Source organism: Ammospiza caudacuta, chromosome Z (genome assembly GCF_027887145.1).
Source record: "Ammospiza caudacuta isolate bAmmCau1 chromosome Z, bAmmCau1.pri, whole genome shotgun sequence".
NCBI classification, from domain to species: Eukaryota; Metazoa; Chordata; class Aves; order Passeriformes; family Passerellidae; genus Ammospiza; species Ammospiza caudacuta.
This window is the reverse complement of record NC_080632.1, coordinates 43,539,503-43,606,085: the sequence shown is the minus strand read 5'-3', so window position 1 is coordinate 43,606,085 and position 66,583 is coordinate 43,539,503. Positions and strand designations below refer to the sequence as shown.

The 66,583-nt window shown below is 41.9% G+C and overlaps 3 protein-coding genes across 6 annotated transcripts; 1 reads left to right on the top strand and 2 right to left on the bottom strand.

Moving 5' to 3' along the window:
- Positions 1 to 7,693: 7,693 nt before the first annotated feature.
- UTP15 (UTP15 small subunit processome component) lies at positions 7,694 to 24,632 on the bottom strand. 2 transcript variants are annotated; one of them, XM_058823891.1, is made up of 12 exons: positions 24,403 to 24,632; positions 23,977 to 24,069; positions 23,708 to 23,892; positions 22,412 to 22,590; positions 21,516 to 21,641; positions 20,725 to 20,860; positions 12,885 to 12,969; positions 10,758 to 10,907; positions 10,395 to 10,496; positions 10,062 to 10,195; positions 9,506 to 9,564; positions 7,694 to 8,996 (listed from the first exon to the last, which is right to left on the bottom strand). In XM_058823891.1, exons 1-12 carry the CDS (start codon positions 24,490 to 24,492, stop codon positions 8,773 to 8,775), a joined length of 1,563 nt encoding a protein of 520 aa, XP_058679874.1. In that variant the 5' UTR covers positions 24,493 to 24,632; the 3' UTR covers positions 7,694 to 8,772. The 2 variants fall into 2 exon arrangements, with proteins under 2 accessions (XP_058679874.1, XP_058679873.1); XM_058823890.1 differs by having other exon boundaries at positions 23,708 to 24,069.
- An 83-nt stretch (positions 24,633 to 24,715) lies between these two features.
- ANKRA2 (ankyrin repeat family A member 2) lies at positions 24,716 to 34,105 on the top strand. 3 transcript variants are annotated; one of them, XM_058823732.1, is made up of 9 exons: positions 24,716 to 24,867; positions 25,389 to 25,777; positions 27,754 to 27,912; positions 29,364 to 29,429; positions 30,752 to 30,849; positions 31,011 to 31,136; positions 31,529 to 31,595; positions 31,682 to 31,762; positions 33,296 to 34,105. In XM_058823732.1, the coding sequence occupies exons 2-9, from the start codon at positions 25,489 to 25,491 to the stop codon at positions 33,349 to 33,351; spliced, it is 942 nt and encodes a 313-aa protein (XP_058679715.1). In that variant the 5' UTR covers positions 24,716 to 24,867; positions 25,389 to 25,488; the 3' UTR covers positions 33,352 to 34,105. The 3 variants fall into 3 exon arrangements, with proteins under 3 accessions (XP_058679715.1, XP_058679714.1, XP_058679716.1); XM_058823731.1 differs by having other exon boundaries at positions 24,753 to 24,867; positions 25,395 to 25,777; XM_058823733.1 differs by having other exon boundaries at positions 24,834 to 24,847.
- An 18,927-nt stretch (positions 34,106 to 53,032) lies between these two features.
- On the bottom strand, positions 53,033 to 60,561 carry BTF3 (basic transcription factor 3). Its single transcript, XM_058823789.1, has 6 exons — positions 60,459 to 60,561; positions 60,110 to 60,178; positions 56,808 to 56,921; positions 56,363 to 56,564; positions 53,847 to 53,903; positions 53,033 to 53,376 (listed from the first exon to the last, which is right to left on the bottom strand). The coding sequence occupies exons 2-6, from the start codon at positions 60,176 to 60,178 to the stop codon at positions 53,330 to 53,332; spliced, it is 489 nt and encodes a 162-aa protein (XP_058679772.1). The 5' UTR covers positions 60,459 to 60,561; the 3' UTR covers positions 53,033 to 53,329.
- Between the last annotated feature and the right edge of the window lie 6,022 nt (positions 60,562 to 66,583).

Sequence of the window (66,583 nt, the reverse complement as noted above, 5' to 3'; positions counted from 1 at the left end):
TGCCATCCTAGCTTCCCTCCACCCTTTGCTTGCATCACACTGTGGATCCCCTGGGAGCCTGAGGCATTGGAAATACTAAGTACCTAGCTCAACACGAATTTTGAGTGGATGAATAAGCTCATCAGAACCAAACAAGGTTTTTCATACAGCACTGACTGGAACCATGCTGAAAGAGTATCAGTACTTTCCCTGTGTACTTGCCTGACAAACCAGCTTACAACAGATTCCTGGATGCAAAGGAGTATCTAATGGTACTTGTTGCTTTCTGCAGAACAATCAATAAATATCAACACACAGTACTAAGTGGCTTCTTTTGCTTTTCTCACACTCTTAAGAATGCTGGCTGTTTAGAAAAAATTCCACGTGTATGGCTCACGTCTTTCCTCTGTCTGGGGCTTACAGTAACTCAGCCTGGCTGCTGGAAGTGGCTGGGAGAGGCAGGAAGAAGAGGATGCACGTAGGGAGGAAATACTCAGCTCTGGCTACAGCACAGCGCTTGTGCAATCTCCATTTCAGATCTTGGGACTGAAAGAGACACCACACATGCAGCTTACTACTCACCATTCACCTCCTCTGTACAGCAAAGAACTGCCCACGTCCACAAAAGGCAGGAGAGCACACAAGGTGCCACGCAGACAAATCCTCTCCAGTGCTAAGGCAGAGTCCTACCCCACACAGCAAGGGCAGGGTCAGGCTCCCGACATCATGAATGCACATAATTTCACAGAGCAACACCTGATCCCTTCCTCTGACATCTGTGCCTCTGACACAGAAACCAGCACGACGGACATCTAACAAACAGGTCTGGTTTCAGGCATTGCCCACACTGCCAATGACAGCAGTAGCAGAATTCGTCTATACACACAAAAAAACCTTTTCAGCATCCAGTTTAGCAGTTAATTTAATAGAATCATATGTTGTGATATGGTGCAAACTGGGAAGACTTGCAGTAGAGGTTTCATTCATAGCTGGAATATGTAATTCCGATATTCTTCACCCAATATTTTATTTATTGGTTGTCAATTATGGGACTGTCATATATTCAAATTTTTTCAACATTATAAATTTTAGCATTTTACAGTATGGGTTCCCCAATTATCAAGATATGTTAGAAGGACTACAGACAGAAAATAAACCCATGGAAAATAAAGACATCCATTATTTACTTAACTGCATTATAAGATGTCAGTTATCAAACATTTTTATTCTGTACACACCAAGAAATTAAATAAGGGGAAGCATTATTTAACTATCAGCAGAAAGGCATTTCTACCAGTTGACAAGGTGACCCTTCAGCCAACACTGACTACTATTGGCTGTCCTAGCACTTACTCTCTATGCAGCATTTTCCTAAACACAGAAAGACATTTCCTGATCCTACAGCAACTCAGCTCACAACCAGGGACTTAAGTCTCTCCTCTTCCCTGTAAAAAAAGCATATCACTGCGGAAGAAAGAGACAGAGAATGTAAAGATGGCACTCTGGCTTTGATGCTGCTCTGCAATCCAGCAGTCACTTGTACAAACTTCACTGAACTTCTCTGTGCTCTGTGGCTGTTCCAGCAAGCCTCCACAGCTCTTTAAGCTGCACCAGATCAGTTTGTGCAAAAATACTGTGCCTTACAGAGAGATGCAAAGTGTGAGCAGTGGTACAAAACATTAATTTCATACTCCCATATCAATATCAATTGAATGTCAATTCAAAGGTAACAAAACATGTCTTTGCTTGTACTCTGTTTGCTACATTCTCCTTTCAGATCACAATCCATGCCACAGACCTGCTGCTTCGTAACAGCAAAGCAACTGACCTAATGCCAAAAATATACTATATAAATAAACCCTAAATGATTCTGCAGAGGTGTCCTGGAACTCAATTCTTCCTTTTTAACTACACTTCTTTTTGGTGACGGTCACACTGAAACCCATGTCTATAAAACACTGAGAATTAGTCTTATTACCACTATATCAAGAAATATTAAATCTGTATTTGTGGTCAACCAAAACAACAATAAAGCAAGGATGCATCCCCCCCAGAGGCCACTGGAAGGCAAGCACGAATCCTCAGAGCATCATTTGTAATGCTTTAAAATCCAACATATTTGTCTTAGCAAAATGTCTTGTAGAAGTCTAGCAGCACATGCAGATCAAGAGGTCTTCTACTGAGCTCTCTTTTGCTTGTTGATTGTGTAACTAACCATTACCACCATTCTATTTTTTTTTTTTTTGACCACGCAAATAATCTGTTTATATTTCTCAGATCTTAATACTCTTCAAAACCTGTGAGATTTCAGTATGGTGCTCACAGACAAGCCAGTGCCCACTACTAACACTCATCCCACAGCTCCCACTATAAAAGCACAGCAACAGAACTAAACTGTGTTCCTGAATTTATAGATTCCATCTGAGTTATGTTATGTTATGTTATGTTATGTTATGTTATGTTATGTTATGTTATGTTATGTTATGTTATGTTATGTTATGTTATGTTAGTACACCAAAGGCTCACTCACAGCTTCCCCAGCACCAGGAACTACACTGCACAGCCACCAGGTCAAATGTGGTACAGAACAGTCTTTTAAGTACAGATCTTTTTTCTGAACCTGACTAAAAGATCTTGGATAAAATAAATGAAAGGGAAAAAACTAGCAAGCTGAAAATACATACATAATAAATATTACATTCCCAAAGTCGGAGATTTAACTTTACAGCCAAGGTTTTTGACATGATCTTCCATTTTTCCACTACGGTCTCTTGAACATATAGAGAGCATCGGGCAATAGGGAGGGGACAAAGCAGAGCCCTCAGCTCATAGCTTCACAAGCACATTCATTTACTGCCTTCTAACACTACTCAAACTGAGAGGTGAAATAAACCTTTGCCTGTCACATTTATCATGAAGCAGCATGCACTAGCGCTGATACTTCACCAGACACTAGCTGCTCTTGAAGGCAACTGAACAGAAGAAGTATAGCTAACCATCTTTTAAAATGTCACTCTTCTCAACAATTTGAGACAAACAGAAGCTTAAATCTTATTTCAAAAAAATCACCCCATTTAGGGCTATTGCAATACCAAAATACACACAAATTATTTTGTGAAAAGCATAGCCGTTTTGTGATCCTTAGAAGGAAATTCAAGAGTCTCCAAAAAAGGACCATACTTCTTCACCTTTAAAGAACAGCCTTGGGTTTTAAAACACGGGAAAAAATTCTTTTCTGACAGAAGTCTGCTGTTGAGGTTGGCAAAATACATTCTTTATGTATTCCTGTATTAACCTTCTTAATGTAGCATTTTCATTTCAACTAAAAAGAAAATGGGGCCCTAGACCTTAAAAATGTGAAATGTGGGTTTTACATTACCAAAAGGCAAAAATAAAATCAAATGTATTACTAAGGTTACTGAAATAAATAAAATATGTTTGATAATGTTGTGGGACACCTGTCTTACCTCACTCCTTTTAACACCTGTTTTGACAAAGACAGTAGCTTTCTAATTGTGAATTTTTTTACGGCTTTACCATTTATTACTCCCTAGTTTGGGCTCTGTGAACCCAGAGCAACAGCAAACCCTTGAAATAGTTCATGCATCACAGTTGTACAGCTGAATGACAAGGTAGCAAAGAAATGGACCAGAAACTTTTGGTTCTACAAATGCATAAAATTGAGGGCTCCAGTGCTATCTTGTGACACTTCATCATCCCTCAGGCTTGGCCATCCACCAAACTGCTACAATTAAGAAAGCAAGAGGATATTCTGTGTATTTAAAGATACTTTTGTAATTGGTATTCCATCTTCATGGACAACTAGAACTGTGCTACAAGCTCTACACCAAGAACCAGAAAAAAATTTTATACCAAAATTCATTAAATATAATTCCAATAATCAAAGCAGCAGCTTCCATTGAGAAGTGCAACTTATAACCCTCTTTTAACTATTAATGTGGTTTGGTGGTATCTGCTTGTCTTAATGATGCTAAGCCTGAAAGATACAACTCAACTAGTTTGTAGGTAAGTTTTTGAAAATTCCACAAATCATTGGCATAAATATCTAATTTGCAAGTTAACTAAGAAGGCCAGATGAGTTGCCTATTACCAAGATACACCTACACAACCACTTTCATTGTTTCAATTAATATTCGAACCCATTATGGAAAAACAAAAGCATTTAAGTAGTTCAATATTTCCACCAGCTGTTGTCCTGTCAGTTTTTCATCCTGAGCATACAGAATACAGCTCCATCTTTACTTATGTGGAAAAATCCCACTTAGTAAAATGCCCCCTGATATCCTATTTCCACAATGTGCAGTAAAGAGCAAATTACTTCTGTAACATAAAACATCTGGTAGATTTTCAGTCACATCTGTGTGCTTTAAAAGATTTATGAGCAGAACTTCAACCATTTTTGTATAAGATCAGATACAGAGGCACGAGTTAAGGCCGTAAAAATGAAGAAGGATTTTTAGTGGCACATCTCTAAGCTGCACACAGCAGTGCCCCAACAAGAACAGCTTCAAAAGTTGTTTCTCAGAATTTTACCGTTAGAAACGCTTTAATTTCCTTTATATTCTTGGCTACTAAAAAAGTTAAGAGTAACGTAGTTAAAAACTTCTTTTGCTCTGTATGAGAAAGGCAAGCATCTTTATGATTAAGACCGAATACCTTGTCCCCACTGAGGGAAAAACTGGGGGGGGGGGGGGGGGGGGGGAAGAGAGTAGCTTTTACGGCAAAGTAGTGAACTTAGGACAACAAACAGCCACATATATTTAAAAACAACAACAAAGCTACAACAAAACCCCACTGAAATCGCTCTCCGCCTTTCGGGGCTCCGAAGGCCACTGAGAGCGCACGCAGAGGCGGAGCCCGCCCAGGCGCACGGCGGCGCCGGGGCGCGGTCCCAGCGCGGAACATCGCCGCAGCCGCTCGGAGCGGGGCGCCGCAGGCTCGGACCGTGCCCCGGGACCGCGGCAGCAGCTGCGGCCGCCCTCGCCCTCCGCGGCAGCGGGCGCCTTACCTGCGCCTCGTGTGCCGGGGCACGGACGGACGGACGGAGGCACGGAGGGAGGGAGGCGGTGCTGCCGAGCCGCCGCGGGAGCGCTGCGGGACGCGCCCGGGCCCGCCCCGGCAGCCCGCGGTAACAAAGGCGCTTTGTGACAGCCCCCGGCGCTGGGAGGCTCCCGGGGAGCAGGGCCCGGGGCAGCCGCCGCAGCTCCAGGGACGGGGAACGGAAGGCAGGAGCCACGGGGCGGGGGGGGGCAGCCCTGGCGCGCTCGGGAGCGGAGCGGTGCCCTGTCCCGCTCGGTGCTGCATATGTCTAGTCTACATCTTCCCTTTACATTTTAACCATTACCCCTTGTCCAATCACAACAGGGCCTACTTAAAAAGTCTGTCCCCATCTTTCTTATCAGCTTCCTGCAAGTGCCAAAAAAAGCCACGATAATGTCCCCCTGGAGCTGTCTCTTCCCTAGGCTGAGTAACCCCAGTTCTCTCAGACTGTCCTCACAGGTGAGGTGCTACAGTTTCCTGATCATCTTCATGGCCCCCCTGTGGACTACTCCAACATCTCCCTGTCCGTGCTGTGCTGGGAGCCCAGGGCTGATGCAGCCCTGCAGGTGGGGTCTCAGCAGAGCAGAGCAGAGGGGCAGAATCCCCTCCCTGCCCTGCTGCCCACCCTGCTCTGGATGCAGCCCAGGACACGTGTGGCTCTCTGGGCTGGCAGTGCCCATGGCTGGGGCATGTCCAGCCTCTCAGCCACCAGCACCCCAATTCCTTCTGGGCAGGGCTGCTGGGATCTGTTCATGCCCAGCCTGTGCTGGTACCAGGGCTGCTCTGACCCACGGGCAGCACCTTGCACAATTGCCTTGTTAAACCTCTTAAGGTTCACATGGGCCCCTCTCCAAGTCTGTCCAGGTCCCTCTAGACGGCATCCCACCTTTCATGTGTGTCAGCTGCATCACTTGACTGGGTGCCATCTGCAAACCTGCTAAGGATCCCACTGTCCATGTGACTGATGAAGATACTGAATGGTACTGGTTCCAATATGAATTCCTTCCTAAGGGACATTGCTGACATATCTCTGATCTCCAACTGGACATTGAGCCCTTGACCATTACCCTCTGGATGCAAACAACCAACCAAATTCTCATCCCCTTAAGAGTCCAACCATCAAATCCATCTCTCTCTACTTTAGATCCAATTAATCACTATTTTAATCTAACATTTTCCTATGCTTCTGCTAGCCATACATCAAACTTCAGAGCACTGAAATGGATACATACTATAGACATGAATACTGTCAGTAAGAACTAAGAGTGTTTTATGTCAACGTTTGTGGTTTGCAAGCCATAGAAAAAAAATTATGCTGCAAAGAGAAATGTGCTCCCTCAACTCTAAGCAGTACTAGTTCACAGAATAAGGATGCTCCAAGATAAACATCCCCTGCATCTCCACTCCGAAAATTAATTCTGTGTGAAATCTAAGTGCTATTGCCTGATTAAGCCACACAATTAAAAGTACACTGATTTCCTAAAAGACAGAAGAGGTTCTAGGTCTATTAACACAAACAAAATAAAAAATAAAAATATTTAAGTAAGCAAACTAAAGTTTGAAGTTTGTTCCTGTTATTACCTGTTATCATTCTAACTATTCAAAACCAGTAACAGTAGTAGTCAGGAACATACATTGTTCACATCCCAATTTAAGGGCGGACCTAACAGCACCCCATGCTTTTCAGTCACAATTGTTAAGATTTTAGGTAGAACTTGCAAAATTTTTCTAGCTATTTCTACCACTCGTATCTGCCTTTCAATGTCTTACATGAGCAAATTAATTCTGCAAGAAATTCCTATTACATACCAAATTCCAGGCCTATAGGAGAATTCAAGCCATAGAACAGGCTAAGAACAAGGTTCTACCCTAATGTCATACTACATGTACTCAACAGCCTTTGGCACACCTCTTTCCATTGTATTCACACTGATCCAGCCCTGCTTGAAGTTAAAATAAACCATTACCCTAGCATTCAAACAATAGACTCAAATTCCATCTACTGCACATTGGAAGTGGCAGAATTACACAAAATTGAGTTTTGATATTGAGCTTGATATTTTCTCATTGGTACTTTACTCATTATATTAATTTAATTCAAATTAATTCCCCTTTAGAAGTATTACCTATTTTCTAGAAAAATTGTAACTCAAAAATACATATGCATCATTAAAAAAAGTAAACTAAAAAGCATGCACTTCTTGAATCATTCTGCTAGTGCTGTGAATTCATCAAAATCTTAAATGGAGATGAAGCGGGGAGAGAAAAAACAATGTAGCCAAGTGTTATCAAATGTATATGCTGTTTTCTTTGTATTTTCAAGGATGCGAGATCGGATATTAACCTTAAATAAAGACAGCGACACATTAAAATTACACAAACAATTATTTTCTGGTAAATAAAAACTGAAAATTGTTGACTGCTGACAGTACTGGACACACAACTGTAGTGGGCTGGTGCTGGCCACACACCAGGCAGCCACCAAAGCCCCTCACTCAATCCTCTGCAGCTGGACCAGGCAGAGAAAATATAACAAACAATTCATGCGTTGAGATAAGGAGTGGGAGAGATCACTCATCAAATACCATGACAGGCAAAACAGACTCAACTAAGACATATTAATTATATTTATTACTGAACAAAATTAGAGCAGGACAATGAGAAGTAAAATAAACCCTTAAAAACACCTTCCCCTCATGCCCTCCCTCCTTCCCAGCTCTGCCTTCTCCCGCAGTGGCACAGGGAGACAGGGAATGGGGCTATGGTCAGTCCGTGACCCGTGGCTTCTCCCACTGCTCATGGAGAGGAGTCCTTGCCCTGCTGCACTGTGGGCTCCCCTCCCATGCAGACAGATCTCCATGAACCTCTGCAGAGTGAGCCCATCCCACAGGCCACAGTCCTCCCCAAACTGCTGCAGCGTGGTCGCTCTCCCACGGGTGCATCCTCCAAGGGCAGGCTGCTCCAGCCTGGGAGCAGGGCCCCTCTCTCCATGGGTGTCCCACGGGGTCACAGCCTCCTCCAGGCATCCACCTGCTCCAGCACGGGCTCCTCCATGGGCTGCAGATGGATCTCTGCATTCCCCATGGATCTCCATGGGCTGCAGGGGCACGGCTGTCTCACCATGGGCTGCAGATGGATCTCTGCATTCCCCATGGATCTCCATGGGCTGCAGGGGCAGGGCTGTCTCACCAGGGGCTGCAGGGGAATCTCAGCATTGGGAACATCTCCAGCCCCTCCTTCTTCACTGACCTCGGTGTCCACAGGGTTGTTCTTCTCACATCTTCTCACTCTGCTCTTCTCTGGCCACAGTTACAACTGCACAATAACTTTGTTATCCCCGTTTCTAGTGGGCCCAACTTTGGCCAGCAGCATGTCCATCTTTGGAGCAACCAGGGTTTGGTTCTGCCAAACATGAGGGAAGCTTCTGGCAGCTTCTCACAGAAACCACCCATGCAGCCCTGCTGCTACCAAAAATGAGGCCATGTAAATCCCCATGTAAATACAGGGAGTTATGTAACTCTGAAATAAAACTTTAAAACTAAATTGTCTGAAAAATATTGCATGGACAATCTTGAAAATGTCCTCTTTCTCATCTTCAGTAATCAAGCCTACTCAGCAACACAGTTTAAAAGACAGAACTTCAACTTATTTTGAAAGTCACTATTATAAGAAATTACCAGGAGAACAAGTCATGTCTTTCAAGTTAATTGTGACAATTTGTTGAGATGGGTGTCAGTAATTCCTATTTGTTTCAATGATCTCCGTGACTCCATTACTTTTGCTCTCTTCTAGACACGTATCTCTTTTCTTAGTAAAAGTAGCAAATAGTGTATCCATCATTCCCAAAACTTCTAGTAGCTCTTCTTGATAGTCAATTTCTTTTCCAATAGCTTGCTGCAGTTTCAAGAACTGTTTATCAACTATTGCTGACTGCCCAACCACAGGTTGATAAATGTCTATAAAGAAAAATATCAGTTAAGAATCTATAGTTGTATAAAAAGGTAAAAATTATATTAGCTAGTTAGAGATACATTTAAGGACTCTAGCAGAAGTCCAACATTCGGAAAAAATAAGACAACTTTAATGTTGTCTGTTCTGAAAGCATAAGCTTTATGTACTTACAGCAGCAGTATGCCAAACTCACAGAAACAGAAGTTTTTATAACCTCAAATACTATTTTTAACATCACTAAATAAGAGGAAGCTATTTGTACTATGTAAACACAGAAACATGAAGTATCAAAGGTACTTAGAGACCACAAGGAGCTTCCTGCAGCCTGTGCAAATCAAATCCTGACTATGGTCAAAGTTATCTGGAAATATCTCTTTTTTGGATCATTCTCTTGACACTAAGCCCACAGATATAAACAGAATCATTAAGGTTTGGTTTCTTAAAAATGTAGCACTTTCAATCTTATTTGCAAGCTAGCTATATGGCTTTGAGAATCTTTTTTGTATTGTCTTACCAGTGATCATATCGGCAACAATAACCAGCACAGGAGTAAATCTAGGCTCAATCACACGCCTGCAAAATTAGAAGACATTCCTATTTTACTGGTTTTGTCAACTGTACTCCACCACCAACAAGCAGCTTTCTCACACAGGCATACAGACAAATTTTTCTTGATGAAGAGACATCACAGAACAGCAGTCAGAGAGAGATGCAAGTCAAAAAACCCCACCTATGTGGTATTTACCCTCTTCCTTTCAGGAAGACAGACGGCAGGAAGAGTGTCAAAAAGCCTTGAGTACATAAAAACACAAATTTCATCAAGGAGACAGAAAATAACAGACTAAGGGTAGAGTGTTTAGCAAGGAAGTAGAATAGCTCATCAGCAAAACCATTCTGTGCTAACAGGTGAACTGTTTCAAACCTATCCCAAAGCCTTGGTATCAGAATAGAAAAGGCATATGAGATTTCAGGAGTACCAGTGTTCTACCAGTGATCTGCCGAAACTGTGGTGAGTAATTAGGGAACAGAAGCGTCAAAATAGTCAGAGGGAGTTCATGTTAAAATAATACCTTGCCACAAAGGTAAGCAGGAGATTAACTTGCTTCTCATCTCGGCCTGCAAGTGCACTTCTCAGTGTTCCTCTGCGATGCAGCTCCTGCATGACTGCAACCGTGACTTCAGGGGTATGAAGCATGATGGGTGGCTGGACACATAAAAGAAGAGAGAGTTTAGTAGCAAAGCAACATCTTTACACACAACACTGGTGTCAGCAAAACCAAAACAGAACCCAGCTTAAGACTGCTTTCTAGTTATACACAAAAACAAAATTAGTGTGACATACAGGGAAAATTAACATCAGGTGACGCATAAACTCCGACAAAGAAGAAAAACCAATGCCTCACCTCGAGTACTGCATCAAGAGCCTTGGAAGACTGAAAGCTCCTCAGCAGCTTATCATATTTTCTCAAAACACGTTTTACAGGTTTACTGACACAGAAATCTTCCTAGAATTCAAAAAAATAGTTCACAGTAAGACAAATACACACACACTCACATAATGGATTAGACACATTTATCATGAATAATTTTATATATCATATAAAATTATATAATATATAAATTTAATATAAATAAATTTATATGTTATATTTATATATTATTTTATATAATATTTATATATTATACCCTTCCCCTTCTCCAATTTAGCACATTCAAATAAACCAATTTTTCAGAAATGTTTCAGCACACATTTTCTTACCACATACCTGTTTTGGCATGTAACTTCTTCCTTTCACATAGGTTCTATATGCTGGCTGTCTCTTCTTTTGAGAGTTTTCATTCTTTTCTTCTGGTTTTCTGTGTTTAACATTTAGCACCCCATTGGTCATGCCTACAACTATGGTTTCATCTTCAGGCTAGCACAAAGAAATTCACAGAGTTAGGACCCAGTGCTTATCTGTGCTCTACCATGCATGTATGTGCTCTAGCTACACAGTTTTATAGTTTTATGTTTCATTACAAGGTTCAAATCACAGTATCATAGATGACTTAATGTGGAATGCACCTTTTTGAGGTTCCATGATTGAATACTTTGTTCAAGGCAGGGACAGCTTCCAGGCAATGCTCATAAGCAACATTACAGACTGACTAGTGAATCAATCTCAATTATGCATTAATGCCCTTCTGTAACTATAAGGTTTTGTTTTTTCCAACAGCATACAACTACCTTTGGCTATTAGGTACCATACAGCAGGCATGAACAGAACCTATGAGAAAGCAAAGCTACCACGGAACAGGATTTTGAGAAATAACTGAAAGTTGTTCAAAACACCAGTCACTGGTTTACATAATTTCACTTATATAATGAAGCAGGTGTAAATTTCACCCAGAAAAATTGTGGATGCCCCATCCCTTGAAGTGTTCAAGGCCAGACAGGATGGCGCTTTGTGCAACCTGGTCTAGCAGTGTCAGGGCAGGGGGCTGAAATTACATGACCTTTAATATCCCCTCCAACCCAAGCCATTCTACAATTAGATGATATAATAAAAGCCTACAGAATTATGACAGGAACAGATGGAGATCAGCTGATGAATGGCTCATTTAAGGGCATCAACTGAAGGTTATGAAGATTCAAGTGGAACAATAGGGAGCAATTCTTCACACAAGTATCAGAAATGTGGAACTCCTTATCAAGGAATCCAGGCAAGGTTTCAAGTTTAATCAAGCTCAAGGAGAGACTGAACAGGCTTATGCAATAGTAATTAACTGAATTACAACGAAACTACACTTTGATGAGTTAATTTCTCATCTGAAAATGGAATTTGAGAGAATATCAACACACTTGCTCTGCGTTTAGTTTTCTATATGCATTTCCTTATGCAGCATGTGGATTCAGACCCACCTTTGATTTGACTCAGTAAAGGCATTATAATGTTCTTGTATGACCATTTAAAATTCAAATTTAGTCAACAGAAAAATTCCAGTTTAGTCAACAGAAAACAAGATCATACTTCAAAAGATGTATTATACACACTCTAGAGATGTTAAACTACAGGTATTGCATATTTTCCAGTTGCCATAGGGTCTTAAAAGGCTATGGATTCTTCACTTCAAAAGAAAAAAAAATCCAAATTTATTATACCTCAGCTCCCTTGGTAATACAGTAGGAAATGAAGACACTACCCACACATACCTTCCACATTCCAGCAGAGAAGGACAATTAGCAAAGGTAGTAAAGATCCCTCACAGGCCCATTCACATGTCCTTCAAAGGCTACATAAGGGGGTACGACATGACAACAGTATTGCTTAAAAACTGGTGCCAGCCTCCAAATTTCAGGCCAGCAGATAACTTATCCCCTGGAAATCAAGAGCTTCTGAGAAGTAAGAGTCTCTGCTGTCTGCTTCCAAGAGACACCTTGACAAACAAATTTTTTTATGCTCACAACCATTTTCTTTCTTCCTCAGACCAACCTGACACCAACTTTTAAAGCAAGTTTACATCCTATTCTGAATTTCTCAACAAATTAACTACTTTTTTTTTATTGCTGCCATGCGAAAGGACTCACAGCATTCCTGAAAGGCAAAAGGTAAGTATAATCATCTTGAAGTTGAAGGACCACCTTTCTAAAGTGAATGCTTTCCCTATGATGTACATTGTCATTCATAAACACAAGACATTGCACTGATCTAGTCAGGTAACATGGTATCTGAATCTATTATGCTTAAAAACTGTTAGTTTGTTACTCAGGAGAAACATATTCAACCCTAGTTTGCACATACACCATTCTTCTGAAACACCCAACAGCCAGGAAAGCAACAATTATTTATTTTAGTGACTTAAAAGGTATCAGGAATTCACTTCTAGTCTAGGAAGTCTTCTAATGCGCTTACCGACAACGCAAGACTGAGGATGGATGTTGCATAGTTGAAGCTGTGGACCACTTTGTAGGATGTAGTACTGTAAATCTTCACATGCCTACACACAAGAGCAAAGATAAAAAAGCTGTTAGTAGAGATTTACTGTTGTCACTTTACAGGAACTTCATCACTCTCATCTTCTACAGGTCATTCAAGGAAACTGAGAGTTAATACAATGCTTTCCTCAGACTACCACTGAGCGTCTTAGGTATTACTCCTGCCACAGTAATGTTCTGTTAAAAGGTATCCACAAGTCAAGTCAGGAGTGCACTTACCTCACAAAAGGTGAAAATGGGGCAAGAATAGAAGAAGAAATTGAAGGCAGGCATAGTGATTATTTGAATTCAGAAATGTGTATTAGGAAAACACTGAGACAGCATCTCTTCAAATTTGTTCTTAAATTTTAAATACAAGATCTACTAGCAATATCTAAGAGTAAATCTGTAGATACTCTTGCATCCAGCTGCCCATTAAGGATTTGGTTGGAAGCACGAAATATTTAACAAACTTGAAAACAAAGTATTATCTTCCAAGGACAAAAGCTAGTGTTATGTAATTGTAAAGCCTGAGGTAGCCTAGGCAATACAGGAGGAAGGAGGAAAACAGATCCAGTGTCATTTCACATCACTTTGTATTTCTAATGTCTAATGTCTCAGACACAAGACACCAACTATCAGTACTCATCAACTGAAACCGAATGAAAAAAGCAAAGAGGTCACGTTCACAAGCACTCTTGGGTACAAGAAGCAAAAGCAGCAAGACACAAAACCCAGGCTTTTAAAAGGCGAATACTGGCACATTTTTAGATATTTAAACTGTATTAAAGTTAAAAACAGTTAAATTCCTGTCCTGGGTTGACTATATGATGCTTTTATCCCCAATCGTCTCATTCTGATTATGTTAAATAATAATAAGTTTTGTACCTTTAAGAGTGTTCCAGAGAGTGAAGGGGGGGAGAGAAGAAGCGCACAGTTTGTTTTCAGACACTGCACTCACTCCTCCACATTCCTGCTCCTGGACTGTGTTGTCTGTGGACAGACAGCGGGGCAGAGAGCTCTTCTTTTGCTTTTTAGTTAGTTCTAGCCAGCTGAGGCAGAGAAATTCCCTGGACCGTTTTTTTTCCTTTTTCTTTGGACCTCTTGAAACTGCTCTGGACTGAACACCCAGGGGAGCACCGGCAGCTGCAGCTGTGGCCCACCGGGCCGGGCCTGGCCTGCAACAATTCCAGCACCGGACGGACTGATCAGAGACTGAGTGAGCTGAGCTTCAACCCGGGGTTTTCTCAGTTTGTCATCTCTTTTAGAGTGGCAAGGGGTCTCATTGCTTTGATATTGTTTTGGTCTTATTGTTTAATAAACAGGTTTTTTCCACCTTTCTCCAAGGAGGTATTTTTTCCTCCCGGACCAGTTGGGGGGAGGGGCCGATTGGATCTGCTTTTCCCACCGGAGCTCCTTTGGGGGATTCTTCCTCAAATTTGCTCTAAACCTGGACAAATACATGAATTGGCGCCCAACGCGCTGCTGGAAAAGGTGGAAAAAAGCCCTATTAATTGTGTGTTTGTTGTTGTTAAAGCAGTTAGTAGCCATGCTGCTTGGACCCCTGATGTCTCTGGTTGTGAAAGCCTCCGTGTGGCTCTGGGCTCTAGACCTTTTTGAGGTTTCAATACCTTTCTGGTCATTAGGATTATTGTCCTTAACAAGTAATTTTTACAGTAGAGGGGTACGGATTGGAATAGCTGTTGTGCTGGCCTTGGTGATAATGATTTATAAAGCGTTCACAAAGATACTGGCCTCTGTTTACGACATGTACGGTTTATGGTTTCTTCATCCTACCCTGCATCCCAATTCCAGTGGTACGTTTTGGGAATTTATTAGTAACTACACTCAGTCTGTTAGAAGAGGAGCCAAGAATGAGACTTTCCAGGCTTCCCTTTCCCTCTTCTCCTTTGGATCGGTTATGTCACTTTTTGAGAATGTTCAGTTTCCCCTGAATGTTAAAGAGACCATCTTTCTGGTATTTCATCTGGTAAGCTTCCTCTATATGGTCTGCAGCTTCTCTAGAATGAGAGCTGAGATATCCAGAGGAGCTGGTGAGACCCCTGACCCAGAAGCAGATGCAGGCGTGAAAAATCCTGAGTGGGGTGGAGAATGGGAAAATATAGGCCAAACCCTGAAGGAATTTTCTGATCCTGTAGACTGGGATTTTCCATGGAACAAATTCAGAACGCAGCAGAGGTGTGGAAATACCTAAAAGAGAAGTGCCATGACGATTCTAAGGAGAAAAGGCTAATTGCAATAAGCTGGGCCCTGGCCTATGCTTATCGCACTGTGTTAGATAGTGTAGGGCAGCAGACAGAGGCAGGGGGGCAGGGAGATAAATCAGCTATCCCAGTCACTCAAGCTGTAGCCAACAGCCCAGGCTTGAAGCCAGCAGCCAGACCAGATAGTGAGCCTAAGCCAGCATCTAAACCAATGGCTGTTGCTACCAGTACTAGAAGTGGGAAACGCACGGAAAAAACTGATCGACCAGTGGATGATGATGATGATGGTGATACAGGAGAAGGAACCTCAGTGCCTCCTGACATAAAATCAGGAGTCAAAGCAGCAGGTGCAAGACCAGACGCAAATATTGAGTCTTATTCTCTGAAGGACCTTCGTGGCCTAAGGAAGGATTACACCCGACAACCTGATAAATCCATCATTAGTTTGCTGGTCCGTCTCTGGGATGCTGCAGCCGAGGCTACAATTCTGGATGGCACTGAAGCCAGGCATTTGGGATCTCTGTTACAGGATCCTGTCACAGACCAAGGAATGATGAGGGGGGCTAACTCTCACAGCCTCTGGGAACGGGTCCTAAGAAGTGTAGCAGAAAGATACCTGTGTGCAGACAATCTCTATATGCAGCAAACTCAGTGGAAAACCATAGAACAAGGGATTCAACGCTTGAGGGAAATGGCAATAGCTGAGATTGTCTTCTCAGATGATGGAAACACTGTAAATCCAGACTTGGTACCATGCACATCTGTGATGTGGAGAAAACTTGTACGACTTGGGCCACAAGAATACGCTTCTGCTTTAGCAATGATGAAGCAGGATGATGGTGAGGAGACTGTGCTGGATATGGCAAAGAAGCTCCGAGCATATGCAGACACTGTGAATGGCCCAACACATGCCAGAATTGCAGCGGTGGAAACACATCTTCAAAAATTAGAGGACAAGATAGAGGAGGGTCACAAGAAACTGAGGGAGGAGATTAAAGAGGGCTTTCTCCAAATCTCGGCAGTACAGATCAGAGGTTCTGGTACCCACCACAGACGTTCCCCAGATAGCGAGAGAAGGTACATCCCATGAGCTGAGCTGTGGTTCTACCTGCGTGATTGTGGAGAAGACATGGGGAGATGGCATAGAAAACCTACCGCTGCTCTGGCACAGCGTGTGAGACAACTGAAGATTCAGAGAGGAAGCTCCAAAAGGGAAGCAGCTCCAGTGGCCAGTAACCGAACTGTCACATATGATGATAATGACAATATTTTTGATCCCCTTGAAGGAACCTCCAAGACATATGCCCAGGGAAAGAAGGATAAACAGGCTTAGAGGGGCCCTGCCTCTAGGCAGGTAGAGGCTGGGGAAAACCGTGTTTTTTGGACTGTGTGGATTCATTGGCCTGGCACATCTGAACCACAAGAATACAAAGCTTTGGTTGACACTGGTGCACAATGCACATTAATCCCATCGAGACATGTGGGGACAGAGTCTGTTTCTATTGCTGGTGTGACAGGGCCATCACAGGATTTTACTTTGGTGGAAGCTGAAGTGAGTCTGACTGGAAATGAGTGGAAGAAACACTCTATTGTGACTGGCCCAGAGGCCCCATGTATTTTGGGCATAGGCTACCTTCGAAGTGGGTATTTCAAAGACCCAAAGGGACTCAGATGGGCATTTGGAATAGCTGCTGTAGAGACAGAGTCAAGCAGTTTAACAGCTTGCCTGGAGTGTCAGAAAGCCCATCTGCAGTAGGTCTCCTGAAGGTGGAAGAGCAATGAGTGCCAATTGCCACCTCAACAGTGCACCGCCGACAGTACCGAACTAATCGAGATGCTGTGATCCCCATCCACAAAATGATCTGTGAGCTGGAGAGCCAGGGGATGGTCAGCAAGACCCACTCACCCTTCAACAGTCCTATTTGGCCTGTGGGAAAATCTGAAGGAGAATGGAGATTGACAGTGGACTATCGTGCCTTGAATGAAGTGACCCCACCCCTGAGCGCTGCTGTGCCGGACATGCTGGAACTCCAGTACGATCTGGAGTCCAAGGCAGCAAAGTGGTATGCCACTATAGACATTGCCAATGCATTTTTCTTCATTCCTCTGGCAGCAGAATGCAGGCCTCAGTTTGCTTTCACCTGGAGAGGCGTGCAGTACACCTGGAAGCGACTGCCCCAGGGGTGGAAGCACAACCCCACCATCCGCCATGGACTGATCCAGGCTGCACTGGGAAAGGGTGAGGCTCCAGAACACCTGCAATATATTGATGACATCATTGTGTGGGGGAAGACAGCAGCAGAGGTGTTCGAGAAAGGGGAGAAAATTATCCAGATTCTCCTAAAAGCTGGCTTCACCATCAAGAAGAATGAAGTCAAGGGACCTGCTCAAGAGATCCAGTTTCTAGGAGTGAAGTGGCAAGACGGACGGCATCAGATCCCCACCAATGTCATCAACAAGATCATTGCAATGTCTCCACCCACCAATAAGAAGGAGACACAAGCTTTCCTAGGCGCCATAGGTTTTTGGAGGATGCATATTCCCAAATACAGTCAGATCATAAGCCCTCTCTACCTGGTCACCCGTAAGAAGAACACTTTCCACTGGGGCCCAGAGCAGCAACAAACCTTTGCACAGACCAAGCAGGAGATTGCTCATGCAGTAGCCCTTGGCCCAGTCAGGACAGGACCAGAGGTGAAGAATGTGCTCTACTCTGCAGCCGGGAACCATGGCTTGTCCTGGAGCCTTTGGCAGAAGGTGCCTGGGGAGACTCGAGGCCGACCACTAGGATTTTGGAGTCGTAGCTACAGAGGGTCTGAAGCCAACTATACTCCAACAGAGAAAGAAATCCTGGCTGCCAATGAAGGAGTCCAGGCAGCCTCAGAGGTAACAGGCACTGAAGCACAACTCCTCCTGGCACCCCGACTACCAGTGCTGGGGTGGATGTTCAAAGCAAAGGTTCCTTCCACTCACCATGCCACCAGTGCTACATGGAGCAAGTGGATTGCTCTCATCACTCAGTGCGCCCGTATTGGAAAACTGAATCGCCCTGGGATTCTGGAAATAATTACAAACTGGCCGGAAGGTGAAAACTTTGGTCTCTCTGATGAAGGGGAACAAGAAGTGACACGGGCTGAAGAAGCTCCACCATACAACCAACTGCCAGCAGAAGATACACAATACGCTCTCTTTACTGATGGTTCGTGCCGCATTGTGGGAATGCACCAGAAGTGGAAAGCAGCCGTACGGAGCCCCACACGACAGGTGGCAGAGGCCACTGAAGGAGAAGGTGGATCAAGCCAACTTGCTGAACTCAAAGCTGTTCAACTGGCCCTGGCCATTGCTGAGAGAGAGAAGTAGCCAAAGCTCTACCTTAATACTGATTCATGGATGGTAGCCAATGCTCTGTGGGGATGGCTGGAAAGGTGGAAAGAGGCTAACTGGCAGCATAGAGGAAAACCAATTTGGGCTGCTGAAGAGTGGAAAGACATTGCTACCAGGGTAGGGAAACTGCCTGTGAAGGTCCGCCATGTAGATGCCCATGTACCCAAGAGTAGAGCTAATGAGAAGCACCAAAACAGTGAGCAAGTAGATCAGGCTGCAAAGATAGGGGTGTCCAAAATAGACCTAGATTGGGAACATAAGGGAGAGTTATTCTTAGCACGATGGGCCCATGATGCCTCAGGCCATCAGGGCAGGGATACCACCTATAAGTGAGCATGAGACCAAGGGGTGGATCTAACCATGGACAGTATCTCTCAGGTTATCCATGACTGTGAGACGTGTGCTGCCATCAAGCAGGCCAAGCGAGTGAAGCCCCTCTGGTATGGTGGGCGGTGGTCCAAGTACAAGTATGGGGAGGCCTGGCAGATTGACTACATCACACTGCCCCAGACACGCCAGGGCAAGTGCTACGTGCTGACCATGGTGGAAGCCACCACTGGATGGCTGGAAACCTACCCTGTGTCTCATGCTACAGCCTGGAACACCATCCTGGGCCTTGAAAAGCAAGTTCTGTGGAGACATGGCATCCCTGAGAGGATTGAGTCAGACAATGGGACTCATTTCAAGAACCACCTTATCAACACCTGGGCTAGGGAACATGGCATTGAGTGGGTGTACCATACCCCCTACCATGCACCAGCTGCAGGAAAAGTGGAGACATACAACAGACTGTTAAAAAGCACATTGAAAGCATTAGGTGGGGGGATCTTTCAAGAACTGGGAGCAGCATCTGGCAAAAGCCACCTGGTTAGTTAACACCCGAGGCTCTACTTAGCAAGTGGGCCCTGCCCAATCTGAGCCTTTGCAGAGAGTAGATGGAGACAAAGTCCCAGTGGTACATGTCAGAGGTTTATTAGGGAAGACAGTTTGGATTAATCCTGCCTCGAATACAGACAAACCCATTCGTGGGGTTGTTTTTGCTCAGGGACCAGGTTGCACATGGTGGATAATGCAAAAAGATGGAAGAACATGATGTGTACCTCAGGGAGATCTGATTGTTGGATAAAACCTGTATAAATATCACTGTTTCCTGAACATTATTACCATTGTCTGTGTATAGTTGTATAACGGATGTATCATGTATGTACTTGTAGAGTTAGAATTTATATTAGTGTTAGTAGTAAGCAGACGATATGGGGATAAGGGGTGGAATGTCCTGGGTTGACTATATGATGCTTTTATCCCCAGTCATCTCATTCTGATTATGTTAAATATTAATAAGTTTTGTACCTTTAAGAGTGTTCCAGAGAGTGAAGGGGGGGAGAGAAGAAGCGCACAGTTTGTTTTCAGACACTGCACTCATTCCTGCTCCTAGACTGTGTTGTCTGTGGACAGACAGCGGGGCAGAGAGCTCTTCTTTTGCTTTTTAGTTAGTTCTAGCCAGCTGAGGCAGAGAAATTCCCTGGACCGTTTTTTTTCCTTTTTCTTTGGACCTCTTGAAACTGCTCTGGACTGAACACCCAGGAGAGCACCGGCAGCTGCACCTGAGGCCCACCGGGCCGGGCCTGGCCTGCAACAATTCCAGCACCGGACGGACTGATCAGAGACTGAGTGAGCTGAGCTTCAACCCGGGGTTTTCTCAGTTTGTCATCTCTTTTAGAGTGGCAAGGGGTCTCATTGCTTTGATATTGTTTTGGTCTTATTGTTTAATAAACAGGTTTTTTCCACCTTTCTCCAAGGAGGTATTTTTTCCTCCCGGACCAGTTGGGGGGAGGGGCCGATTGGATCTGCTTTTCCCACCGGAGCTCCTTTGGGGGATTCTTCCCCAAATTTGTTCTAAACCTGGACAATTCCAAAGACTGGAAAGATCAGTTTATTTAAAAAACTGAACCCTTATTCAGAAGTTCTCCAGGCACACACAATCCTTATTGATATTCAGATTAGTAAGAGGAAAAGGTTAAATTGTATCATAGAATCATAGTACAGTTTGAATCACAGAATCATAGTACACTTTTCCGCAAACAGGTTAACAGTGATGTGAAATAATACCTTTCAAAGAAAAAAGGTCCTAAAGAATGGAACCATAAGGAAGCCACAAAATATACCAACCTGTCGAGAGATCCTGACAATAACCTTTGTCCAGAGCTGTTCAGGCACAAACAAGTCACAGTTTTATGGTGATTTTTAAGTGAAACTAGTAACTGTCCACCTTTTAGTACATCCCAAACTTTGACATATCGACCTCCTGTGAAGAGGAAGCACACAAAACATACACATGTACATATTTATGCTTCTCTGAAGAAGTTTTCACAGAGTGATGCAATATTTCCTTCGCAAGTACCTTTACCTCCTAACAGTTTTCTGTACCTACTCACCATCCTCTTCCATTCTATCTTCTGGCACAAGCCTGCTCTTTTTTTAGGCCATTCTGAATGGACCTAAATGATTCAACCATTCTCCAATCATACTCATTACCAAAAAAAAAAAAATCTTTAAACTATAGGGTTATGGTACCTCTGATGGAATAGCAACAAGAGACTAAAAAAGCTTGTCAACATGATGAGAAAGACAGTCCTATCCTTTCAAAAGCTAAGTATGTTAATTCCTTCACTTTAGAAGTGGGCCAATTAGTCTGCATTTTGTTATTACAAATTATATTGGGGGCAGGGGGGTAGTGGAAACAAGAATATTAAACCAAAGACAAAAAGGAAAGATCCTTACTTGCACCCGGCACCTAAACGCAGATTCTGACAGAAGATATTTGAGAAATCAAATTATTACATCACTTACCACTTCATTATCAAACTAAAACAGCACACAAAAAGCTGAAGTATTCCTCAAATGAGGACCACAGAAAATATATTTTATTTAATTCTATAAATTCTAATTCATAGAATCACCTGCAGATACCAGAAGTCCACCAGATGGAAAGAGAAGCACGCTCTCCACAGGATGGCCGTGCTCTATCGTCATGACACTACTCTTTGTTCGTGCATCAAACAGTTTCACAGTGTGATCATAGGAACCTGCAAACATCAGCATAAATCAGTTTCATAATTTCAACTAGTTCAAGAACTAAAACAACTGTGTACTATCATCTAAAGGAGTTCCTGGCTAATAGCAACAGTCTTCAATCATACATGTAAAAACACCTTGTGACTTACCTTGGTTAGTTTACAGCCTTGGGGAAACAAATTTTCTAATTCTAGCCCTAGCTACCTGTCAGTCTGTAAAATTAATTTGTTTTCATTTAATTTCACTTCCATGAACGAAGTGTATTTATAATAATAAATATCAAGCAACCTGATGAAACCTTCTTGTGCCTCATGAAAAAAGGAATACTAGGTTTTTTTCACAGTTTTCCACAGACTAATACAAAGCAATTGTTTGGAAAAACAAAAGCAGCTGGTTCCAAGAAACTCCACATGACTTCACATTTTTGAGTGTGCCAGTTATGAGCTGTACAGACTAGAGTCCTGCTCCAGAAACTTGGTACAACATTTCAGTCACTCCCTGACTAAGGATACATTCACAGTATTTTCTTTCACAAGTTCTATTAACCCTAATAGACTAAACTATGAAGATGTTAAAATTCAGTTCCTGCAGTTTCCCCTAGAACATCAGTGTCAAGCTTAAAAAGCAATCAAAAAAAGGAAACAATAAAGTAGGTATTGCACAGGCAGACTGATCCTTCACGACTAAAATGCAATAAGCATGACCCTACTGTATCAAAAACTTTCAGCATTTTTCTTCAACTCAATCTAAAAGAAGTATAAATAAAAAAACAAAACCAAACCTGTTATGAAGACATCTGCATTCACTTTACTTGCACAGCCACATCTCACGTAGTCAGTATGCTCACTGTAAGAGATGATTTCTGTGGCACTTGGAATATCCCACAATTTTGATGAATAATCATCACCACCAGAAAATATTCGGTATTTATCAGACAGGAATCCCACTAGATGAACTGGTCTAGAAAACAAAGTCCACAACACCCGAAGTTAAAATATATTCATGTTTCAAGAAGAGTTAGTATGCATGAAGAGTTTATTAAAGTACTCCAACCTAGAAGTGCAGTGTTTAATATTAGAACTTGCAAAGCCTCACTTTATAACAGCAAATTTCAAGTATGGCTGCTTTGAACAATCTTCTTGCCTTTTAAAACCACTACTGAAGTCTTTGTGTCTTTGTTATGACTGTAATATCCCAACGGGTCTTGGCAGAACACACACAGGTGTACTCTGTGCAAATGCAGGTGTGCACAGGTATGAAGTCAACCTAGCCATTGGAACACCCAATTTGCAAAGAGACCTCAAACAGAAACACTCTGAAGGTCAGTCTGGGTACTTCCTACTGAAAGGGGGATTCTTCTTGTTCTACATAGATAAACCACAAATCGATTTTTCATAGCACAGAAGTCTGTTGAGGCACTACCACTGTCTCCTCCTCACTGATACATCAGAACTCCTAATTTCTTCCTCACCCCATGCTACCATTATGCACTTCTTTGGTTTTGTTTTTGAAGCTTTTTAAGGAATTCCTGCTTTTACTGGTGTATTTCTTCATTGGTTTTGTTTATTTTAGAACTCTTTTCCTACCAGCATCAAATAAGATGTGCTTATCAATGCAATGTACCCGCAAGAGAGTACCTACACAACATATTAAGAGACACCTATGTGAAAATGTATTTACTCTTCTACATACTTGATTCATATTTAGATTTTTTTAAAATCTCACTCCCATTTTAAAGTTAACATAAATCTACTTTTCAGTAAGATCTCCACGAGACAGTCAAAAGCGACATAAATCAGTTCTACTCAGGTTTTCAGCAACATGTGCAGCAGACATACTACTATAATTTAATGTAAATACTGAATATTGCTGAGGCACTTGAGCGGGTTGCCCAGAGAAGATGGGAATGCCCCTTCCCTGGCAGCGTTCAAGGCTAGGCTGGGTGGGGCTCTGAGCAGCCTGGCCGCTATAGCAGCAGGCGTTCCTGCCGTGCGGCGGGAGGGGTGGAACACGGCGATCTTTAAGAAACCCCCCGGTTGCTTTAGGATGCAAACAAAACAAAACAGCCCTGCCTTACTTGGTATGACCCTCGAACTGCCTGAGCGGGGCTTTGCCGCTGACGTCGAAAAGGGAGATGCTGCCGCCCTCGCTGCCGGCGGCCAGCAGGCGCCCGTCGTCCCGGTAGGTGGCACAGTACGCCGCGTCACGGAAGCGAGAGAACGTCTTGATGGGCTCCTGCGAGTAGCGGCCGTAGATGTGGATCTGCCAGAACAAGAGGGAATTACATCTCCTGGTGTCATGCGAGCTGAAGAACAACAGCATAAAAGCCTCCGAAAGGCCACTTACCCTCGAGGATGCTGTGACAGCGTAGTTATACGGTGGGACTGGGGAGAAGTCAATTTTATTTACTGCACCGAATTCCTTTATCTGAACAGGTGTCTAAAACAGTTGTGATAAAGATCGTTAAATACACATAAGGACACAATCAAGTATGAAAACAGCAAAATAAAAGCTATTTTTCCTACAAAGAATTTAAAACTCCATAAGAATCAAATCGTTTTTGCGGTGCAATGATAATGAGTTTCACTTCTGACAGACCACTCCTATTCTTTTAATTTTTTTCCAATTCACTCAATACAACTTACCCTTTTAATTACGTGCTCTGAACTTAAAAACTAACTTATACGTGTTTAAAAAAAAAAAATCATTGCACCAAAATAGTAAAAGAAGGCATTCTGGGCCAGTAACTGCGACTGCTGGGCTTCCTCCTACCTTGTATCCCCGCCAGTACAGCGTGTCCTGTGTGATCTTCTCCCCGAGCTTGGGGCACGCCTGGACCACCACTGGCTTGTACGCGGCCATGACGCGGGGCCGGGCCGGGCCGGGGCAGGCCGGAGCTCAGCGGGAGAGGCCCGGGAAGCGGCGGAGACCCGGGAAGCGGGAGAGGCCCGGGAAGCGGCGGCGGGCTCGGAGCACACGCGGCACGCCGCGCCGGCCGCGAGGAGAGATGGCGGCAGCACCGGCAGTGCGTCATCAGAGCGCGCCTCTCGTTGGCCAATCGGCAGGGCGGCGAGACCGCACTTCCGGCAGTGGCGGCTGCAAGCCGAGGCGAGGCCGGGCCCGGGCCCCGGCGCTGTGGGGGCCTGTCCTCGGCCTGTCCTCACCGGCTGCCTGCGGGGACAGGGGACGCCTCCAGACGTGCCCCAGACTTCCCGCGGTACTGCGAACAAGCCACGGGTATTCTGGGGTTGCCTTTATCGGTTTAACGGGATTTGGTTTTTTTCCTACGTATGTGATAGAAGCAGTTTATTTTACTCAGGTTGCAAAAGACATATGGGAGCTTAAAGTCGCTTTAAATTTTTCCTCAAGTGTAATGTTTTCGGAAAATAAAGTCATATTAATAGCTTGTTCTTGGCTTAGTATAAATCTGGTTGTTGTGCGGGCTTTTTTGTTGCAACTAGGCAAATATTCTGAAGCGTCGTTTCACATGGATGAAACTCCTACTGGCTTAATAGCGGAGTTTGGTTTAAACATCCAGGTGCTGAAACATATTTGCGTTTTGGTCACTAACTTCTGACAGCAACAAGAAAGGCCATAAGTTCGAATACAGTTTGATGTGTTTTTATGCATTGTTTAAGATTGATATTTCACCAGTGTTTTGACTGACAAAAATAAATAGCATAGCCTTAAATACAGTTTGATGTATTTTTGTGCATTGTTTTAGCAGAATGTTCTTAACCAGTGTTGTGTCTGTTCAGGTGCAGGTTGTCCAGAAAATTTGGCTTGGCTGGCCAGAATTGTTCCTGGCTGGAAACAATGAAGAACCATTTTGCATGAAACTTGAACGGGACTCAGATCATGGCATCTTCAACAAACTTAGATGTCGGGGCCCAGTTAATTGTGGAAGAATGTACCACCAGCTACAGCCTTCCACCCATGCCAGACATTAAAGTGGAGCATCAGCTTGATGCCAGCACAGAGGAGGGCCCAGCTCAGAGTGTCACCATGGGGATGAAATTCATTTTGCCCAATAGATTTGATATGAACGTCTGCTCACGATTTGTGAAGTCTTTGAATGAGGAGGACAGTAAAAATATTCAAGATCAAGTCAACTCTGACCTTGAAGTCGCATCTGTCTTATTTAAAGGTTGAATTTATGGTACAAAATATTATCTGTGTACTGTGTCATCCTGCTAAGTTATTATGCTTTCTGAAAAAAGAGTTTCTGTGCTATATGTGTATTGATCAGTTTTCTAAGATATGTTCCTCTAACGTTTTTTTAATATGTTTAATGGGTTATTAATATAAAAATTTGCTCCAATATTAATTGTTATGCTACATTTCGAATATATATATATAATCTGAAGAATCAGGGGCACAAAAAGTTTTTGAAGCTAGTCAGAGCTGATGCTAATTAGGTAAACAAGCTGCTTCTGTATGGCGTGTCCTGCAGCAGTATGCTTCTTCACAAAACACTGCTGAAAGCACTTTATGGGCACTTCAATAACTTTCAGCAGCATGTTGTATCTTTTCATGAGGGTGATGAAAGACTGCACAGGGCAGGTGTGTTTTGTCACTGTGGCTGTACAGAGCCTCTGGTCCTAGCCATGGGCTTGCCACTGTAGCTGCCCTGCTGCTGGAAAGCAAATGCTGCTCCAGGGCAGGATCCCTGCAGCTAATCCTGCCACTGCTGGGCAGTTTCATCACATGAATGAGTCACTGAGTCTAAATATTGAGCTTTTTCATAGATCAGAATATTGACACAGGGCGAAATTAGCACTGCCATCTACTTCCCCTTACCTGTTGTGGTTTCCAGCATTTGCTGTCATATTTCAGACTGTTCGTGGTGTATCTCTCCCTGAAGTCCATGTGACCTATTGCCTGTGACAAGTGCAAACACAGGCCTCCTCTGAATTTTGATGGTTTCACTGACTTGTGTTGTTTGGCTGCATTTCAGCCACTATAGTTTTCAAACATTTTTGATTTTGCCCCAAGTGCTCAGTAGCAGAGCTGCAGGTCTGAGTGGCAGATTTACACCCATCAGCACCTGGGTAGTTTTTCTTAGGTAACATCTTTAAGTCCCTTAGAAGTAGTCCTGCAAATCCAGGGACCACAGGTCAAAATCTGTGGTAGGACTCTTAATTCTTTACAGTCTGTTCTAGCTGTTTGATTGGCAAACAAAACATAATTTTGTTTCCTTTTACACTCTACTTCTTTTAAGTAGTCTCCCTGAATTTGTGCTTGCATTCATGATCACAGACTTCTCTATGGTGTTACTTCAGTGTGTGTGTTAATTAGTTTCTACGCATTAATTACTGGTGTCAAATCAGTTAAGCCAATATGGAGTTTAATCCTTCAATATATCCTTTAAGAATCTAATCTCAAAACCAAAAGCTACTTTTGAGAATTAGAAGCCAAGACAACACGATAAATATATTCTGTAAAAAAATGCCATTAGCTTCTAGGAGAAAGCAAGAAAAGTTGGTATGAAGGAGCACATCAGTAGTGAAGGACTTCCTGAACTCTGAGCAGTGACCTGCTGTTGCATTTTATGTACATTCATGTGGGTGCTGTCCTTCTCCTGGATAAGTATTCATCAGGCATTTATAATGCTGTTAAATTTTATCCAGGAGTGGGAAGAGCCCTGGTGAAGAAGTTAATGAATGTTGTGTCCACTCATGCAGTGGAGTGGTTAGGGAGCAGGCAAAGGCTGCAAAGGTACCTGAGTGCAGGTCTGACCAGAGCTGCATCATGTTATTGCCTTGGAGAGTGTTTATGAGAAGATGACAAGTAGAACCTTCTTACGTAATAAATCCATGCCAGGGATGTTGAAAAATCAAGACAAAGGCTTCCCTCATTCAGATACTAACTTGTCTCTGGGTGACATTATGCCATATTGAACTTATGAAGTAGCATAATTGTTTTATGCTAGAAACTAATGCAGGTCTTTATTCAGCTTTCACAGTACACAGTGGGAAAAGCACATGTCACAAAGCTTTCTTAACATGGATTTTAAAGGTCTTGTGATACTTTACAGTGCTTTACAGTTTCACTTAGAATCTATGGCTTGCTTTTAATGCTCTTATTAGTACTGAAATCCTCTCTGTTTTTTGTTCAATGTAGCTGAATGCAACAGCCACACTTCTCCTTCCCCTGGTATCCAAGTAAGACATGTTTATACTCCATCAACTACTAAGCATTTCTCACCAATAAAACAATCAACTACACTAACTAACAAACACAGGGGAAATGAAGTCTCTACAACACCTCTACTTGTAAACTGTAAGTATCTTTCTGCCTTTCTATTAATTATTTTGTGAACTATATTTTGGATGCTTGACAGATTTGTACGGTTTTTTCTTTGGTGTTGCAATGAACTTAAAGATAGGAAAAAACCACTGAGATAGTCTTCCCTCTCATCCTGTACTCCTCAGAAAAAAGATGGAGACTCATTTTCCCTCTCATTTATTTGAGTTGTACCTGCCCATGTAATTTCACATGGATAATTTCACATGGGTCCAGCCATAAAATAGTCATCCACCTGTTGTATGGAATTCATGACTGACGTTTATTTTCCAGATGGGGAAAAAAAAACAGAAAAAGCCTTACCTATACTTTTTAAATCAAAAATTAGATAGTAAGTTGTAAGTTCATGTACTTCATGCCCATGTTTTCAGAACTTGTGCATCTTAAAATTAGATGATTGGTAAATGCTGCAAGATACTTAAGATGTAATGTAAATATAGAATACTGTGTCATGATTGTCACAGATCTGGAAAATCAAGGAAGCATTATTTCTGGTGGGATTTTTTTCTGAATTGTCAAGCATTGCCTTTTTAAATTAATTTGCAGTAATTTACTTTGTAGTAAATTATTTTCTCTAGAAATTACAAGTCACTCTTTTTTAAAGAAAAATGCTACTTGCATGGAAAAAATTAATCGGGAGCTGCAGTATAGGCTACTGAACAAAATACATCATCTTCCTCAACAAACTCAACTTTCATGTGGTTACTTGGAGGAGGACAGTGAACATTTACAGTTAATGTAATCATTAGCTAATTTTGTTACTACATCATGTGAATAATTTATTACATTTAGCCTCCTGATTACCTTTCAGGACTGCTCCAAGTTGCAGTCATCAAAACCATGCACCCATGCAGTTTTCTGTGGGATTGGAGGTTATTTTTGCATAATCTCTGCAATAACAAATCCCTCAATCTTTGTTTTCTTCTCTATATATCAAGTTATGTATAGTTTTGTAATGTCTGATCTATTCCACATTATAGGGAGTGGGAGACACACTAGAGGCTTCCTTTGTTGACTAGTGGGACAGATCTTCTAGTGATCCAAGTGTGATTTTTAAATTAAACTTCCTTCATCTATCAAAATGTGTTTATTTTCACTTAATAAATGGGTCTTAAAGTAATCTTGGGTTGCTGACCAAACAGCAGTGAAGACTGCATGTTACTTTGTAAAGAGTCAGTGTGGGAAGTATCCTTTGCTTTGAAGAATAACTGCTCCATTGCTTTAAAAATTACCTAAATCTGCGAAACTCTTCAGAAAATTTTCAGTGGTTTAATTGTGATTTAAGTTCAGAGCCTAAGGTAGAATCATCTACACGCTTGATTCCAAGTTCTGTACTGCTGAAGCCAATGGACATGTTATGCTCAGCTCTAAATAGAGTAGAATTAAAACTGCTGTATGTAGCATGGCTTTTGCTTTCTTTTTTGCAGCTTTATCTGTCCATCAGCTGGCTGCTCAGGGAGAAATGTTATATCTGGCCACACGTATTGAACAAGGTGAGACAGAAGAAGGTTAAATGCCTTTTTTGTTTTCTTTGGGCCATTTATATGCTGTTGTGTTTGAGCTTTTCACCAAAGGAAGACATTTGAGGTATCTGTTCTTTGCAGATGTGGACTAATATTTTGTATCAATCTATTACTCACTCACTGTATCATTTGCATTTTAAATTAAAACATTAACATTAATAACAGAAGGTAAATCCCTTCCTCTCCCTGTTCTGTAGGGGTATATAGGTAATCCATGGTACTAAAAAAGGAACATGTTAATTCTGTCACAGCAGCTTATTAAATTTCATTTTTAATTTATCCTTGTCATTTTAAACATACTTGCATTCATGGTGGCTTTCCAATTCTATTTAATCAGTCAGCATAAAGACCTGCATGTCACTAATGTAAGCCATGCCTCACGCCTGCAGTGTAATAGTAGTACACATTCTGAATGATGTGGCATTTGTGTGTCCATAATACATGTGCAAAACTTCAGTTCTCTCTAACGTATTTATGAATTTAATAGCATTAGTAGTATATTCTTACTGCACTAATAGTAATCTCCCATGCTTTCAGTGCATTATTGAAATGTTTACTGGGAAACAGGTAATGAGTCACTGTGTCTAAATACTTTGTAATGAGCCATGTATATGAAAAGTTAATAAATTCTGGAGTGTTGGTAGCAGTTAAAAATGCTTATTTTGGTGCTATGATAAGCATGGGATTTATAAAGTACTTAGATATTAAAATAAAATCCAGCTGAAATATTTGTCAGCCAGCTGTTAAAAGAAGTTCTTTTCTTTTTCCAGCTGCACTCGATGTGGACCTTAATTGTTTTCACAGACCACCTTATTGATTACACAAACTTTGTGGAGAATGGGGTTGTTTTACCTATATTGCTGTACAAGTTCATTTTTTACAAAATTGTGTGGCTCATTCTATTGAAAAAACAGTCTGCAGTATAATACAGGATGTACCTCTTTATTTTTCAAACATCCTTTATCTTCTTTACAAGGGTGAAGCCCAGATTACAGACAACTTGTAATTTTCTGAGTAAAAACAGAGTTTGATTTATAGAGCTTAAAAACTTGAATTTTAAATTATTAAACTAAAGGCTGAAATTTTTCTTTTGTCAGTTGGATATGTTTTTCTTTCTTGGACAGACAGACAGACTACCACCACCACTGGGACAGAATTTTGTTTTTAAAGTTGAGAATAACATTTAGGTCACACTGGTTCCTGGTGAATAAATGTTACCATCAGCACATTTCACCAGCTGATACAGTGCAGTGAGAAAAGGATTACTAAGTTATATATTTTTCTCTGAACAGAAAACTTAATCAATCATAAGGATGAAGAAGGATTTACCCCTCTGATGTGGGCAGCAGCTCATGGGCAGATAGCAGTAGTGGAATTTCTGCTCCAGAATGTAAGGAAAAAATCACAATTGATTTTGAATTCATTTACTCTTCAGTTTGTTTTGCATTCCTAAGTTTGTCAATGCTGCTACAAGCTTAAAAGATTTAAAGTTAAGGTCTATGTAAAACCTTGAATTTGCTTCTTTTTTTTTAAACTGATACTTTATTTCAGGGTGCAGATCCTCAGATTCTGGGCAAGGGGCGAGAAAGTGCCCTCTCACTGGCCTGCAGTAAAGGATACACTGATATTGTCAAAATGCTGCTCGACTGTGGAGTTGATGTCAATGAGTATGACTGGGTAAGATTCTAGCTTGAATTTAGTCAGAGGGTGCTTTGGTCAGAAAATTGAAGCAGGACATAGCACTGCCTTAAGTTTGAAGCTGTTCTACCTCTTCTGAAATACTTGAGAGTTTCACAACTTTCATAGGATACGAGAAGGTGACGCTACTAGTTCTGACTTCATGGTAGAAAGAGAATGAGACCAATGCTGACTTCTTGTAGAAGTGTGATCTTAGTGTTTGAACAGTATACAAAAATGATGAAAGTTGTGAAGATCTAAAACTGAACCTCATTTTTATAAAACCTAGGAAGTCTCTTACTGTTACATAGAAGCATATTTGTGTATTAAGGAATTACAGTTGCAGACTGCTTAATCATTTAAGTGTCTGAGGCATTTCTCTGCTTTTGCAGAATGGAGGCACACCCTTGCTATATGCAGTACATGGGAACCATGTGAAATGTGTTAAAATTCTTCTCGGTAAGCAGACTGTCCAAATTATCATTAATAATGTACGATCAGTTCTCCCTGTCAGAAATGTAAGATTCTATCCCTGTTTTACATAGAGAGTGGTGCTGATCCAACCATTGAAACAGATGCTGGCTATAATTCCATGGATTTGGCTGTAGCCTTGGGCTATCGCAGTGGTGAGTATTGCAAATGTAAACACTTAAAAAAAAATCATTTTTGCAGCTCCTCATTTATGTAGCTGCTCTAATGGCCCAGTAGAGGTTTTGCAGCTCTTAACATGTTACCTGTTCTACAAGTCCTAATAATCCTAAGTGCATTAAGCCAAAATGGGTAGGAGCTTCTGTTCTTGTTTCAGAAAGTCAAGTACTTACTAAGAAAATGTCCCTGACCTGGCTGTATATCACTGGACACAAATAATGGTGTTTAGGGCTGATGCAGCCATGACTCAGATAAGGCCTGCAACCCTCCTGAACCCATCAGCCTACTTGACTGGAATGATGTTATGTAGTTTGCTAAACCTTCTTCAGTCAGATCAGCTCTAGCTCTAGTTTGTCTTGAGGCAGACAGTAATCAGTGAATTGTAATATCTGGCTTGGTTATGGAAACCAGAAGCAAAGAAGGGACTCCTTATTGTTTTTTTCCCTCACTGCTGCTGTCATTTTGAAACCTGTGAAATGTCTGCCATTACAGAAATGAATGGAATCAAAAAGTAAGCCAAGCACTCTATGTGTAGCTTTTCCAAGCACTGCCTTGTGCTTAGGAATGAGCCCGTGTCATGGTTTAACCCCAGTCAGCAGCCAAGCCCCACACAGCCACTCAATCACTCCCCCACCAGAGAGATCAGGGAGAGAAAAAGTGTAATAGGGAAAGCAAAGGCTGTGCACACAAGCAAAGCAAACCAGGGAATTAATTCAGTGCTTCCCATGCACTGGCGGGTGTTCGGCCATCTACAGGAGAGCCAGGCCCCATCATGCAAAATGGTTACTTGGGAAGACAAATGACATCACCACAAATGTCCCCCCCTTTCCTGTTTCTTGTCCCCACTTTATACTCTGAGCTTGGTGCCACATGGTCTGGAATATCCCTTTGGTCAGTTTGGGTCACCTGTCCTGGCTCTGTCTCCTCCCAGCCTGCCAAGCACCCCCAGTCCCTCCCAGTGTGGCTGCACCAAAAGCAGAAAAGGCCTTGGCTCTGGGCAAGCCCTGCTCAGCAATGACAAAAACATCTCTGTATTACCAACTCTGTGTTCTGCACAAATCCAAAACACAGCCCCATAGCAGCCACTGTGAGGAAAATTAACTCTACCCCAGATGAAACAAGCACAGCCCAACTTGACAGGAGTTTACATAGAAGACTGCTTCAAGAGCTCAATCTCCAAGTGTTTCACAGAAGTTTCTCATAAATGCTTCTGCCTATTTTCTCTTCGTAGGCTAAAAATTTGCTTTCCATGTGCTAGCAGTCTATTCAAACCAAAGAACTGATGATGACCCCCCAAAACATTGTTTGCCTATCTGGGGGTATTGTTTTTGCATTATATAAGGCTTTTACTTTCTGAAGGAATGCTGACTTATTCACAGAGTGAATTTATACATGTCTGGTTTTTATTAAATGATTGCACAGGACAAGCAGATATCTGCTAGAAAAAAAACAGTGTAACTCTGAAAATAGAGAAAAAATAAATACTAACCTCATCTCTTTTTCTGCTTTAGTTCAGCAGGTTATTGAGTCTCATTTATTGAAGCTACTTCAAAATATCAAGGAATAGCGGTTGGCTTTTCTGCAGGTGCCACATCTTGGCTTGGAGATTTGAACTGCTGTTTAGCTCTAATCAGTGACAAGAGTTGGTTTTTTTGTAACTTTACCTCAGTGCAACTATTTGCTGGCTTTAGTTAAGCTTTTTGGTGTTCTTCCTCTTCTTTCATTGTTGTTAATACAAATGTGCAATGTCATCCTTTTCTTAAATATATTTTGTATAATTTTAGAAGAGTCAGTTGTCATGCATGAAAGTATTTGTAAATAAACCCAGTTTTGACCATCTAAATGTTTACACTGAGTGTAGTTGGTGGCACTATGCCAAGTGTCCTACTTCATCACTTCATCATCAATACATATTCACAGGAAGAAATGTGTTTAGATATTGAGGGATGTCACCACCAAAAGATAGATACCTGTATTGTTAATAATGCCAAAATGTTCAGTCTGTGTGAAGTTTTTGAGACCCCCCCAGTTTATATTTATTCTGGCTAGAGCCAGAGCAGGGTTCATTTTTGCGATACAGAGAAGGTGGCTAGGATGGAGAGCTTACTCTGTATCACCTGACCTCATTGCTAAGAGAAGGAGGCAGTCCCTTCCAGGGTGCAGGAGTTCCTTCCAGTCAGGGTAGATTGGTTGCACTGGGGTTGGTGGAGCTCTGCAATAAGCAGTTTTGCATGTGAATCACTCTGTCTTTTGTACATTGTTGCTGTTAATGCTTGTTTTCTTACCTCATTGCTGTGTCCAGTAAATTTTTCTTATTTCAACCTGTGATCTTTACCTTTTTTGCCTCGAATTCCCCTTTCCATCTCACCCCAGGGGAAAGCAGAGAGGGAGTGGGGGAGCAAGCAAGTGGGAGTGCATTTGAAGCGTCCCAGGGAGCACTAAACTGGGCAGTACCATTCCTAAACCACAGCAGTCTTGTTTGGCACCTACTATGGGCCAGGAAGGATTGAGATGACAGATAAAATCAGGGGTAATTGGAAATAAATTTGGTCTAAGTATTTGCTGTATTAGGTTGGGAGCCACTGGTCACAGAGTGGCTTTGTCTGTTGGTGTGGGTGTTGTACTTAACCCTTTGTATAATCCTCTATGTGCTCCTCCTGATGGTATTTTTTAGAGGAGGGAGGGGAATCAGGATTGTTCTGTTGCTGTACACTGTGACATCAGTTCATGGCATGGTAACATCAAAGGCAGTGAGGGCCATTTGGGATATGTATTCAATGCTCCTCTCCTACCCTTACCTCAGGCACTACGATTTGGGAGTCTATTAATAGTCGTGTCCAGTCTGGCAGGGGAGAATTGGAAAGGACTATTTTCCCCATCTTTTTACTCCTGTTACAAGAGCTTTTGAGAAGTCTGAATTCCCTTTGGATGGTTAAGAAGAGCATGTTCTTGTTGCTAAGTCTGGCAGGTCTCCTCAGGGCGGTTTACATCATGTTTAAATATTTCTAGGGAGGTTATTCAGACATCTGCCCTGAGGGTAGATAGTCATGAGTGGCATGGAATGTGGGAAAAAATGGGCCAGCTTTTGAAGGATTATTGTGCTTCAGTGGTTTGGAAGTTCACCCGTGTCAGGAAAATCCACAAATGCCAGAGTTCTATGTCCAAAAAGGAGACAGAGGACTCCTTCAACTTCATTCAAATAAAGGGAGAAGAGTCCTCTGGGGCACACACACCCACAGGGATTTCTCTCTCGGGGTTTCAGAGGGCACAGCCTCCTTTTATCCCAAACTCCCGGCCGCAGGTTTCCCTCTTCATTTCCCCACTGGCTGAGGTACTAGGAAGGTACAGCCTTCCCAAACCACCAACCCCATGTGCCCCCTTGAATCTGTCTTTTTACCCCAAAGTTGAGAAGTTCAGGCTTGTGAAGACTCTTGTCGATCTCAGGAGCCAAGCTGTCCGGTCTCTACAACAAACCTGCTGCCTTGAATTTAGTAGAGACAGTAAGAGCCATTTCAACGAGGTAAACACTCATACCTTCACCAGCTATGTGATCCTGATAAAGTCGCATAAGATGTGAAGGAAAACTGGTGTAGCAGGAGAGGCACAAAGTTATGCAATGTGCTGGGGCCTGGCTACTCTTTCCTGGGCACTGCTTGACCCTAAACAGCACGCTCAGGGGAGAGGCCAGAAAGCAGACCACCAGGCACCATAGCCACGCAGACTGCAGCTGAACAACCTCTTCTGCTAAGTATATATATTCTGGTAAGTATATATAAGTATAAAATTTTTTTATTTTATAACTTCAGTCAGGTTTGTTCACCTTTGCCCTGGAGGAAGGGATCTGAAATTTGTTTTCAGGCCATTTCTCTACTAGGTGAGGCCTGATGAGCTTAACATCTCAACAGACTGGGAGCAGCACAGAAGAGACAGAAAAGATAACAGCCAGCAACAGCCATCAAGGGCCATTAACGGAACATCCATTCCAAACACCTCTGGCATGGTCAGAGACACCTCCTCAGGGAAAGCAATAAGGATGAGGATCTATATAGCATCGGAGGCAAAGAGATTTGTAACAAATGAGAAATGGAATACTAAGAACTACATAACTTGGAACCAATGAACATTGAACCAACAATTTTTTTCATTTTGACTGTATAAGGTTTGTGAAAAATCTGGTAAAATTCACATGTGATGAAATTACATTCTCTGCACACCCAGACTACATGTGGACAAAATTATTTCTGTTGCATATCTTGGCCAGAACAACATTCTGGCCAGAAGTAAAGTAATGCCTTGATTATTTAACACTAAAATCGTTGTCAGATAGTTTTGGTTTTTCACAGTTTAGGTGACAGTAGCAATCTCCCCTATACAGAAGAAGAAATGCAAGATCAAATCAGTTCACACAGGAAGGCATGAGGAGGAAGCACGGCTCTCTTAACAGGAGGAAGAGGCAGGGCCAGAGATAATCAATCACCCCATTTCTGTCCCTCGGTGAGGTGCGGGATGCACAAGAAGATTTCAGCCAGCAGTCAGGAGAGTCCCTGGTCACCTGGCTGGCCCAGTGCTGGGGTACTGCAACCCACGATGTGAAATCAGACAGTAGTAAAGCTGGGCAACTGGGATCCCTGACTCTGGGATGTGGGCACTGACAAGAGGATTTGGAAGAGGACAGAAACTCAGACCCTGCAGGCGACTCCTGTCAAGCATGAGGGAAAGGTACTAGATCAAGCATGATCTAGAAGTGCACCCAAGCAGGTGGAATGCTATTGAAAAAGGTATCCAGTACCTGAGAGAACTAACTGTGCTGAATGTTATAGATACATATAATACTGGCTTTTTGCAAATATTAAAATGGATTTTATATGTGTGATGTTAAAGTAACTGTTTTAAAGATATAGTTTTTATTTCTGCTGTTTAATCAAGCTTAGACCTAGTAGTGAAATAGCTGTGCTTGCGTTAAAATGCCTGCCCAGATGGGATAACATCCAATGAACATAGGATGAGGACATCTGCTACAGATATGCCAACTATCAGCACTTGCCGTCTGAAGACAGTGAGGACCAAGGCCCAGACTGGAAGTGATAAAAGAGAAGGAGCCAAAACCACAACCAAGAAACATGTATGCTCTAAAAAGGCAGACCCGAGGAGGGGCCATGTAAAACCTGGAAAATGTAAACTAGTTTATGGATATGCATAAGGGTCTATGAATATGCAACAGGCTGTAGGGGATGATGTAGGGGAAAAGGTTTTTAAGGGGTATCTCAGAAGGTGATGGTGTGCTCTTGGCTGAGTGCCAAGATGCACCTAGGCATTATTTTGCTCTATGGTCCTTGTGTCCTATTGTCCTTTATTAAACTTTTTAAATTTTCACAGGAGAGTGAACGTGTTTTTTACACTGAGCACAGTCTATAAGGATTTGAGTAATGACCAGATAGATCGTTTTGGGTGGAGTAGAGTGTATGAAAAACACATTCACTCTCCTGTGAAAATTTAAAAAGTTTAATAAAGGATAATAGGAGACAAGGACCACAGAGCAAAGGTTATTACGGCTGGGTGCATGTTGGCACTCAGCCAAGACCACACTTAACTTCAGAGACACCCCTTAAATATCTTTTCCCTTACATCAGCCTCTTGCATATTCATAGACCCTTATGCATAGTAAACTTTTCCCCAAACTAGTTCACATGTTCCAAGAACTATTTAACAAGTCTTCTTGGATCCACCTTTTTAGAGCATGCATGTTCCTTGGTTGTGGTTTTAGTCCATTCTTATCACCTCCAGGTTTTGGGCCTTGGTTCACCTGTCTTCAGATGGCAAGTGCTGATAGTTGGCATATCTGTAGCAGGTGTCCTCTTCCTATGTTCGTTGGATGTTATCCCATTCAAGCAGGCATTTTAATGCAAGCATACGTATATCAGCGATTTCACTACTACGTCTAGGCTTAATTAACAACAGAAATAAAAACTACATAACAAAGTTACTTTAACACCACACATAAAGAATCCATTTTAATATTTGCAAAAAGTTAGTATTATAATATGTATCTATAACAGAGTGAATGATTGGTGGTTTTATATATATGTGCATGTGCGTGTGTGCGTAGAGTTTGCCTTAGAACAATTTGGTTGCAATGGAGAGGATGTATGTAGTCGTTTTGGTTGTCGTTATGCATGGTAATAATATAAAAGCATAAAAGTAACACTTAAGAAAATACATAAGGAAAATAATGAGAAAGAAATTATAAGAGTAGAAAGGTATTACCACGATGAATCCCGTGACGAGACTTGATTGTTGCAATTCGGATGTCCATTGGTTAAACTGATGTTCACAGTCTCCTGGCACCCTGACTGCCGGTGCTGGGATGGATGTTCAAAGGGGAAGTCCCTCCTACACGGCATGCCACCAAATCTGCATGGAGTAAGTGGGTCTTGTAGATCACACAGCTTGGCATGCCTCCAATTCTCTCCAGTCTGCCACAGGGGGAAGGGAGTCTTAATGAGCAGTGTGTGGTTTCTGTGGGAACACTGACAGTACCTGACTTCTTTCCTCCTGCCTTCCACTGTTAGTCCTGCAACAACTAGGCCAACACATTGTAGATTGAAATTTCCTTGGTACAAGAAAGTCTAATTGCTAGTACAGAACTCCTAGCTCCTAAATATCCTTCATGCAGTGGCTGAAAGCAGGTATCAGCTGTATGGAATGAAAAGCCACAGCCTCCTGCACTACAGCCTTCTTCAGCCATTGTAGTTCTTTGGATCATGGAATATTTCAAGTTGAAAGGGACAATGCACGTCATTGAGTCACATTCCCTGCTCCTTGCAGCACAATCCCTATGGGTCCCTTCCAACTTCAGATATTCTGTGACTACCTCAGACTAAAGCATACCACTAAGCATCACCCAGACACTCCTTGAATGCTGACAGGCTGGGAGACCATTTTTGTGGGAACCTGTTCAGTGATCAACACCTCTCTTAATAAAGAGCCTTTCCCTCATGTTCAGTCTGAACTTTTCCCTGATGCAGTTACATTCTATTTCCTAATGTCCAAAGTCTGGTTACCAGAGGGAATATCAGTGCTTGCCTCTCCACTTCCTCTTATGAGGGAGCTGTAGGCTGCCATAAGGTCACCTCAGGCTCCTCCAGAATGAACAGACCTGTCACAGACATTTCTCCACAGAAATCCTTTTTTTCACATTTCTGTGTCTTCGGGAGCCAGAGGCCCCCGAAGAGAAGGTAAACAATTATTATCAGCTGCTGTGGAATGCAATAGGATTCACCTTGATTGGCTCATTTTCTATGTTTATAATTAAGAGCCAATCACCAGTTCAAGCCAGGGGACTGAGTCCTTGGCCACAACTTTGTTGTGGGTTCTTTTCTATCTCTTCTTAGCTTAGCTAGCTGCTCTGCAAACCTCTCTCTATATTCTATTTAGTATAACTATAATGTATTATATAATATCTTAATAAATCAAGCCTTCTGATCAAGATACAAGATTCACCGTCTCTCTCTCACCAACTGCGACCCACACAGGGCGCAGTAATATCTGGTGACCCCTCGTGTAAGAGCAAAAATTAATCTGATAAGACCAGAGGAGCAAAATTGCTGCACTGGGTAAAAATCCTGTATGTGTAGCATTTGAAGGTTGCTTTGAAGTGACCTCAGAAAGTGGATTCAAGCCAGGAGCTGAAGAACTGAAGATTTGGACAGAGTTCACAGCCAAGGCTGACCACAAAGAGAATCTTTCTTCTGGAAAACGATCAGGAAAGATGATGGAAAAGAGCAGCAGACCTGTGGAGCTGGCCAGAGCAAGCTGGACTCTTTCAAAAGGTACTGTTCACTTTTCTATCCCTGATGAACCAGCCCTTCGTAGCTTGTGGCTGTTCGTATGGCAAACACATGCCTTGCCAGAAGAGATTCAATTCTCCTCTTCAGAGGAAAAGCTTATTGCCCTCTGGAACTATTGGTGCAGAGAAGATGGTTGCTTTTTATCAAAAACAGATATCTATGGGTTCTTTCGATGGGCAAAGCTTTTTGGGTTCTTTGCTGATATTCTGTATGCTTTGGATGTTTTTGTCTGGGAGTGCATGGACTCGATTATCCAGTGCGTCTACCTGGAGGGACGCGTGTTGCCTTCCATCTACCCAGCATTTATAAAGCTTTTCCCTGTCTTGAAACACAGAGCAGCTTGTTTTCAATGGATATCTAACTGTTATGGCCAAGCTCCGTTTCCACCACCCTTGGCAGAAGACCCCATGGGTGACGACTTTGGGCTTTTTCCCCCCCACTGCTTCGCGGCGGGGGGGGCTGAAACTTCGCGGCGCGAAGAAGTTTTTTTTACTCTTGCTCCGGAGCATGCTCAGATGGAGTGTTCTCCTTCCCCCCCTTCTCTCTCTCTGGGGGGATGGGAGCGGCCGCTCAAGCCAGCGCCGGCCTCTCAGACTCCGCCTTCAGAAACAGGGGCGGCACCAGTCTCCGAGGTTTCCTCCACGGCCCTGCTAGAGCCGTCACTCCAGGAGATCCCGTCTCCGCCTCTCCAGGAGGTCCCGCCCGCGGTTTCACCGGCCTCCCTGCTCCCGCCAGAGCCTGTGTCGGAGAAGGCCGAAGAGACAGCACTTCCGTCGATTGACCTGTTGCTAAGCAACGGCGACGCTCCGCTGTCTCTCCCAGCTCCGCTGCTGCCGGTTTGCACTGCGACGGCGACTGCGACTGCGCCTCCGCAGAGGACCCCAGAGTCAGCAGCAGAAAACGGAGTTGAACCTGCGGGACCCTCGAAGCAGCCCGCGGCTGATCCCACGCTCAGCGCGGTTCCCCCCCCGGTTCCGGCTCCCTCCCCGGTTCCGGCTCCGTCCCCGCTGCTTCCACCGGATGTCCCAGCAGCCGCCCTGGAGGCTGGTCTCTCCTTCAGTGGAGCAGGGGCTGCCCGCCAGCTCACTGTTGTGGCAGTCCGGCTGCTGGCTTTCAAGCTCGGCGGTTTGGGGGGTGGTTTTTCGGGGATTGTCCCATGGAGGCCGCCGCCTCTCTTGTGCCCTAGCGGCGAGGGGGAGGGGGCTCCCGAAAGTTTTGCCTTTGGTCCCCAGCCCAGTGGGGGTGGTGCCGTGATGCTGTGGGAAACAAACATTCCCAGACCCGAGATGAAGATTCTCGGGGCAGCTTCCATTTCCCTGCTGCTGGCATGCCTCAGTGGTTTAGGGGAAAGGAAGCGTCTCACTACCCGTGCTGCCATTGTGCTAGCAGCAAGGTTCAGGCCTGCGGGAATGCAGAGCCTTGCTTATGGGTTTGGCCTGGGATGCTGGGCTCAGGAAATTCCTGGGCCGGGCCCACTGCGAGGCCTCTTGACGTTTTTGGGGATTCTGGTTTGTCCTACCGGTCCGGGTCCCCCTGTGTGAGCCAGTTTTGGGGTTCCTGGTCCAGTATGGGCCAGGGCCCACAGGGCCTTTCCTTCTCTGGCATTGCTCTGCTCTTTTGCTGCTCTTTTGCTTTTCGATCAAAAAAAAAAAAAAAAAAAAAAAAAAAAAAAATTAAAAAATAAATAAAAAAGATTGAAAATACTGGGCAGCAGCTCTGAAGCGCTGAAGCACTGAAAGGCCAGCAGAAAGGACATTTCAAAATTGTACATATTGTTTAAAATTGTGTTATGACTGTAAATGGTTTTTTGATACCTATTGATGGGATTCCTTTTGCAGCAAGCTGTTTCAGGACAAAAAGGACTCTAAGGACTCTCAGATATTCCAAGGGAACCAACTTCGGCTCTTGGACTGTTCCTGAAACTCAGCTGCATGGACTTGAATTCTCTTTGCATTGTTTCTTGCAATTTTCTTATATTGTAGGATTGTTTTAGTGAATTGTTAGTATTCTATATTTTATAGGTGAAGGAATTTCCTGTTCATTCCACATCAGCATTTTTCTTTTATTTTTATACAATTTAGAAAGGTGAGATGTCACAGACATTTCTCCACAGAAATCCTTTTTTTCACATTTCTGTGTCTTCGGGAGCCAGAGGCCCCCGAAGAGAAGGTAAACAATTATTATCAGCTGCTGTGGAATGCAATAGGATTCACCTTGATTGGCTCATTTTCTATGTTTATAATTAAGAGCCAATCACCAGTTCAAGCCAGGGGACTGAGTCCTTGGCCACAACTTTGTTGTGGGTTCTTTTCTATCTCTTCTTAGCTTAGCTAGCTGCTCTGCAAACCTCTCTCTATATTCTATTTAGTATAACTATAATGTATTATATAATATCTTAATAAATCAAGCCTTCTGATCAAGATACAAGATTCACCGTCTCTCTATCACCAGCCAGCGCCCGCACAGGGCGCAGTAATACAGACCAAGTGACATCATCTGTTCCTCATACTGCTTTCCTCTCAAGACCCTTCACCATCCTCAAGGCCTTCCTTTGGACACTTCCCCAATGGTTTTATATCTCACTTTTACTTTGGCACCCAGAGCTGCCCCCAGCACTTGAGGTGAGGCTGCCCCAGGGCAGAGCACAGCAGGACAATCCCCTTCCTTGCCTGACTGGCCATGCTGTCCCTGATGTCCCCAGGGTGGCCCTCCTGGCTGTCAGGGTGCTGCTGACCATGGTCAACTCGACCCCAATCCAAGCCCTCACATCTCTTTTTGCAGGGCTGCTCTCCAGCCTCTTGTCTCCAGCCTGGGGGATGTCCTACTATAGCTGTTCAGTCAAAACAGCGATTAAGATTTTTAAATTAGTTGAAAAAAATCTGACAATGTTAACTGATCTTCTGGGACTTCTGCACTTACTCAAAGCTACAATGAATGATGGAACATAACAGTTTTGCACAAATAATAGATAAGCTTTTGAAAGAGACTTTTCAGCAGCTCTCCCCCAACAGTACATAAGGTTTTCTCCCATATAACGTTCACGGTTCCAAGCATTTCTCCACTGTGCCCACTAGAGGTCTGGCATCTACTGACATCCACACACCATTAATCCCTGCCTTTTTTCCCCAGTCCATGAGTAGCAAGTCCAACCTCCAAGTTCCTGTATTTCTTGTGTAGGGTCTCTACTGTGCTGATTTTTTTCTATTTGAAAGTAAATCCATACACAAAGAAAATGAGCACTATTTAAAGAATATGCACTGTGATTCTGATGAAAGGGACTATAAGGCTGGAGAACAATCCAGCTAAATTCTCTGAGTCAGAGCCAGAGAAATAATGAATTAAAAATGCTAACCCTGAAATAACAAAGTGATTGAATATACAAAAGGGGAAAATGTAGAAAAAAATTCCAAACCTCCATGGATTAAACCAGGATTTCTGGCCTAATTTCCCTCTGACTCTATGTACCGAAACATCTGTGGTACATAGAAGGTGTACACTGGGTCAGAAGTAACCTCTGAAAGGTGGTGTGAAGAGCCAGTGCAGAGATGCATTTCTTTCAAGAGAGTGAAATCTGCAATGGAATCAGCCTTAGGGGAAGTGAAGCAAAAAAATGTAACTGATCTTGCAGGTGTTGGTGAAATCCTTGCTCCATTATCTGTCCCCCAGGCTTTGACACCTGTATTCTTACGTAGCATTTACACAAGTTTTATTGCATCAGGCATGATTAAATCAGATGAAAGAAACAACAAATCTGACATGCCTTGGAAGCAAGAGACAAAAAATATTTTATAATCAAAATCCAGAAAAATGTCTCTTGTAAGTAATTTTAAAGTAAAATAAGATGAAGTGCCAATTACTTTAAAGTTGCATATTAAAAATACTGAGATTTAATGTCCTGTGTAAAAACAAGTGCTGAATTTCCACACTTGTTGAAAAGTAATGCAAATAAAAGGCAAATTGTGTTTCCTTGAGATACCATAACCTAAGCCATTTTTTATTAAATTGCAAGACATCTTATGTATACACAAAACTACATCAGTATGCTTAAAGAACAGAATTTCCTTTTCCTGAATTATTTGTGTTACAGGAAAGTACTTGTTCTAAATAATGAACCTTCAATATCTGCTCTGTATTTTGTCTTGAATTTCAATAAGCAATGAGATAACATATAGGAAATAAAACTGACTAATTCTTAGCTATTGCCTCAAAAGATATCCCAGAAAATGCATTTTTTAATTATATGTGAAGACATATAAGAGGAATGTAGATTAAGACAATGCAATTTCTTCCATCTTTTTGCTGCAGAATTTCAAGGAATTCTCAGATAGTCATCACAACACCTCCCACAAGAGTGAGTACAAAGGTGAAGATGGTAATTTTTCAGAAGCTGTTTCCTGCATCATATGCCCTTTCTACTATATAACATTATACTGCTAAGGGAACACGGAATTGAAGTTTTCTGTGGCTCTTCTGAGGACCTTGCAGGGACCAACCAGCACTATTTCATAAGCTATGATTCAGATACCCTGAGGAAAATTTAGTCAAGAGTTAGCAAACAGCGGAAAAAAAAATCTATGCAAAGAAAAAGCCTTACTCACAGGAAAAAAATCCCTATGTAAAAGGCACAGACAACTGGTGATTATGCAATATTAACAGCATGCTTCACTCCACATACTTTGTATTTCCCTGAGGCACAACAACGAATTTTTGTTTTTCTTGGTGTAAATACTTCTCAGTATTCATTTTCCTTTGTTTATAGTGGCAAAAATTTTAAGTGGTGGGAACTTCAGCATCGTTAAAGTGTTTTGAAAGGTCAGTCTTCTGATTTCATTCTAGTGAATGATTTCTGTAGCCTCTGATGGCAGTGAGACAACACTAAGACAGACTTGCCTTTGAACTACACCTATGGATCCAAAGTGTTTCCTTGTTACAGAACCAGAGGAGTTTGAAAATTCTGCAGTCAGAATCTTAATTACAAGCTGATTTTCTCCAAAGTTTTTACAAAAGCTCTAGTCAATGCAATTTCTTACAGAAATTTTTCATCTTTTAAATTTGAACTTAAATAACAGTATGCACTTTTTTAGAGTATTAAGATCTATATATAATAAATTGCTTTTCCTGATTAACTAAATTATTTTTTGCCAAATTCAGTGTGCAACATGTAAACACAGATGTCATGAACTCTGCTCACAAAGCAGATTGCCAGCAGTTTCATGTAGTAGTAACAGCCAAATGGTTCAGAACTGCACAAAGTCTTTGTCTTATTCATTCCCGTTTGACTTTGCAGGGTATTCTGGTTAATCATGTACAATGTTAGCATTACTATTTGCATGTAAATTTGATGAGCACTTTGTAACACTCTTCCCTGTCTGCTCTGGTTTTCCCGGGGCTGTTACTAGTTCCACTCTGTTGCCTTCTTTGTTCATCTGTCTTGTACTTTGAATTCCCCACTTGTATTTCTGAGACAGTTACAGAAAGCAGCAACCTCCTGCCAGACCTTCCCAGGGTAGAGCATAATCTCCCTTCAGCCCTCCTGTGGGCTTTTCCTTGACATTTAAAAAAAAAAGTCTGTATCATACACTTCCTTATGCCACACAGGGAGCAGGTGCCCACAGCAGGAAGCCAAGAGATGGAAGATGGGCCTCTGCTCTTCACCTTTTCCATGATCCACAGGAGATGATTCTGGCTCCTCACTGTGGTACTAGAGGAAAACTCTCTCCCAGGGCCATGATGGAAGTGCCCCATGACACTTTTTCTCCCCCCCCGGACATTGTTAACCCAGCAGTATTCCTGCAGTAAGAAATAATGTCGCACAGCTCCAAGATGAAAATCAGCCACTGGACCTTACTCTTAGCCAAGAAACAACACGAGATAAACTTTTATTTACAGCATGCACCAGCTCTGCATTTCCAGAGCAACTTGGTCCTACAATCCACCTTTAAAAAATCTCGAATCTTGCTTCTTTAAACCTTGATGATGATGCTTAGCTCAGCCTGAGGAAACAGATGTAAACTAATGCCAGAAGTATTACTCATCTTCCACAACTGTTTTATAACAGTTGGACAAAAAATGTCAGAAGCAGAGCAACCATGAAAGTTTATCTTAATTCTAGGTGACTTGTTTTGGCTAAGCATTTCACATTCACAGCTCTAGCCTACACCTAGCATGAACCAGATGCCAGATGTAACTCCATATTCTCTGGAAGGAATGAAGGATAGGGAAAAAAAAAAAAAGGACAGACTGTATTTACTCAAATGAAAGACTCAAATATGTTCTGCATTTTTAACTAGTAAGCTAATGTTAGGGTCATTCCAGTAGTTTTTCCTGAACACTGAGGACCAGACCTTTTTCCTTTACAACAACGGTATAAATCACTGGAGTGTAGACACTGCCCATCACTAGAATGATCATCATTAGTATTGTTATAGCAGTTCCGCTTGCATGCACCTCCTGCTGTGCAGCACATAATGCTTTCAGGAAGTACACTGCTCCATCTGGCAATGAATGTATAACTGGGTGAATTAGGAATCCAGTCACTTGGAACTTTAAAGATCAAAGATATTGTTAGGGGTTATATATTATTATAGTCCTAGGAATGACGTCTGAATAGATCTTTCTGTTGAGGGTTATTTGTCACCAAATTAAGCTAGCAACTCTCCAGGCATACAGGACTGTAAAGCACGTCAGTCCATCTTCTGCAGATGAGCAGTGATGAGGCCAACCATGTACGAAGAAATCAGCAGGGAAGGTTGGAAACCCCAACAGAAAGAAGATGTAAACTGGACACAGCAACAAGGTGGATTACAGCTGTGGGACTGCACTGTATGGCTCATCCTTTTCCTGCAAGAATAAACCTAAGTAATCCCTAAATAATCCTCTGAAAAAAAAATCCTGACCTGCATTGTGGGAGATACTGTTTTGATTTGTTATGTAAATCAACCAAACATGCTCTTTAGCACTGAAATCAAAGCATAGCAAGTACAATCACATCACATGCTTTTCACAGCCTACAAAATTTGCTAGCACATCAGCATTTCTACATCATAAATGAAGCTTACAGAGCAGCATCACTTTCACACCAATTCTAGTATATACCATTGTCAAGCAGTTCAGAAGGACCTATCCAATGCCTGAACTCAACCTTGTGTATTGTTGTCAGCTAAAGGACACTGAATGATATGTAGTCTGCGGGCACATTTGATGTGCCAGAACTTATTCAGGCTTCTAGCACCACGGAAAAACAGGCAAGCTTTAGCTAAACCACATAGATTGTTCCATCCCACTTTTGTAGCCACTAGACTGCATCTAGACTGTCTTAAATGTTACAATCTAAGGGATTCAGCACAATTGTTTCTGAAAATGTATCACAAAAATAGCTTGCCTTTCTACTCTGCAATCGTGGTATAATCTATCCCAAATATACGGTAAAATCACAGGCATAACAGCACCATCATTGTCTCCAAAAAGGCTTTTGTTTAGAAGCATTATGATTTTCTGTTCACACAAAACTGTTTCCAGAAGGTCCACAGCATCCCAGAAAAATGTATTGGTGCATTCTCGAAGCTTGCATCCCCACTGGAATTTAATTTACAGCCTGCTTATATAGTTTGTCTCAAATATACTGTATATCCTGATGAAACCAGAGAGTTGCCAAGGTGGGACATAATCAGGAATAAAAACAGGTTTTGAAATAAATAATCACCTATTTCCAAGGTACAAATTATTAAAATAGGACAATGCTAAAATATGAGGAACAAATATAACACGAGTAAAGGGTCTGTTGTAAAGGGCTGATGCACTTAAGCAGAATGACAATCCATCTAGAATACAGATCCTGACAGAGGTCAGCCCAGACACCAGTGTATACGTGCACAAGGTCACATCTGAGCAAGTCTGAATTTTTTTGCTGGTGGAAGATGATGACTCAGTGAATCCTGAGACCTGTAAGCTAGTCTAGCTTCTACACAGTAAAAACATACCCAGCCCCAACCCCCTCCCCCCCCCCCAAAAAAATCTTAAAGATCATCACCCCTGGGCAGTAATTACTGGAGCGTGAAATGCTGCAGATGTACATGAGAATTGTTTATCCAAATGTTGCCCCCAACATACGCTAAAGGCAAACCCCAGCTATATGAGCTGGCTATGCTAGTTTCATGCTTTTTAGGAGCTTCCCTAAACCAGAAAGAACTGTAGTAACTACTGATTCCTAACACTAACTGGTGCAAAGCAGCTGGGAGGAGAAAAAAAGGAATTCTCAAATTAACTCCTCCCTGGTGCTCTGTATACCAACTGTCCCTGGAACAAAAACTTGTAATGGACATCTCAGATCAATAAACCTGCCACTCTGCTGACACAATTGTTCAGTATTTTCATTTCACCTCATTTTTAGTTTAGGTTTGCATCCTTCAAACACATGTTCACATAACCCTCACCATATATTTACATAAGGCTCATGCTTGTTGGGGACAGATGAATAAGACAAATCTAACACAACAAAATGAGATGACTGACCTGGACAGGTGAAGCCAAACAATGCTAGAAATGACCACAAATGCAGAAGTCTTAAATACACAAAAGTATTATAAAAATGGCTCCTAACTGCTTTAGTCTGCTCACTTCGCATCTTAGCTATGTTACTCACCCATGTGGCTCCAATGAATAATAATCTAAAGATTATTACTTTTAATTCCTCCTAGTTCTGCAGAGGCAACTATACTGAAGAGACAAGGAGCATATTCATCACCCCATTCATTTTAACACCATTCTACTCTACTGTGACTACCAGTGACAATCTCTGTGTAATACCACAGATGTTATGCCAAACACCAATGTCACACAAGCATAAACTTTGGCATGTCCAACCATCTTTCTTTTTACAGGCACAATAGGGCAAGAAGCCCTCTCAGAACACCTCAGTTGGGTTCTCAAAGGTGGCAGTAGTCTTGCTTACACACAGTTACTAGACATCCATCACAAAACAGCAGTTCACTGTGGAGAGATGCTACTGTTGAGAGTTCTGACTATACTCAGTTACATCTGCATTTGCCTGATGTAGTTACTGGAAGTAACAGCAAAGAATAGCAGGACTAGTCACAGTCCCTGAAGAGGCAGCTTAAACCCACAGCTCCCTCTGTTTCAGCTGATACTTTCCACAACTTCAAACCTTGCCTAATCTTATTGCATCATTTTAAGCCAGTGACAATACGCAGGCACAAACATTTGCCACAAGTTGGGAAGCAGGATACTTATCAGGTATGCAGAGCTGAAATTTTTGAGACTCCAGCATAATCTTTACAGACATTATTAACTCAGGTACAACTTACACAGAGAATGTTAACTTCGTGTGTGCCCTAAAAACTTGGAGTAGGATACAGCCCATTACTACATTTTTCCAGAAAAGAAGGGGGAAAAAAAGGGCATTGTTCAATGGAATTGCAGAATAAGGATCTCAACTGCAGATTTATCTCCCAGTAACCTGCAGCACGCATCAATCAAATCCTTGTGTGAGGACGTGTTGCAAATCTTGGTTAATGGGTATCACAACCAAAAGCTTTTGCAGGATCAAACTGAGCTTCAATCAATCTGATTAGCAGCAAGATATCCTAGAATTCTGCCTTCCACTCATGCAAGAGGTTACAGACATAGGCACTGTATTATAGCCTATACCATTACAACACTAATTAGTCAACAATTGTTCTGATTTGTCTGGATTCACTAAGAATGCAAAACATTGGGTTGTAACTCATCTGTTAAAGTATTACTAATCCCTTCATTATACAAACATTGTTCAAATGGCTTTTTTTCACTACCAGGATACCTTAGGTGCAATGTAAATGTAATGTAAATTACATCTGTTAAATCTCTTATTTAAAAAAAAAACAGATTACAGTAAGACCATACAGTAATAGTACTACATAAAATGTCTTCCTTCTATTCAGTAACATTATTTTATAATGATAATCCACACATGAAGACAGAGTATTAGCAGAGGAGTTAAAACTTTCATGATGAAACTGCAGGTACCATGTTACCAAGAAACCACAGCTTAAAGTCAATTAGAATACACAGAAATAGTTATACTCCTGATTCTCAGAGCTTCCATATATACATCCACTTTTCATCCATCTTTAAAGTTACTGAGTTCACCTTGTAGTCAAACTAATTGTGTTATTTCCTCGTCCTACAGACAGTTCCCCCAAGCTAAGTAAGCTTGGCTCAGCTGCACCATAAGCTCCTTTTTCTGTAAAATAAGACTTCCTTTCAGAGTCCAATCTCTGTTACTGGTCAGGATCTTAAAACTATCATATCCAGTAGAAAACATTTTCAGCAACTCTCATAGTTTTCTATCATTTCAGCCACATCTAAGAAAGAATAGCTCAGAAAAATTAGATGCCACATTGCATGTATTAGTTAAGTGCAAGACATGTTGAGTACTTATTAATATTTTAAAATACGCAGCTTAGAAATCTCTCTTTTTTACATATACGACCATCTTGCCAGTCACTTAAGGCTGTAATCTAGTCATCATCAACATGGACTTCCCCATATCTCTGTTGAATATTAACTCTCCAGTTTCCTAACTTGTTCAAATCTATTCCCACATTTAAAGGACAGAACAGCCTATTATTCCAACCGTACCATTACACATTTAGGTTTTCAGCAGATACAGTAGACAACTTGAGGAAAAGTAAATTATCTGTATGATGTTTCACCCACAAAACAGAGTATCAGCACAAAATTTCAGAGAGGTGGCAACTATACTTAACTTCCCCCACACTCCAGGCAAATCAATATAAGAAAATACACAAACATTGATTTCAAATTTCAAGTATTGAGCTGTGAACATTTTAAGCATGTTCTTCCTTTGTCATGTATGTCAAATGTGCATTACAAATTACATTAAATTCTCAATTATTACTTTTCCTAACAGACACAACCAAAGACTCACAAGCCTTTAATAGTAAGAACAAACATGTAATAATAATGCAAGGTGACTTTGAGAACTTTACTGGTCAGGATCTTACAACTATCATATCCAGTAGAAAACATTTTCAGCAACTGTCATATATGTGGCTTACTTTAAAACCATAGTTAGAAGCTTTTCATATGTACACCACTAATAAAACACACAGCTTCATCATCTCCCAAAAGGTTTTTGTTGTTTGGGTTTTGATATTAGAATATACTAATTTTAAAACACTGCAAAGCCCTTAAAGCATAAGATTAATATGAAAATATTTCCAAAAATCTGTTCCAAACATTATGAAAAACCTCACTAGAACCCACCACTGCACTGAGTTAAGCTATTTCAGAGCTTAATGTGACAGAACCTGAACATTCCTTTAGCCTTTTAAAAATACAAAACTCAGTAGAAACACAGGCATTTGTTTTCCTCCATTGTCCAAAATATTTGGAATGGAGAGCCATTTTCCTTGAGTAAAACTAGATATGAATCCGTAACAGCATAATCACAGTATGGTTACCCTGAAGTTCAACCTGATGAGAAACATCAGGTTGAGAAACTAACCTCAGTTTCTAGTAATCAGTGACAGATTAGGAAAACCATAACTAAACTCTTTACTAAGAGAAAAATAATCACACCATTGAGTCCAGGATTGAACACAAAGTCACACATGAAGAACATTATAACCTTACCAGATAAATACTTTACTTCCATTTAGACTCTGCTATAGTCAAGAACAGTTTGCTCATACCTTTATCCTCAGTTTGAGTCTGAAGATGCAGATTATGCCAGTATTTCCCGACTGGGAGTGTATGGGGAGCATACCTTGCACAAAGACTTCCAGAGGCATGTCACATGGGTGTGGATCACTAGATTACATTGCACTTCAAAGTGCAATGCACTTCAAAGACACTGCTTTAGTGAGGATCTTATTTTTTAAGTACTAAATGTATGTGTGTTAGAGGGAAAAAGGCTATAACATCTAAGCCAGGCCCGAAGACTTCGTAAGATAGAAATCAGTACAAAGTATTTCATGAGGGCTATGATGGCTTAAACAATTTATGTGGACTAGCATATCTGAATCACAGAACAGGTAACGCACTCATAAAAACCCAGCATGTCATTTATTTACTCAACAGGTCACAGGAAGTCTGGCAAGCTACTCAACTGAATTTGGTTTTTTCCCTTATACACAGCAATTATATTTGCCATTCTTATTTCAAAAGTCAAATTCACACAGGCCTAGTTTTTCTATCTTACTGCCACAACTCAATGAATCCACTTTTTAAGCTAATTCAATGGTACAAGCACAGTTCACTGAAGTACTTGTAAACCAAGACAAGTGCTCTAAAATTGTTACCTCAAGTTCTTGCACCCGGCTTCAGCCATGTCATGCCCACATTAGTCTGCTTACCTCAAACCACAGGAGTTCTAGGGCTTGAACAAGTTCCTCCACTGTTTCCCAATGTACACTATGACAAACATGCTTGACAAGTCAGACACAGACCCACCCTTTTCCAGGAACACAGAGAGCTTTGCTATGGGTACAGCAACTCCTACCTTGAATTTCATTCTCAGTAAGTCACAGTGAACCTACACTTCCTGAAGTATCTGCTCTAGAAACAACCTTAGGAGGCCAGTAGCTGGGTGCTCTTCGGTCATGCAAGCTTCTGATCTATCATTAATATCAATGACTCACAAACATGAAATTTAGTTCTCACCCTTAGAAATTCCAGCTATACAGAGGTATGGAATGCAAAATGTCTTTCTTGTGCCCTAGAAAGTTCTATTTTTCTCTGAAACACAACAAAAACCCAAAAAGCAATAAAAACAACACATTCCTGAAACATTCAAATTATTAGTTAATAGATCCAAAGCTGGTAAATACACTTAAGAACCATTATCAATTTTATAAATGCTTTTCCTCTTTCTGTGCTTCATTCCCCCATATAACTGATGGTTTCAGGTAAGTAAAATTAAAATGGTATTATTTAACCCATTAAACAGTTGTACCATGCAAACATCTTTTAAACACTCACTGAAGATAAAAATTTAACACATGTAGCTCCCCCAAGGCCAGCAGCAAGCAGCTGGCAAGTAAAAATTCTTCCTGAACTTGCAAATTTTGTGTTAGATTAAGCCACCATTAACTGTTGCTAAAATACAATTCTATTTCGTAAATCCAGTAGGTTACAAACTGACAGCCTACCTAGCTCTAACCTGCAATGCCAGAAATTCACCAATTAAGTCCAAAAGGTTTCATTATGCACAGAAAGCTTTTTTTCAGGAGTCAGCTTTTTAACACAGCAAAAGGAGAATGCTCTGCAGAAAAGCAAAACATTTTAAGACTGTTTAATATTTAGGACCTGTTGTTTAATATTTTTGTCCCCGATTTTCTGACAAAAAGTCACACCAGAAACTTTGTTTTATATTTTTATTGTATGCCAAAGTTCATTAAAGATGAGTGTTTGCTTGTAGAAGTTACTCAAAAAATGTGTCTAGGCAGAAATTTGTTAGCAATCTGACTTATTTCAAAGCATAGTTTTGTTCAATCGGGCCACAAAAATAACAGTGTACAAGCAGTAACTAAGGAGCTGTAGATTCAAGGAGTTTCCAAATATCACTGATCTTGAGATCTCATCAGGAAATAAATCAAGGCAGTCACAATATAAAATAGCAGCTCCATATAGCTTTTTCAAGTTTTAATTTTATTCAGGAGGTGACAGTTCAGTAGTTCAGTTTGCCTCATTCTTCGAAGCTTCATCGAAGTTTTCAACAAGATCTAGAAAAAGATTGTTGAAATTAAAAGTTTGACCCATTTCCCCTCTGACGAACATTTTGGGTTTGAATTTTTTTCCAAAGTCCTACTTCATATCAAGTTTTTACCATAAAATCTTTCAGCTTGTAAAATACAGAGCAAATATTGCTCAACCAAAGAAATTTTGGACAGTCCATTAAAAAGCACAATTCTAAAAGCATTTAACTTCACGATAATGACTGGGCAGTGATTCTGACAAGGTAGTTTCTCGTGAAATATTAAATAATGATCTTGGTCGCAGCTATCACTTCAACACAGGACCAAAATGCTAGCTTAAACTGCCAAGTCTCTCACAGTATCTGAAATTAATGAAATAATCTGCCCACAGAAGTCACTAGACATCATTCTTACTATCCCTGGTCTGATCTTATGCTATGTGTAAGATCTCTCAGCAAAATTCACTTCCTTCTCCACCACTGCATGTTTGGTCTCACCTGGAACTTCGTCGTCATCATCTTCACCAGTGGCAAGTGGTGCTTTTCCGTCCACAGCTGCAAGAGCAAGTAGTTCAAAAGCTTCATTCAAGCTCATCGTAGGCATTTTGAGTTATTGATTAGCTTTGTGCTTTTTGAAAACATTATCAAAGATTCTGGGCCAAGCTGCAATGCTTTATCCAGTTCTGTAAATAAAACTCTTTATCTAATGTCAGAAGCTTATATTCCCTTTTTTACTGATAATGCTCAAACAGCCCTGTAGTAAAATTAGAAGATGCATGCTAAACAGCATACCAGTCACCATCTTGTACAAAGATATTGAGTACTCTGCACAACAATAACTCCCAAATACAAGTGGAGATTGATTTTACAAGTTTTTCCTAAAAGTAGGTTAGTTTATGGACTACCACATGGCTCTTAAATTTACATATTTTACATCATGAAGTTTTAAGGATCTTATTACCCCACACATCCAAAGAAATCTGAGGTGTAATTGTGAAGTTGCAGGCAGACACAAGTAGAAGTACTTAAAAGGTACTACTGTTCTCTGGCAAAGTCAAAGGAATATGGAATTGGATGCACAGTTTTACACTCCTTAGGTGGTTTAGGCGACCTAGTGTTCTAGTCCACATGTTTGCTGACTCAGTAATTTCTTTAACCATTCCTATTGCATTTGACAGAGGTAATGAGATTTAACCATCTCCATTGTAGCAGACCAGTGAGCATCTGCTGAACCGGGCAGAAGTATAATGCTACAAAGGATAATGCTATCTCAAGTGTCTGAGTATAGAGAATAAGAATACTCTACAACTATTCTTAGCTGTACTGTCACATTGTCTCTTACTCTCTACTACCTTAGCATTATTCCAATTAATCCTTCTCAGTTTTTAAGAAAAGTGTGAGGAAAAACATGGTACTAGATGCCTACATTAATTTCTAGAGAACCAGAACTGATAAATAAACTTTGTTTTGAAAGGACTTGGGACAAGGACATCACTGTTCTTCATTTGTTTTTTTTAAGAAGCAGAAAGTTGTTAAATCTTAAATGCATCTTAACATTAAAAACAACATTTGAAGAGCAAACCATGTTATTTTGTCCTAAATTACCTGGCATTCTCTCTCATCCCCAAGACCAGTCCAAGTTTACCTTAGCATCTGCTATCATCACAGATGCTTCATTCATTGATATTAAGCTTCCAAACCTAGCTGACAATGCCAAATAGAAAGTTTTGTGCAACTAGTTCTGGCATCCACTCTTAGTGGAAAGAAACAGCCATTTATTAGAACATAAAAACTAATCACTTCAAACAAGCTTCCCTCCTTCTAAAACTCCACAGTTTAGCTTAGTATATAGCCTCTTATAACTGGCTTCTCATTGTTACCAGAAAACAGAACTCCAGCAATCATTCTAAATCCTTCCAAGTACTCTTTTCTTTCAAGCTCTATTACTATCACACAGGTGACATTAGAAGAAAGGATCTGAGGATCATGATAAAGAACACTTTACTCCATATCTTGAGGACTACTTCTAGTAAAATTTTTTTCATTGGTAAGTTGCCAGGAGGGCACCATCAATTTTAGGAATGTAAAGAGAGGCTGCTTTGGCAACAAAGCAGAGGAAGAATAATAAATTAATCAAATTAGAACTGCCAAAGATCGGACACAATGATTTTATCTCATTTTTTCTATGTTCAGGCTGTTCCATATATTTGAAGGAATGAGCTTAAGATATTTCAGGAAGTAGAAGACTGCACACACAGGACACAAGCAATGTTCCCAGTGTCAACAAGTCTTTCACTCCTGATTTTCATCCTGTAGCAGCAGCACCTTTATCAAACACTACATATTTAAGTCCTTACTATACTTTTCCCAGTTTTAGAAAGAACAAATGCTCATACTTTTTTACTATTTTAAGTATGAAATAGAAGTTGGTGTATCTAGCTTAATACACCCTGTTCTCTAGACTGTTTTACACATACTGAAATTATAATGTACTTGCTTATAAATACCATGTAATTTCTTCCTAGTTATCAAAAAGCCCATGGAGCAATACTTGCACCACACCTGGGAGGGAGAAAAGCAATCACGAGATTATCTGTTATGTCTCTCTCCCCATTACTTACATTTCCATTCCAAGTGTCAAGAAATATGCTCAAACTTATCCTTCTTTAAAACCTAACACTTACAGAGTAATTAATTCACCCAGCTATAATGAACAAGATATGTCAAAATATGACAGCCACACCAAGAAGGAAAGTACCAGAAAATCAAGTCTGGCTACAATTTTCCAGTGCTAACCCAGCTACAAGACACACTAACAGGTGACTTCGCTTGACTGAGTTATGCTTACCATTGGGTTTGAGCTATAAATAAAATTGATTTTAAAGTGTTTGGTTTCTTTGTAAGGATTTTATAACATGCTTGCCAACAACAAGAGTGCAGGGAATGTCACTGCTGCTACAGAAACAAGCTTCATGTCAGCTGCCAGCATGAAACACATTCAAGTTTCAACCTACATTGCTTGGGTAGGGCTTCTGCCAATCTCCTGAGGCTGGTCAGACTGTCAGCTCCGAGCTGGTTTAGGATGCTAGGCAGCATTTCTGTCAGCTGCTTTGTCTCAGCATGGCCGGTGATAGTGAAAGTGTTAGCAGCCAGAGATGCCTGAACTTTTGGGTTATTGAAGTGAATGACTGTTCCTTGATTGGTAAACATGTTTACCTGCAAGAAAAAAAAAATCCGGTATTTGAAGCAGTTGAACGGGATTTTTCAATTTAACAGGAAATAAAGATTCTTAAAGTTCCAGGAAGACCTATTGATCATCTACAGACAAGTTTAGGAGCTATGTTACTTACCAGAAAATTGATTTTAATGCATATTCTATTTAATACATTTTCTATTTTCTATAATACTATTTCTATTTTCTATTTAAATATATTTTTTTTTTTCCTTTGAAGCAATTACCTCTTCAATTCCAGAAATATTGTTGACTCCCAGTTTCTTCAATGAAAACTGAAGCTTTTTATCATCTGCTGTAGCTGTTCTGTGAACAACCTTCTTCTTTCTGCGGGCAGTACCCTTTGCAAAAAAAAAAACATTACAAGATTAAGCTTAAGTAGTTCTCACAAACTCTAATCCTAAAGGCTGCATAACTACTTCACAATCTCTACAAATCACCTTAACATACTGCACCTGTGTTTCACTGCATGTAACCCTGCTGCCCAACTGCACTGTAGCAGTTTTCCTCTTTGCAGTTAGGCAAGATTTGCACATGTAGGAGAAGCATAAAGTTTTAGGAAGCAATGCCATGACAGAGTATTTATTCCACAAATGTCATAGTTTTACTGCAACATCTTAGAAAAGGGGAGTTGCAAATTTAACCTTCTTAACCCAAGTCATCACAAGACATAAAACTGAAGAATGAACAGTTTCAAGCAATTTCCAAAAGTTATTAGTTTTTTCTTAGATTATAGCCAAATTTTGGAAAAAATCAGAGGTCGTAAGGCTATGAACACATCATTAACAAATGAATAAGAGAAAAGCCAAAAATACTCCATTTTTATTCTAAATAGCCATCTTTCATCTGATGGATTCACATATTTGAAGAATGCCTACTTTTCCAAATTATATTATAAATACATTTTAAATAATACTTCTGGTGTTCTAGACCAACCCTGTTTAGAAACCAAACAAGTAAAGGTTAAGTTGTCCTACAGATCCAAAGCTCCAGATTTCTCCAGGGAAGTAAAAGTTCCACATTAGAATACATCTATTTATATAAAAAAGCAGAAAATGTCATTCTCCAATTGCTTGCACAAGGGTTCAGAAAAATCTGACATAAAATGTCGGTAAAAAAAGTGAAACTAAGCTTGTTTTTGACATAATGTAACTGTAACTACTAATCTAAGCCCTCCCACTCTGGCTGCTCATCTGCCTCGTGCTAATAAGAAGAGAATGTGTTGCTGCCTAGCTGTGTAAATAGCTGCAATTCCTTTTCAGTTTACTGTCAGAAATTGAAAAGTTGGCTGGACAGTAACAAATCTAACATAATTCTGTTACCAACAATGAGGAACATTAGTGACAAATTCATATGAAACCAACACTTGGAAGATGACCACTCAAACCTTTAAGTTTTTGTCTAGAAAACTTGATATTCACACCCTGCTACTGTTGGGTTAGCACACACAGTGGTTTGGAAACTGCTAAAAGTAACAGAATTGCTTTATTTTAGTGGCTTGTCTACCCAAGAATTGAGCTAAATAAGGCATATGCTAAGTCCCCCTGGACAACAAAATTCTCGGTAAATTTCAGAACATGACATCTTGAATCAAGGAATATGGATGAATATGTACCTCCTTCACACCCATCTCAACTTACATGGCAACAATGCAATAAAGATATCAGGAATAATTTACCATTATAAAAAATAATAATATGGCAGGTTCAGGCATTCCAACTATTTCACAGTCTAATTTTAGAATTAAATTACCATTCTAAGCTTTGCCTAATGTCTATAAAAGCCCTATATTGATCAGCAAGCTGCAAGAACTGCAATCTGAATGCATGCTCTCACATGACAGACATTAAAAGCCTCTATAGTCAATAAACACACACTGGTTAACATGCATACAATCAGCAAAATAATACAGGAGTTCTCTAATTAACCATTAACATACACCAAGAATATGCAAAAATTACCAAGGTGGTTAATTACTACATAAACCCTGCTTTAGGCTGCCTAAATCTCCAGCAATTGGCAAAAAGAAAAGGGAAAAAAGCCCCAAACACTGGAATGAAAGCTCCTGGAAATTCTGTCAGCGAGAGTTCTGTTGAATAATTTGTAATCTAGAACATTGTGCATACTCTCTCAGGTATGAAAGATTCCTGAAAAGTTCCTGAATTCGGACTGACACTGAAATTAAAATGTTTACTGTCATATTAAACATACTTTTCTCACATTATAAGTAAACACACAACACAAATACCTCTATTCAAATACAACAAAACAAAGTTTTTCTTATTATATTCGTCTGCAATTTAAAAAGTATGACAATATATAGAATTTTTAAATTTGTGCAGAAAGGCAAAAAACTGCCTTGAGCAACATAAGTATCTCTGACAAATCAGTAACATAAGACCTCTAAGACCTGTTATGAAAACTATACCAAACCTCACTTGCTGTAAGGTATACTCACTTTAAATCCCACACGTTTTCTAAAACAGCCCACAAAATTAGCACGGGATGGCTGCAAGAGGACTACAATGACCATCTACTTCCAAACTTTCTGCCATGGGCAGGGACAATTCTAACTGGACGAAGGTACTCAAGAGTCCCATCCAACCTAGCCCTTAACACCCCCAGGGATGTGGCACCCACAGCCTCTCTGGGAAACTTGTTCCAGTGCCTGACCGGCCTCATAGTAAAGAATTTTTTCCTAATATCCAGTCTAAACCTATTTTCAAGCTAAACCCATGCCCCCTTGACATGCTACTACATGCTCTTGTAAACAGTCTTGATGCATCTTTCCTGTAGGCTCCCTTCAGGTACTAGGAGGCCACAATTAGGCCCCAATGCCTCCCCTTTTGCAGGCTGACCAGTCCCAATTCTCTCAGACTGTTCTAACATGAGAGGAGCTCCAGCCCTCTGATCAATCTGCTGTCCCTTCTCTGGACTACTCCAACATCTCCCTGTCCTTGCTGTGCTGGGAGCCCAGGGCTGATGCAGCCCTGCAGGTGGGGTCTCAGCAGAGCAGAGCAGAGGGGCAGAATCCCCTCCCTGCCCTGCTGCCCACCCTGCTCTGGATGCAGCCCAGGACACGTGTGGCTCTCTGGGCTGGCAGTGCCCATGGCTGGGGCATGTCCAGCCTCTCAGCCACCAGCACCCCCAATTCCTTCTGGGCAGGGCTGCTGGGATCTGTTCATGCCCAGCCTGTGCTGGTACCAGGGCTGCTCTGACCCACAGGCAGTACCCTGCACTTGACCTTGCTGATTACTAGATTCACATTCACCTTAATAAAGAATATTAAATCTACTGTAAAAAAACATACACAGAGAGAAACGCCTGGAGATTCACCTACTGCATATTGCACCTACAAAAGTGACTTCAGAGGGCCCTGGCGGAGCACAGATTCCCTTGAGGACAGTCCAGCCAAGCTGAAAGCACTCAGGGCTGCTCCACATACCCGTTTCCGGGACCCCTTGTGTCAGGCCCGACATACGGGCTGGGACACGCAATCCCGAAGGCAGCGCAGGGAGGCGGCTCCTACCTTGCCACCGATGCGCACTTGGGCCTGAAGCTTGGCCAGCTTCTCCTGGTTCATGATGGTCTCCTTCATCTGCGGGAACAACAAGAGTGGGTGTGGGAACACCGGTGGGGGCACGTGGGCGCAGGGGGCTCTGCAGCCGCCCCTCACACACACCCACACGCGGCACGGGGGCAGCCCCGCCCCGCCCTGCCAGCGGGCCGCAGCGCTCTCCGATCGCGGCCAGAGCCGCCGAGCCTCCCCGCCGGGCCCGGCCCGTAACCGCCGTCCCTTTCTCCAACCACCACCGCCCCCACCGCCCCCGGCCGAGTCACGCTCCCCTCCTCGCCGCCCCCCGCCTCCCCCGCGGTACCTCGGCGAGCGGAGGGGCGCGGAGCGCGGCTGGAGGCGGCGGGCAGGACGCGGGGCCGGAATCCGCACGCGGGCACGGCGAGATGGCGGCCGGAAGGAAGGACCTGCGCGCCGGGCCGCGCGTGCGCCGCGCCGGGCCCGGCAGGGGGCGCCCCTCGGGGCGGGCCGTGGAATCCCGGGAGCTGTTGGCTTGGGAAAGACCTGCGGTGTGGTTGGCGCGCGCTGCCACGGCCAGTCTTCCCTTAGACAACTTCAGGAATAGTGACTCTAGCATCTCCCTGCGGAGCCCGCTGCAATATGTTGTCAGCCTTTCTGTGAAGAAATTCCTCTTGATGTAGACTCTCCTCTTGCTGCACCTCCTTTCAGGTCGTTGTAGAGAGTGATAAAGTCACCCCTCAAGTCTCCTCCAGGCTAACATCCCCAGCTCCCTCAGCTGTTCCCCATAAGACTTGTGCTCCAGACCCTTCACCAGCACTGTTGGCCACCTCTGGTCTTCTGCCAGCACCTCAATGTCCTCCTCCTATTGAAGGGCCAAGGACTGGACACAGCACTGGACACGTGGCCTCACCAGTACAAGGGGACAATCCCTGTCCTTGTCCTGCTGGCCACACCATTGCTGATCCAGACCAGGATGCCATTGGCCTTCTTGGCCACCTGGACACATGCTGGCTCATGTTTGGATCAGCACCCGCAGGTCCTTTTCCTGTGGGCAGCTTTCCAGCCACTCTGCCCCAGCTTTGGAGCTGCCTGGGGTTGTGGTGGCAAGGGCAAGACCCAGCGCTCACCATGCCTGCCCTGCCCTCTTACCCAGCCTGCTACCTGCAGCCTTGCCAGGGAAGTTCCCCGCCACAGGCTTGACATCCATGGTCTGGCATCACAGAGTAACAGAACCATTTGGATTGGAAGGAACCTCTGGAGATCATCCAGTGTAATGCCCCTGATAAGTCAGGAACACCCATAGCAGATGACACAGGAACATATCCTGGTGGGTTTTGAACAGTTCCAGAGAGAGACACTCCACATATTCCCTGGGCAGCCTGTTCCACTGCTTAGCCACCCTCAACATATAGGAGTTATCTCTCATGTTGGGGAGGAATTTCTTGTGTTTTAACTTATGGCCATTGCTCCTCATCCTGTCACTGTGCACAACTGAAAAGAGTCTGGCACCATCCTCTTGACACCTGCCTTTGAGATATTTATACGTATTGACAAGATCCCTTCTTAGTCTTCTCTAGACTAAACAGGCCCAGCTCCCACAGTCTGTCATAAGAGAGGTGGCCCAGAAGTTGTGCTTGTGTGGCTGGACCCTCTCCAGTAATTCCTTGCCTTTCTTGTACTGAGGAGTCCAGAACTGGACGTGGTGCTCCAGATGTGGCCTCACTAATTATGTGTTTATTATTTTTCACGCTAGAAAACACGTGAGCATTATGTTTCTTTCTCCCTTTTTTAGTGCAGGCCCTCTCTCAAAGCCCGAGGCTGTGCTTCTCCCTGCTGTCCTCATCAACTCACCTCCCTCCTCCCAGCTGGCCAGTGCAGAGCTCTGTGGTGGGGCCCCTTAAGTGAAACAAACCCCAATGCCCCCAGCTGCCCCTGCCCAGCCAAACTACTGAGATTCTTCTGTCACCACTGCCTGTGTAACAGCCCTTGTTCTTTTTATTTCTTCCACCTTGTGTGTTTTTCCCTGTGGCTTTTCCTCTGCTGTTATGTTATTGTAATTTATAAACTATCCACATGCAGCTGCTTGCTGCTGGTCACGGAGGGCACACACCGTCTGTGTGCCTTTACTGGATCCCTCAGAGATGTCCCCCTGTAGCTGTTTTCCCTCACCAAGGCCTTAATCTACCCTTTTTAAGTATTGCCAATCTTTGTGTTTTCGGAGTCCTGTTCTGAGAGCCAAACTCACACTCCTCCCAGGCCCTAACTCACGCAGTTGCTGCTGCCTTTGAGTACATGTAAACCTTGTTCCTCAGTTTGCATTTCTGAGGCAGAGATCATTCAGTCTACAATTTCAGTCTCCCACTAGTTTGCCACTGTGTTTGAGTTTACTCTGACAAGTGTGACTAATCTCACAGCCGTGGGGAACGCGCATGTCTGGCTCCAGCAGAAGGCAAAGCAGTCCTTGCAGGAGCTGTGCTGCACAGCAGAGGGCAGGAGCAGATTTATGGGGGGGGAAGAAGCCTGGCATTCTCATCAGTGCTACACGTGCTCACAGAGTGATGCAAGAGAGGAGGAGCCGTGTTGCTCCATGGTCCCAGTCACCACCTCAACCGAGCTTGATGAGCCTACTGGGACCAGTGGAAACACTGCTGACCTTGCCTTCTCACCCTGTGTTTTTATGCCTTTTATACTGATTCTTCTCTGGAATATCCTCAGTTAACTATTCTCTTTGGTCTTGTTTCTGTAAGACTATGTTAATAATTAATCTGTCCTTCTTCATTGATTAACATTGTCTCTCTTATTACTAATTCCCAGAGCCAAGATTTTTCCAAGGCACTACTTTTTATGTGTCTGTAAATTTAGTTTGCTCTTACATTATCTTTTCACTACACCAGAGCTGAGTGATAATTTGTACAAAAGATATTGATCCTGTTAAAATCGAGGCCCTTGTAATTAGTGAAAATTAATGATAATCCCAAGATGACTCCATCTGGTGGGGGTAGAAATTCTCAGGGGGATGATGATTCAAAAGGCACTGCTGAAGAGCAGCAGCCTATGTGCCTCCCACCAGGTGAATCACAGATGAAAATTGGGGGATGATCAAACAACTGTAAAAGATGGTGGGGGAACCGCCAAAAATTTGGTTCACCGTTTCTAAGAAAAATAGCAGGGGAAGCTCATATTATTTACCTGAACTAGCAACCCCAGTATATCATTCAGAAGGAGGGGGGGAAAGCAGATTTAGGAGAAGGGGGTGTTTGGGGAAGACAGAGTTTCTTAGGAACTAAAAAGAAAGCTTATAAATTTATTGCAGGATGAAACTGCCAATGTACCTGCAGAAAAAGGGAAGAGAACCAAGATGAAAAAACACAGAACACACCTGAGTTTGTAACAAATCTGCTTCAGATTTTTTACACTCTGCCATCCATATATGTGTAATAGTCTAGAATTGCTAGGCCAAATAATGATTACAAACAAGCAAAATATTTTATTAGACTAAAATACTGAAGTGAAAATTAATCACAGAAAGATTATCCTAAGATAAAAACTGTAGAAAATGCTGTTATGGCTGGCATTTTAGGATCAGCTGGTCTAGAGATATGATCTCATATGCTCTCATGTGAGATTTTTGAAGACAAACTATGATGAAAACCACATTGCTGAGTCGTATCAGGACACAGCTAAAGTGATTCAAAAGTGGCAGTTCAAGGGGTTCTAAGATTTGGTTACATTTCATGGATCAAACAGGAGACCTTCAAAAAAAACAAGCTTTACATCTGAGAAAAAGCATTTTAGCATGCTAAAATAGTAATGGCTTGTTTTCTTCAGTTTTTCTTTTGTAATTCCATAATGGGAAACATAAACCTAAACCTGGATTTCGTAGTAGCTGCAGATCTTCTATGAGAAATGAAGCAGATCCAAGGACTGTACCATTGAGAGGGATCCTGAGCTCAGTAAACACCTTTTCAGTTCTGAAAAAGGGTGAAAGTCATGACCTCAAAAACATTGAAGCATATACATTGCTAAAGGAAAGTTCATTAGCTACACCAAAACAGCATAGGAATGGAGGAAGATTGTTAAAATGGTTACTTAGAAAAATTGTTTCCTAAATTATATGGAAGTTTAAAGGCAGGAGAATTTGTTCTCAAAATGGTAGTGGAAAAGCTCTCCTAAAAGTCATGGCCAGTGCTGCATAAGTAATAACAGGGAATGTTGAGGAGAAGTGCTAGTATTATATTGAGGGGACTAATCACAGATCTAAAGCATAAGTGATCAGGCTGTAGTGAAGCAATATTTGTCTTGATTACCAGGAACAACAAGACAAAAAAACATGGCTTTAGGCAGTGAAGGAAATCTGATACTTAAAATTTCATTTGGAAACATTTGTTCAGAAGAATGCTGTATTTAACTGCAGGACATAGGAGGGAAAGTACTGAGTAATTTTGAAAATACCCATGTATGTTAGCAATTTTATGGAGAAAAATAGCAGCATTATGTAGTAGAGAACCAAAAATGTTGAGAGAGAGAGATGAATGGAATAGAAACCATCTCCAGATATCAAGACATTAGACTCACTGAAGAATTAGAAACTTTTTAAGGGATGTAAAATATATAAACTTTGATAGGAGCCCAGAAAGATTCAACCAAAGTCTGGTGCTGTTTCCATCTCATGTGTTACCATGTTGTATCATGTGCCACAGAGTTGATCTGTAATAGACTTAGTGTCAAGGAAGAGAGGCTGCTGCCCGGCAAACAATGCCCTTTTCTCACCGTGACTGTAGTTTTTAAACTCAGCAACCCAAAATACCTGGGCTTGAAACCATATCACAGGCTTTTTACAGCTTCCAGGATGCCTCTCCCTGTAACACCCTGCAGAGTCCTACTAGGGAGTAGTTGGAGAAGGGCTACATCAAGAATCCCCTGCCTTCACTGTACATAGTACAACTGGGCTTTGCAGGATATTTGGGAATTTGAGTTAATAAGACTGCTAAAAGCTCACCAAGAAAGGCTTACCTGTTAGTTCTAGTCAATAGCAAATACCTTCCTAGAAAATAAGAGGTAGAAGTCACTATATCCTTTATTGGCTATGCATAGAAAAGGTGATACCTTGAATTTATGCATGGATGTTAGAGACTTAGACAAACTGTTTATTCCTAAAGACATCCTATACACAGAATTCAAGAGGACTTGAATCCTTCAAGCCATGATCGCAGAAATATTTTGACCTCTGCTAAGACAGTGGTTTTTGTATTGTCTTTAAATATTAACACAAGTCAAAACATTGTTGAGACAACAACCCAACACACACGTGTAAATGTGTAACGTATCACATTTAGCCCAGGATGAATCAGGACTAAGTTTGGCCTACTTTAGAAGAATAAGTACCATCATGCAACCTTTGATTATTGCCTTGGCATCTCCAAAATTTTTATTCATTCTGGATTTTACTTGATTTTCTAGACCTCCTGGTCCAGCTGGTGGCTCGGCAGGAGTGGTGAGCATGCATGGCAAGAGGTGGAAAGGCTGAACAAGGCAAGGGCCTTCCTTTTTCTGCAACAGCTAGCTGCTATTTCTGCTCAAGTCCTGGCAGGAACCCATTACCCACTAATTTCTAGATGGAAAAATGGATCATTGTCTTTGATCACAATACAGCTTATCCCGAAGGATTTCTAAGTGGACGAAGAATATACCTGCCAATATTCACTGAATTTATGAATGAGTTTGTACTCCTTTGGGGCTTACTTTCAACTCTACAGAATGAAATAGAAAATATTTCAAATATTTGAGACGCTAATTATGGGATCTCCCTCCTAGTTTGCTAAAGCTTGTTTACAACAAAAAAAAATTAAGGGCTTATGTGGAAAATGGTAGAAAGATTTTCAGTAGCTGGTGAAGTTATGGAATTAAAGGTAACCTAAACAAGCATGATTTGTTCGTGTGAAAAGTACTCTGCTATATCAGCTCCAGCAGCCAGTGCTTAATTTTGTAAATCTGATATCCTTCCACCAGCATTGGAAAGAGTTACTGGTTTTAAGGGGTAGAAATAATAAGTTGAAATTAGAACTGGCAAAGAATATTTAAGCATCTCATGCTGTTTTGAAGGACTATTAAGAAAATAATAGGAGTGAAACGAACAAGAAAAAAGGTGGAGAGAATGACAAAGATTATCAGGAATACATAATTACTTCTGTGCTACTCTAGTGATTCTGAAGGAGAACTCCTCAGCATGTAAAAAAGGTGACAAATGAAAAAATTTGTCATAGAATCTACGGAGTCATGAACAGCAGGAAGAAAGCGTTGAACAACACTTGTTCCTTGTCTCTTCCATGACAAAAATGAGGGCGCGTCACATTTAAATGAGCAGGTGACTTGCATAAAGCAAATGAAAAGAGACACTTCTTACCACTCATGGTTAAAGCCTAGGAGCATTTCACCACAGAATATGTTTAGTAGTGTAAATGTACATGA

Coding starts and splice junctions, on each gene's coding strand:
- BTF3 (XM_058823789.1), bottom strand. CDS start 60,178: ATGAAGGAGACCATCATGAACCAGGAGAAGCTGGCCAAGCTTCAGGCC. Junction 56,922..60,109: donor AAGTGCGCATCGGTGGCAAG/GTAGGAGCCGCC, acceptor TTTTTTGCAAAG/GGTACTGCCCGCAGAAAGAA. Junction 53,377..53,846: donor TGATGACGACGAAGTTCCAG/GTGAGACCAAAC, acceptor ATCTTTTTCTAG/ATCTTGTTGAAAACTTCGAT.
- UTP15 (XM_058823890.1), bottom strand. CDS start 24,492: ATGGCCGCGTACAAGCCAGTGGTGGTCCAGGCGTGCCCCAAGCTCGGG. Junction 22,591..23,707: donor CAGTTCGAGGGTCATACCAA/GTAAGGCAGGGC, acceptor TTTGTTTTCTAG/ACCAGTTCATCTAGTGGGAT. Junction 10,497..10,757: donor GAAGTTACATGCCAAAACAG/GTATGTGGTAAG, acceptor TTTGAATTCTAG/GAAGATTTCTGTGTCAGTAA.
- ANKRA2 (XM_058823732.1), top strand. CDS start 25,489: ATGGCATCTTCAACAAACTTAGATGTCGGGGCCCAGTTAATTGTGGAA. Junction 25,778..27,753: donor CGCATCTGTCTTATTTAAAG/GTTGAATTTATG, acceptor TGTTCAATGTAG/CTGAATGCAACAGCCACACT. Junction 31,137..31,528: donor ATGTCAATGAGTATGACTGG/GTAAGATTCTAG, acceptor CTGCTTTTGCAG/AATGGAGGCACACCCTTGCT.